The sequence below is a fragment of the Nyctereutes procyonoides genome, unplaced genomic scaffold (genome assembly GCF_905146905.1).
Source record: "Nyctereutes procyonoides isolate TBG_1078 unplaced genomic scaffold, NYPRO_anot_genome, whole genome shotgun sequence".
In the NCBI taxonomy this organism is placed as follows: Eukaryota; Metazoa; Chordata; class Mammalia; order Carnivora; family Canidae; genus Nyctereutes; species Nyctereutes procyonoides.
In genome coordinates this window covers 90,610,737-90,671,684 of record NW_026575125.1, presented here as the reverse complement: position 1 = coordinate 90,671,684, position 60,948 = coordinate 90,610,737, and the positions used below count along the sequence as shown (strand labels likewise).

Genomic DNA, 60,948 nt, shown 5'->3' with positions numbered 1-60,948 from the left:
ATTTGGGTTTAGAGAAAAAGTGGGTTTGGTTTACGTCTGTGGGCTTCATGTCTTTGGCAAATCATTTTAACCTCCTTCCCTGAGCCTCTCATCTGTAAAATGGGGATGGCACCTGACCTATCTCATAGTGTGGTTTTGAGGATAAAATAGGATTGTGTGTGAAAGTGTTTTTGAAAAACTATAAAATCAACCACAAATGGAATTTTGTATTAGTTCTGTATTCCCTTATGACATCTAGCACCATGCCTTGCCCAGAGTAGTTGCTCAATACATTTTTGTTGAGTGACCGAATGAATTGGCAAGAAAAATAATGCTATTGGTGGGAATAAAGGACATTTAATGGAATCAGGAAAACAGATCACTGGGCAATAGAAACATCCATATGGTGACTAATTCAGAGTTGGGCATTTATGTATAGCCCCAAATCTACATTCCTGATGTCTGGTCTTTGTTTTGCTTATAAAAAATACTTAAATTTCTCTGAATAAGCTTTTGGCTGCTGAGATAAAGTTAACCAGATCTTAAATATGCAGTCATCACAAAGTAGGATTGGCCACAGGCAATACTGTGAAGTCAGCAAGAGGTACTCTCAGAACTCTTTCCTCCCTTGATGTAACTTTACCCCCTACCACACCCCCCATTGCAATGCCTAGTCCTAGTTCTGTTTACCTCCAGGCACTTAGGACTTTTGTATTATCCTTTGTTCCCAAGACGCATTCACCTTAAAGGGTCAGGAACTGAGTCTCCCTGGCTAATTTGCATTTGAAAAAAGGATTCCTAGAGAAGGAGACTATTTTTATCAAAAGAAATGAATAAATAATTGTGAAATTTCAGGCTTTAAAGAGTACAAGGGCTTATCAGCCTCATTCAAATCTTGATGGTACTTAGTTCACCTACAGCTGTGGTCTCAATCTTGAAGGTAAGTAGATTCACCCTGAGAGCTTCTTAGAAATAATGGTAATGGAGTCACTACTCACAGAGATTCCAATTCAGTTGGACTAGTTTGAAACCTGGGCAAAGGTGGTTTTTTTTCCCCCCTAAATCCCCAGGTAATTCTGTTGTTTATTTGGAGTTGGGAGCCACTGATTTAAACCTAAAACGGGCTTGCTTTTGAGAAAAAGAAAAGCTGAATGCCATTGGAAGATCAAATCTTAAAGCAGGGTGGGAGGGACGTTGAGAGTCATTGATAAAGTGAAGGGAAGGTTAAAAATAGGTCTAGCAACTCCACTATAAGCAAGTGCTTGGCAGCACCAAAGAAAGAAATCTGTGGATGATCCATTCCCTCAAACTAAACCCCCAGGGAAAATGGCCTGGCCCTAAATCTTAGTCCTTAAATCTGCTTTCCAGATGGTTCACAGGTATGACTGTAGGTGAAACCTCTGAGCTAAGGGGTTAAGTCCTCAAATATTTGATGTACCCAAGTCAGTAAGCCTTCAGTTGATGAGATAATTTTATGTAGAGGATAAATGATTTTATGTAAAATATGAGATCTGTGTTATTTATTTACATTGTACTGAGCACCAGGTTTAGCATTTGTTGTCAAGTTTCTTGCCTTAAACTCTAGGGTGGGCAGAGGGTGAATTCACACTGTATAGTTGGATCATCTTTGCTTATGCTTTGAACTCAGTCATCCCTAGCAGCCCCTTGCTGTTGATAGCATCACAAAGCCCTTACTATGATGTAATGTTGGCTACTTCACCACAGCTTGGCTTGCCTTCTCCATGTTTCCCTGCTTCAAAGATGGTCCTTCAGAAAGGCAGATAGGGAACATGAACTACCTTTTACCCACCAGTTGTGTTTTCTAGACACATTCCTAAACAATGCTTGCCACAGCAACATGTTTCGTATTCTTCTGAAGCAGAATCTCCTATTTTGAAGGAAAATCCCACCCGTGGATGACAAGTCTTCTGTGAGCCTGAGTGTCCACAGACAAGCCCCTGCTCTGAAATGTCTGAAGATGACTCAAAACCAAACGCCTTGGAGAATCCCCGTGATCAAAAAAGGGAAAAAGGTCATATTCTTTTTTAGAGACATAACTGCTGAAATAGGGGAATGGACATTAGAAAAACTAGTCCTGTCTTTGTGTTTCTTCCTTTATGCGTATATTTACCTGTATAAGTAGCTACAGATTTATTTGCTTGATTAAAAGAATACCAATAATAACTATACTTCATCTGGCAGCACTATAAAGTTTAATTAATGTTTCTAAGGTATGAGTTGAACTCACAAGATGAAAGACTCTATATATGGAATATGTATGTGTTAAGTGCCCAATCTGGTTTAGTCTGATAATGGCCATAATTGTATGGTGTCCTACACTGCATGTCTTGACTATTGTGGTTTCAGTGAGTTCAACCTTGAGAAATGTATTTTAATGTTGAAAATGTGTTTAACGTTGGTTGGCAAATGTTTGGATGTATATAATATATATGGTTATGTAATTAGCTCATTTATTTGATTCTTGATGTAAAAGAAAGATATTTTACAAAGATACATGGAAGGTTTTTCTTCTTTTTAAATTGGTCCAAGAAGACACAAAGTTCTGGCCCTCACACATCATATAGTAGTATCTAAGTTGGTTTGTGCCACAAAATCTAAATGTTAAATAAAAAGATCATTATTGGGTCACCTGGGTGGTTCAGTGGTTGACCATCTGCCTTTGGCTCAGGTCATAATCCTGGAGTCCTGGGATCAGGTCCCACATCAGGCTCCCGGTGTGTGTGTGTGGGGGGGGGGCTGCTTCTCCCTCTGCCTATGTCTCTGCCTCTCTCTGTCTCTCACGAATAAGTAAATAAAATATTAAAAAATAAAAATATCATTATTAAAATTAAATATCCATATTAAGATGTACTAAATATATGAGGATTGACCTGACACAAAATAAAATAAGGTTGTTACGATATCAAAAGGAAGATTACTATTAGTCACCAAGATAAAAAAGAAAAATATTTTTCCACAAAACTCTTTTAAGGATATTTCATGGAAAACTTAAATAGTAAGTTAGACTACTAGGTCATTCAAAGTGAACTAGTGCTCAAGAGCCAAGGATTATGCTTTTAGAGCTAACATGTAACTTGGAAGAGTGAAGGGCTTAGATAATCATGTCAGATTGGGAGCTATTATTATTAGAATGTAGTTGAATATTAGCAAGACTCAGCTATGCTTTATGTTAGTCTAAATGTTTATCTTTGAATAGCAAAAGCAGTTTTCTGCCTTTATGTCCATTCCCTTTCAGTTGTACTAATATTTATGATTTTTAAAATAGCTAGCACTTTCATATACCCTTTAAGAAATACAGTTACATGAATTAGAACAAGCCCCATTTTTTCAGTCTTGAAAAATCATTGGTTAAAATGCAAATACTTCTAGAAAAGGTATCAATTCGAGCCATTATCACCTGGCCCATCCACACACCCTTCTAAGGAATAGAACTACACAAAGTAGAAAAACCTTGTTCATTAAATCTGGAAAATTAGTCAATTAATCCTCTTCTGTAAAGACACAGCATTATTTTATTCTCATTCAAATGAGGATATTCAATTCAGTATTTACTCTGCATTTACAGTTACTCAGCATCCTGTGAAGTATGAGACACATAAAGGAAAGTTTTCTGTTTCAGCATACCTTCCTTGGCTTTAAGAGTTTACAGTCTCATTTTAGGCAGCAGGAACAAAATGGGACTTTCAAAACAGAGGAGTCCATCTTCCCCGCTTTTCATCCTCTTACAGTTCTCTGTGGCCCTAGGGCCTAAGTTCCATTAGAGCCTTGCTCTTAGCCAATTGTAATCAAATAGCACATTCACTTTTATTTTTCTTGTATAAAACTATGTGGTAGCCACAGCTGGAGTCTGGGTCCTCTGCACAGAGACTCTGGAGTGGGTCTTTACAAGATGGTCAGTGAATTCCTGATAGGGAGACTTGGTGAACACAGTCTCTTTCCAGAGATCAGGGGTGAGATAGCTGTAGGTCTTGGAGATCGTATCAAAAGTAGCCTTGGCAAAGTTCCCCAGGCTGGCAGTGCAGTCCCTGGCCAAGTGTAGCAGTTGTCAATACCAGCCATCATCAGTAACTTCTTGGGCACAGGGGCTGAGACAATGCCAGTGCCTCTGGGGGCAGGGATGAGACACACCAGCACAGAATCACAGTGACCAGTCACCTTGCATGGGACAGTGTCGGGCTTGGCGATCTTGCTCCCCCAGTAGCCTCGCTGCAGGGGGACAATGGAAAGCTTGGCCAGGATGATGGCCTCACGGATGGCAGTGGCTACCTCCTTAGAGCACTTGACGCCCAGACCGAAGTGTCCGTTGTAATCTCCGATGGCAACAAATGCCTTGAACCTGGTCCGCTGGCCAGCACAGGTCTGCTTTTGCACTGGCATGATTTTCAAAACCTCATCCTTGAGGGATGCCCCCCAAAGAAGTCAATGATCTCAGATTCCTTGATGGACAGAGAAAAGAGATAGATATCCTCCAGTGACTTGATCTTCCTGTCCTTGACTAGGCGGCCCAGCTTGGTGACGGGGATCCACTCCTAGTCCTCCGCCTTGCCTCCGCGAGCTCCGCGACCTCGGCCCGGCCCCGACAACGGCCGCGGCCGCGGCCCCGGATGCCGCTGGCGAAGCCTCTGCGGAAGCCGCCGCGGCCTCCCATTCCGAGCCTTCCCGGCCTTCAGGGCCTCCCGGGCCTCCCGCAGCACCGGCGTCATCCACCATTTGGTGGTCTCTCGGAGAAGGTGGATTTGCTCAAAGTGGATTTGCTATTTAACCAAAGACTTTTGAAGATCTAAAATTTAAAAAATAAATACATAAACAAAAAGTGGGCTTGTATAAGCGGCTACAAAATGGATCTATTCTTAGAGTTCTGATTTGTCTATCTCAAACTATTCAATACAAACTGCTTTTACACTACCCATGTTACTCCCCTGCTTTTAAAAGCCCAGATTGCTCCCTCCTCTCCTTGCTGTCTACCCTAGGCTGCAAGGTAGACCAGATCTTTGGCTTTGTGCACCAGAGGAGGGAAGGAGAAATTCTCCTTCTACCCTTCAAGGTCTTCCTGCTGGATTAAGAATTAAATTTACATGAGACAGATTAATAGGAGAAAAAAACCCAGAGTTTTATTATGTAGGCACAGAGGCCCAATTATGAAATTGAGACCTCAAGAAATGAACAAGACAGGCAGTTTTTATACATCTTAGACAATGAAACAATAAATTTGTGAGGCATTGACAGGATAAAGAAAACAAGTATTTGGGAGCTTTAATTAGGGAATTCGAAGCAGAATTTAAGTTGAGGTAGATTAGAAAAATATTTCTGCATCTTTCTTGGCTTTAAAGTCTCTATCTCTGGTAATAAGGATGTCTTTTTATATCTTAGTACAGGGAGGATATTTTTCTTATAGGAGATTTGTTTCCTGCTTTCAGAGGGACAGCAGTGGGTCTGCATGTCCTTTCACCAGTTGCTTCCCAAGTAGCTTCAATTCAAAATAATCAGTATGCCATTGTGTTACATTTTGGGCAGCCTGCCTTTGGCGCCCTACCCAGACACTTTTGAGCCTCATTTTCTTTCTTTTTTTAAAAAAATATTTAATTTACTTATTCATGAGAGCCACAGAGAGGCAGAGACACAGGCAGAGGGAGAAGCAGGCTCCATGCACAGACCCATGTGGAACTCGATTCCAGGACTGCAGGATCATGCCCTGAGCTGAAGGCCGATGCTCAACTGCTGAGCCACCCAGGCCCTCCAGAGTCTCATTTTCCTTACTTCCAACCAGACATCTTACTAACTTCACTGTACTTTCCATAGTTCCATAAACAGGCCAGGACTTTTCACAACTGCCTGCTAAGCCCATTTCCACTGCCCAGAATGCCTTTCGCCTTCTCCCCTCTTGTCTTTTTGGCAGTTCCCACTTTGGGACCCAGCATAAACAATTCCTCTGTGAAACTGTTCCAAAATTCCTCCTAATCTCTTGGTTCACCTGTTTCCAGAGCACTTTATACATTTGTTATAGAACTGTTATGGAAATTCATTTTGAAAATGTCTTCCTCGGGGAATCCCTGGGTGGCTTAGCGGTTTGGCGCCTGCCTTTGGCCCAGGGCGAGATCCTGGAGTCTCAGGATCGGTCCGTGTAGGGCTCCCGGCATGGAGCCTGCTTCTCCCTTTGCCTGTGTCTCTGCCTCTCTCTCTTTCTGTGTGTCTCTCATGAATAAATAAATAAATAAATAAATAAATAAATAAATAAATAAATAAATACATCTTAAAAAAAAAAAGAAAATGTCTTCCTCTACTGGATTCTCAATGGCATGGCCCTGGTATAGTGTGTGGGATAAAGTCTTTCAGTACATACTTACTGAATGTTTCTGCAGTTAGAACGATAAACAGGTTGGCAGATCTTGTTTTATTTGACATTGTGCTGCCCCCCATGCCCTCAGGTTAAATAAAAACTTCTGGCAGGAAATTTACAAGGTTTATTGTTGCTAACTTAACCAAATTTAGAGGTTTGTTCTTACAAGTAATCCATTTTGAAATTTGGACTTGTGGAATACATTGTTAGAAACCATTGATTTTTGTCAGCATCATTCTCCTAAAATGTGTTCTTCAAAACAGTGTATGAGCTGAGATTTGGTAAAAGTAGCTATGTTTAGTCTGTAAATTACTGGATTGACAACGGAGGAGATCAGGGTTGGGCTTGGTCCTGGGAACTGTGTTGTGTGTGGGGGGTGTGTGTGTGTTAGTTACCTTCCTGTTTCTTGGGCCTTATAATGCACCCTCAACTCTGGCCAGCCATCTTAGAAAATGCTCCTGTTAGGAAGGTAAAAAGATTTGTAGCTACATTACTCAGAAAGGTACCAAAATTCAGGCCCTATTCTTATTGGGTCAGGGGCGTCCTTGACATAAGATAAACAATGTATAGGTCAATCGAAGCAAAAACTCATTTTCTAAGATCTTTTTCTTTTCCTTTCCTATTTTAACATCATGACATTCCTGCTTGGCAGCAGGCATAATGCTATGATTATGTTTTCCTCCATTTCGGGTTACTCCCCTTGCCTTGCAACCCCTCCTTATTCCTTTATCTCTTTCAAAGTTTCCATTCTCCGCTCCCTAACTTTTTATTCCCTCCCTTCTTCTCTTCCTCCTCCTCCTTTTTCCCAGCTAGCTCACCCCGCCCCTCACCGTCACCACCTTCCCTCCCCTTCAGGCTCCTTCCCGCTGCTTCTCCCGCCACCTTCCCCCCACCCCGCCCGCCTCGCGTTCAGAAAGCTCCAATCAGGAACTCGGGAGGTGTCTCAAAAGCCCGCCCCCTCCTCCCTTTCCACTTCTCTTCCCCCCCTTTTCTCCCTCCCCCATCCCCCCCCACTCAAGTCCTGCGGACCTGGGGGCTTCGGGATCTGGGCGCTATGAAAAGTGTCTGCCCAGTCACTTCCGGTAAGGGCGCTGCAGCGCGAAGCTCCCCGCGGGACCGTTAAGGAGGGGGTGGCAGTTACTGGCGGGCCAGGGAAGACGAGTGCTGCCAGGGAGAGGGAGAGGGAGCAGGGGGGGGGCAGCGAGAGCGAGAGAAGGAGCACGACCGTCTGGGGCGCCTTAGCCGCCGCTTTCCCGCCGCCTCCCTCCCAGCCAGCTCCCCCGCCCCCCGGGCGCCTGCAGTGCTTCTCTCCACCCCCCACTCCGGGGGACAGACACCGCCCCTCCCTCGCCGCCGCGTGACCGGAAGTGGCGCCATCTTTAGCCTCTTGTGCTATTGACAATAACAAGCCCTGGTTCTCTCCCCCTCCCCCTTCCCCTCCCCCCAACCACGGCATCTCCCCTCCCAGAGAGAGGGAGAAAAGGAGGAGGAGCTGCAGCCTCACAGACTCACTGAGTCGCTCCTGCAGAAAGGGGGGAGAGAGACCGAAAAGCAGGGGAGGGGGACGGCACGGCCGTTTACCTGTCTGCCTCCTCATTCGCTCTCCCCCCTCGTTCTGCTCACTCCTGGTGTCAGCCTATCCGCCTTCCCAAACCCTCCCATTCCCCCGGTGTAGCCCCCCCCTTCACTTTCCTTCTCGTCCTCTGTGTTTCTCCTCTCTTTCTTCCCTTCCCCCCTCTAGCATTGCCACCTTCTCTCCTACACGCACGCAGGCATATAAACGTAGGTTTTTGATGCTCCTCTGCCTGTTGACCCCGCTATTTTCATGTTTCCAACAGGTTTTTCTTCCCCCAATCCCTCAGCTGCTGCTGCTGCTCAGGAGGTCAGATCTGCCACTGATGGTAATACCAGCACCACTCCGCCCACCTCTGCCAAGAAGAGAAAGTTAAACAGCAGCAGCAGTAGCAGCAGTAACAGTAGTAACGAGAGAGAAGACTTTGATTCCACCTCTTCCTCCTCATCCACTCCTCCTTTACAACCCAGGGATTCGGCATCCCCTTCAACCTCGTCCTTCTGCCTGGGGGTTTCAGTGGCTACTTCCAGCCACGTACCGATACAGAAGAAGCTGCGTTTTGAAGACACCCTGGAGTTTGTAGGGTTTGATGCGAAGATGGCTGAGGAATCCTCCTCCTCTTCCTCCTCATCTTCACCAACTGCTGCAACATCTCAGCAGCAGCAACTTAAAAATAAGAGTATATTAATCTCTTCTGTGGCTTCGGTGCATCACGCAAACGGCCTAGCCAAATCTTCTACCACCACTTCTAGCTTTGCTAACAGCAAGCCTGGCTCTGCTAAGAAGTTAGTGATCAAGAACTTTAAAGGTAACCAAGGCCAAAATCCATAATCACCGACTAAGGATTTGACACTTGAGCGGTCACGTGCTCTATTTATGTTAATATATTAAACAGTATAGAGGTGGCCTAGTGTTTTATGCATAATCAATGAGGTGGAGGGAGGTCCTTTTTTGGGTGGAGGGTTCATTTTCCGGGGGTGGTTAGTATTCTTGTGCTGAAGCATACACCGGAGTGTTTCTGTGCAGTATTTGATGTCTGGCTCAGTTTAATCTGTTACTCAGTGTAACATTGCCAGTCGGTATGATTGATCTGGATTATACAGGTGAGAAATTTATATTCTAAAGAGGTTTATTTGTTTCAGGTGCATAGTGAGCTTTGGCACTGCTGGGATTTTTATTTTTATGCTTCAGTAGGCCACATTCTCTAGTCCCTAGAAATGCAGGTAGCATTGGTGATCTTTTCATGCTCAAAGATGATTTATAGTTAGATTTATAATGTTGGATACTATATTCTTGAAACTCCTTGTGGAAGCAGTTTTGGAGAAAAATATTTATGATCTCTGCATATCTTTCCAAAGATAGGATTTGGAAGTGAAAAATACTGTATACACAGAAGTAGTAACTCTGTGTACCACTAGTCTAAAGATAGGAACAATTACTACATCTATTTTTTTTTTTCACTAAAATGGGCTTTAAAGTACTGACCTGCAGCTTTTAGGAAAATTTGTTCATTTCATGTTTGAGATATGTGATTAAGAGTATTATGAATGCATTGATGCATATAAAAATCAATAATTTTAAAAAACATAATTGAACTGAATTACTTTTTTCTGTTGACTGTGTTTCTGTTTTTCTGACTTAGTTTTTCGACTTTCTTAACTGGCAGGTAATAGATGCTAAGATGTTTATTAAATAGAAAAGTAAATGAATGAACTGAAGTAATATTTACCAGATAAGTGTCTTGTGGCTAAATATCAGTATTGACAAAATTAGATTCTCAGTGCTTGTGTTTTCAACATTAGTGTGGAAATCAGAAATATGCTCTATTTTGTCTAGAGCAGAGGGTTATAGTGTTTATTTTTAACCTTCTCTTTTTTTTCCTATCACTCCTCTCCCATCCCCAGGTTCTTAAGAGTCTTATAATCTTTCTGATTTAATAGTAGACCTTTCTGAAGTAAATGTGAATTGTAATTGACTAATATGTTCACTGTTCCAAAGTATATCAATTTAATAGTCAAGGATTTTTAAAGAGAGGAGCTGTGATCCTAATTTCATTTGCATACTGGTTTCTGAGATTTTGTTTGGGTTTTTTCTTTCCCTCTTAAACTAAAAACATATCCTTAAGGCATTAGGATATTTTAGTTTAAAAAATACTCATTGCTGGTCAATGAAGTTTAAAGCTTGGCTTAAGGTAGTCCTGTCCATTCTGAAAATGCTACATAGGTTCTGGAGTCATTTGGATGTTTTAATTTTTTTAAATTTTACTCTGCTCATGGATGTAGTTTAAATTAAAATCTATGTGAAGATGTTTCTCTTCATTTGAAGATGGTGCATAAATGTGAGGATCAAACAGAGCTGGGTTAGAATCCCAGTTTTGCCACTGATTAGCTTTAATGACCTTGGGCAAGCCTTACTAAATGAGTATTCTAGCCTCAGTTTTCTAGGTTGCAAGATAGAGATAAATAATACCTTCCTTAGAGCATTGTTAGGGAGATTAAGATGTTTGTAAGGTACTGTGTGCACAGTAGATATTCAGTATTTTAAATCTTAGGTGCAAAATTCATGTTGACTGACTTAGGATTTACATGTGATGGAATAAGATCAGGACTGTTAGTTTTTATCTGTGTTTTTGAATTTTGATTTTTTAAAGCAATATAGTCCATTGAAAAAAAAAACCTCTCACCTTTAATTCTAATAGGTGAGTCAAAATGACTTAAACAGTATTCTGGCATTTCAAATTTTATTCTTTATGCTAAGGCTAAAAAGCAGTAATTACTTTAATATTTGGATGTAGTGATTATAAAAATCACAATTTACCCTTGAAAAGCAGTAATACTATTACTGTACTAATTTACCCTTGAAAAGCAGTAATACTATTACTGTACTTTAATGGATCCTTCCATTACTATATCCTACATATTCTGATATCAACCTTGTTTGTACATATCACCTAGATAAGCCAAAATTACCAGAGAACTACACAGATGAAACATGGCAGAAGCTGAAAGAAGCGGTGGAAGCTATCCAGAATAGTACTTCGATTAAGTACAATTTAGAAGAACTCTACCAGGTATGTATTAATGTGGATAACCAGATTTGACAAGCATAAATTGAAGTGGTATGTATATGGATTTTACTTTGAAATGACTCCTTATGTAGACTTTTGGTTTCCGTCTAATGAAAATGTTTTGATTTATGTACTCTGCTTTATAATCAGACCACATATTCGGACATACTCTAACATTCTGACATAAACTATGAGTATAGTCATACTGGTATATATTGGGTTTACCTTGGACCCTTCTGACTGGGATTTACAGTGAGGAATACCTTGGTATTATCAAGGGTTTACCTATAATGGAATCATACAGCCTGGATCCCAAAGGTGATTTCTGATGACAAGTCATTCTGTTATGGTACTTATCCCTAAGTGGTGTTACCTATAGGAAAGGCCTCAAGAAATGTAGATATTCTCTATATGCTTTATCCTCCCTCATTCATATTAGTAGCCTTTTGCCATTTCTTTTTCCTTTAAAAAATACTTTATTCATGAGAGATACACAGAGAGAGGCAGAGACACAGGCAGAGGGAGAAACAGGCTCCTCTCAGGGAGCCCAATGTGGGACTCCTGGGACCGGGATCATGCCCTGAGCCAAAGGCAGACACTCAGCCGCTGAGCCACCCAGGTGTCCCTGCAATTTCTTCTTCTTCTTCTTTATGTTTGTTTTATTTTCTGGGCTACAAGATTGTCTTTACCAAAAAATCAGCAGATTGTAGTCCAGTGACTTGATCTGAGGTTCAGGTTTGTTTCTTTTGCTTTATAAATGGGTTTATGCTTGAAATGTTCAGTTTAAATATACCATTAAGGGCAATTGCTGATTTAGACTTCTTACTACCATGATTTTGCCCTACTGTATTTTTTTAAAGATATTATTTATTTATTAGAGTGCACATGCACAAGCTGAGGGGGCGCAGGGAGAGAGAGAAGTAGACTCTCCGCTGAGTGGGAGCACGACATGGGGGCTCAATCCCAGGACCCTGAGATCTTGACCTGAACCGAAGGCAGTCACTTAACCAACTGAGCCATCCAGGGGCCCCTGCCCTACCGTATTTTTGACGCAACCACTTCAAGAAGTTACTTTCCATTATAGCGTAAACAGTTTCATGTAAAAAAAATACTTCAGAGTCCAATAGCTTGTGTATTTTTTAGAGAGCAAGTGCGTGCACTAATGAGCAGTGGGGGGAGCAGAGGGAGAGAGAATCTCAAGCGGTCTCTGCGCTGAGCATGGAACCTGACTCTGGGTCCTGAGATTTCAGAACCCAAGATCATGACCTGAGCCAAAAACTCAGGATGTTTTAACCAACTGTGCCACCGAGGTGCCCTGCTTGTTCTTTTCATATTGATAAGTACCTTGTAAGATATTAAGTGGTTGATTTATCAGAATTTGTAATTTTTATCTATTCATTTTAGTTGCAGAGATATTATGGTAATGGTTAAACCCTGTATTAGGAATCTGAAGACAGATTTGGGATCTTGTTTTGGTGGCTATTACCCTTGAGATCTTGAGCAAGAAACTAGACCTCCTTCAACTTCAGTTTCTTCCTTTGTAAAATAGGGGAAAGAATACTTGTCCTATCTACCTCAACAGGGTTGCTTCTAGAGTCAAGATGTGAAAAACACTTTGAAACGCTATATTCTAGAAATGTAAGATGATGTAGTAAAGCTCTTGCATAAGTCACAGTGTGGTTTTTTTTTTTTACTTGTAATAAGTCAATTAAGATCACCAGTTTCTGTTGCTGTGAAAATCTCAACGAGTCAGTGCATGCAAAACACTCAGAACATGCCCAACACATAGTAATAATGTTACACAATATAATCATTATAACACTGTGTCAAGTAGTAGTACAAAGCTATTAAGGATAAGCCCACCTTATTTGACTATGTTGGTATGTTGCATATGAGGCTTCTGAGTTGTACAGTAATAAAAGTAGAATTATGGAATTAGAGTTGGAAAGGCAGAAGCTATCCAGACTCAATTTCCTCATCAATAGAGGAATAATAACTACTCTACTTCACAAAGGGTTTCATATAGTGCAGGTGGCCCTCTACAAATCAGGTTTATCTTTTATATCTTTTCAGTATACTGAGATGGCCAATTTTCAAGTCCAGTGCACATTCACTACTATGTTGCTTCAATAATACACCACAGCACTTCAAATGCTTCTATAGTGTAGTGTAAGAGACAAATAAATAGTTTTACTTTAGGGAAAAAACTGTCACCAAATAAATTTTTTCATATATGTGTGTGTATGTATATATATGGTGATTATTTGGACACATTTTATATTTATAGCATATTGGCTGTGATTGTTAATGAACCCTATTTACTTTACCTTGAATATTTTTATAGACTTTTGGGGTTCAAAAATATTTTCCTGATAAATTAATTCTGTTAAATTTCCTTTGTTTCAAGAGCTCATAGCTTGTATTTTTGTGTTTTTCGTTTTATCTGCTTCAGAATTATCACCTGCTATTGTTCAGTTGTATTTCTTTAGCCTAAAAACAGTGTTATAACTGTTTACTCTCTATATTTTTTATAGTACTTTACTATTTTTGCTGAAGTAAATTCAAAAGTATTTGTTTCTAGCTCTTTTGTCATTTTTGACCCTAATTTTATAAATGTTCCCTTTGGATTATTCTCAGTTTATTTTGAGATTTTCAAGTTCAAAAAAGGATAAAAAGATAAAGAGAGTAAAATTGTTTTGTACCATCTGGATTTCAGGTGCTTGTTTAATTTTGACTGAAATGTAAATTAAAAGTACTCTTCCTTTTTTTAATGTTTTATTTTTTTAAGATTTTATTTATTTGCACAGAGAGCATGTGTACAAGCATGGGGAGCAGCAGGCAGAGGGAGAAGGGAGAAGCAGGCTCCCTGCTCAGCAGGGAACCCAATGTTGGGACTCCATCCCTGGACCCTGAGATCACCTGGGATCATGACCTGAGCCGAAGACAGACACTTAACTGACTGAGCCACTCAGGCGCCCCTAAAAAGTATCCTAAAGAGGGGGTAAGGGGAGAAATGGCAAAAAAAAAAAGTATTCTCATAAAATTGAGACGATAGAAGTATGTAGTATACCAAGCAAAAGTTCACCAAATCCCTCACTCCCCCATTGTAGCCTCTATCTCTGAAGTAAATGCTTATTTCACATGTATCTGTGCAGAACTTTTGTCCGTGCTTGTAAAACCGTTAAGTTTTAAATCTTAAGCATGGAAGTCCCTAGTGTGGATTGCATGTACTGCCTCCCTAAAATTTTAATTTCTAGAAGAGAACATGTAGTTTTGAGTGCATTTGCAAGAAACAAATGTCTTTTAAAAGTGATTTAAATGAGAATAGTACTTGAGCTTAAAAATTATCTTTCCTGGACAACCGTGAAATCCTGTTAAGTGTGAGGCAGTGGTTAATGTTGTTTGGGTTTTGGGAGATTTTTTTTGCTTGTTTTTGATTTACTACAGATAGTATGGTTAAGTGCACTGATCTTTGAGTTCATCAGCTTGCTTAGATTAGAGATCTGCCACTCATAATAACTTTGGGCAAGTTACTTATCTAAGCTTTGTTTTCCCCATTAGTAAAATGGGAAGACTAATGTTACCTATATGGCAGGGCTGTTTAGCTGTAAAATACTGCAAAAAACTACTTATTACAATGTCTGCTATTTATTGGTGTCCCCAGTGATGTTGATTATAATAAGAGTCTTTTAAAAAGATATTTTTATTTTAAGATTATACTTTATTATACAGCTCTAAAGCCACACATGTTTTAAAATTCTAAATCCACATTGGGCCAGAACAGCTGGCTGATAAATAGATTACATTCCAAATATGTGTCAGTAGACACCATTAGCCAAATTGAAAAAAATAATAGAAAAAGAGAGGCACTCTCTAGGAACAGTGTCCTTTACATCTCAAGAATATGTCTTGTTTTTTACATGTGGTATCTTATAGTAGTTGGAATTTTTGGTATTTTAAATAAAGGGATTATTTTCCTCATGTTCTCAGCCTTTGTATAAGTAGCTGTGGAGTGTTTTTATTTTTTATTTATTTTTATTTATTTTTAAAGATTTTATTTATTTATTAATGAGAAACACAGAGAGAGAGGCAGAGACACAGGCAGAGGGAGAAGCAGGCTCCATGCAGGGAGCCCAATGTGGGACTCGATCCGTGACTCACACCCTGGGCCAGAGGCAGGCACTCAACCGCTGAGCCACCCAGGCGTCCCTGTGGAGTGTTTTTTAAATCAGCTACATTTTTTTTTTTTTGGAACTGCCTGGTTGTTTACATATGAAAGTATAACATTTTATTCTTTTTTTAAAAAAGATTTTATTTATTCATGAGAGACACAGAGGCAGAGATACAGGCAGAGGGAGAAGCAGGCTCCCCGCAAGGAGCCTGATGTGGGACTCGATCCCGGATCCCGGGATCACACCCTGAGCTGAAGGCAGACACTCAACCACTGAGCCACTCAGGCGTCCCAACATTTATTCTTAATATAAATGTCTAGCTGTTTTCTTTGAAGACAAGCCTAATCCATACTTCAATTCTGCTGGAAATAATTTTATTTATTATTAATAATGGGAACTCTGGTTAGCTTTTTGTGAAGTAAATCTTAAATAATGAACTTTTCTAGTAACGCTTCGTTTATCAAGTAGATGACCGTAAGACTGAAAGCAAATAGTGTGTCCTTCTCAGTATAGGTTATTACCCATTGTAAAATCTGGTGGTTTAAGTAGTCAGAAGTTATAGAAGAGTAGTTAGATTCTTAGCAGAGATGACCAGCTTTTGTATTCTATATTGATGAGTAACTAATTGCATTCTATGTAAGGTTATTTAATTGTTGTCACTCTTGATGTTTTTAAGTTTAATCTGTCACATATATTGCTTCTTTCTTTATTGAGTTAGTACACAATATTATCCCTGCAATTTAAAAAGTATGCAACTACAAATTCTTAATCCTTGGTAATTTTAGTCTTATTTAAACCTTTTTTCCTAGATGTAAAAAGAAAATTTAGGTTTCATGTCTGGTTTCCTTTCTGCAAGTTCTTAGTTTTTGGTATATTTCAAGTATCTTATTTCAGCCACTTTTACTAAATGTAAAAAGGTAATTTAGATTTTATTGCTGTATCAGTTCTTGAAAACTGTGCTTTCCTTTTTCTTTAAACATAGGGTTTGAGGGGATCCCTAGGTGGCGCAGCGGTTTGGCGCCTGCCTTTGGCCCAGGGCGCGACCCTGGAGACCCAGGATTGAATCCCACATAGGGCTCCTGGTGCATGGAGCCTGCTTCTCCCTCTGCCTATGTCTCTGCTTCTCTCTCTTTCTCTCTCTGTGACTATCATAAATAAATAAAAATTAACCCCCCCCCCAAAAAAAAAACACATAGGGTTTGAAAAATAAGACCCAACCCATTAGGCCAGTGACCAGAGTTCAGCACCCTAATGGGAGTTTAATACCTTTCTGGGTGTCTGTTGTTAAATCAGAAAAGTTTCTAGATTTCCTCCTATACTATGTTTAATTATGTTTGCAGTCATTGTATTTTTTTATTTTTATTTTAATCCTCTTCATTTTTTATTCTAGGCTTATTGCTCACCCTTATTTCCGTTCACTTGTTCCAGATGAAATCTTTTGTGCCTTTGCTGTTTCTTAAATCCTTTATTCCCCAAAGCATCAGATTTCAGGAACTATAGTTTTAGATTTCATTTGCTACACGTTTACATTTCTTTGGAGTGAGTGGTTTTGTTTGTATCGGACAAACATGCTTTTTTTCTCTTTTTTCGGACAAACATGTTTTTTGATGTGACGTGTGGATTTTGGAGGGTAGGGGCTAGGATTTAGAGGAATAAAGGTTAGAATCTTGCTAGAATGTTTTTTTTTAAATGTTTCTATTTTATATTTGACTGCCTTCAAAAATGATTTAAGACAGCATATTTACCAGTAATGATTGGGAGCTTGAGTAAAAAGAGTTTTATTTAAGAGACTTATAAAACTGTGTAGAGTATGATACAAATAGTTGCATGTGAAGTGAAATATAAAATAATTAATACTTAATGCATTTCTGGTAGTGCATTTCTAAGAGGTGGAATAAAATAGAGCTTATCCTGGGGGCACCTGGGTGGCTCAGTGGTTGAGCATTTGCCTTAGGCTCAGGGTGTGATCCCGGGTCCTGGGATATAGTCCCACATCGAGCTCCCCACGGAGAGCCTGCTTCTCCCTCTGCCTATGTCTCTGCCTCTTTCTCTGTGTCTTTCATGAATAAATAAATAAAATCTTTTAAAAAATAGAGCTTATTCCAAACTTTAAGTAGTGATTTAACACTTCCCTATTCATGTTTCTATCCCAGCATCTATACAGAGTACTTATTTAGTAAACAGTCCTTGTTGAATCAGTTACTGCTTCCTATGTGCAAAGCTGGACAGATGCCATGGGCATATAGAGATCACTTAGGCCTTGCCCCTAAGGTGCTTAGATTCTAGTTAGGTTCATGAAATTAGTAGTTTGTGACCAACACAATTTTTTAAGAGATAAAATAGAAAATAATTGGAGAATATCACACATAGTAATAAGTATAGTTTCTTGAAGATTCTGTTTCAATTACATAAATCTATGTATAATGGCTTGTGACATGAAGTGCATTTTTTACTGTGCCTTGTCAAAAAACTTTGGAAGCCCCTGTTTTAGGCATATATGACTGCTCCAAACAAACCTTGCTTTAAAAAGTAAGGAAAGCAGAGTGTTTAGATCAAGGTGTGTGTGGAAGATTATAAACAGGCATCAGACTAAAATGGTAAGATTGAGCCTTGAATGCCATGCTGAAAGGTGGGGAAGGTAGAAAGGGTTTATTGGATGAGGTGAATATTTTTTTGAGTACTTAATATATTCATCCTATTAAAAGCCCAAAAAGTATTACAGAGCATGTAGTGAAAGTTTTACTTCCCCTCTACCCTCCTTTGCACTCAGCTAGTTCCTCTATCCACAAACATTATTAGTTTGGGGAGTATCTTTTCCAGCAGTGTTTTATTTATTTAATTAATTTTTTAAAGAGGTCGAGTCCTGTGTAAGGCAGGAGGGAGACCCTGGACTTTTTAATAAGATCTTATTTATTCATGAGAGAGGCAGAGACATAGGGAAAGGGAGAAGCAGACTCCCCACGCAAAGCCTAATGGGGGACTTGATCCCAGGACCACGACCTGAGCCAGAGTCGGACGCTCATCCACTGAGCCACCCAGGTGTCTGGGCCAGCCAGGTACCACCAGGCCTGCTGTTTCCTGGTGAGGTGCAGTCCTTTGTATTTTTTAATACCTATTACGGGATTTCTCCATAGCAGTACTTAAGGAGCTTGATGAAAGGTTGTCAAGGAAGGGAAATTACTAGATCTGGTCTATATATGTTAAGACTCATAAAGGCTAACTAGAGAAACAGTGTTCTGTTTCAATTTGACTTTCAAGACTCCCATTCCTGCTTTTCTTGCTTAAATTACTCTCCAACTGAACATGGGAGAGATTGTATGCATATAAAGCCCAGCTTACTTCTCTATTTCTCATTATTCCCACTAGCTCTTCATCCATTTTCCTCTAGTCTTTGGGATTCCACCTTTTTGCCTCTGTTCAGGAAGCCTTTCCTGACTTGCTCCTGTCCTAAAGAGCCTGGCTTAGGGCCTTTGCCTCTTTGCTTATTGTCATCATAGCACCTAATGCAGTGTTTTGTAATTCTATGTTTTCTGGCCAGTTTTCTACTTACACTATAAGCCCCTTCTATGTACAAGACACAATGCTAGTTTTAAGTATGTTTTTTTTTCAAATATTTGGCATATTGCCTGATTCAAAGCCCCCAAAGCATTAAAAGAGTTATGTGGATACATGAGCACATGGTCTCTTTTTTCATTAAAGAGAATTGGGGGATGGGATATGCACAAATATAGAATTTTTTAAAAAAAGATATATAGCATTGACTGATAAATTAGTGTGTTATGATTGGTGGATAGTGCCCGGTTGAAACAGTTAAGGAAAGCTTATTGGAAGAGGTGGGACCGGGATCCCTGGGTGGCGCAGCGGTTTGGCGCCTGCCTTTGGCCCAGGGCGCGATCCTGGAGACCCGGGATTGAATCCCACGTCGGGCTCCCGGTGCATGGAGCCTGCTTCTCCCTCTGCCTGTGTCTCTGCCTCTCTCTCTCTCTCTCTCTGTGTGACTATAATAAATAAATAAAAATAAAAAAAAATAAAAATAAAAGTGAAACTCCTGAGCTCTCCTTTAAAAAAAAAAAAAAAAGGAAGAGGTGGGACCTACCTGAGTAGTAAGGGAATATGGTATTTTGTGCTAGAAGATAAATAAAGAGAAACACAGCAGAATGGAATGGGAGATACAGGACTTGGAGAAGTACTGGAAGTGGGAAATGTGGATAAGATAAAGTACAAAGACAGAATCTAAGCAGGGAAATGAGAAGTGCTGAGAAAATGAGTCATTCAAGAGGAACATGAGATACAATGAAAAGAATACTAAAGAAGGAAGGGGGAGAGTCCATAGAGATCCAATGTGAACAGAAGGGCTCATGAAACAAGCATAAATACACCCTTTAGGGCCTAACCCAAGGCCCCATGGAAAGTGGCCAAGGGAGACTCAGCTTTCTTATTCCTCTTAGCTATTGGATCTAATTGGCCTGCTGTTTCCTGGTGAGGTGCAGTGACTTTCCTGCAATGATATAAGTGGTTTTCTTTGAGCTTTCTTTTCATTTGCTAATTTATTTACTGGACTTGCATGCTGGGAATGTGACTTCCAAGTACATATTTATAAAATTCCACTCCAACCTATGGAACTTGGATGCTCCCTTAGAGTCAATTTTAATGGATTTTCTGCCTTTTCTTGTGGTGAGGAAGGAATCCTGGTGTTATACTTAAGTAATTACTAGTTGGAATTGTAGATTATATCAGAGTTCATCCAAAGAGTTTTACCATGCCTGTTGTTTTAAATTTGAAAGTCTTTGATACACATAACTGGAAACTCATTGAAATCTAAAGTCTGTCCTTTCGGGATCTGAGTATAAAAGAAGACCAATTCAACTATTAGAATGAAGTAAAAATAGTTATTTCTGTTGTAATTAATGTTTGCTTAATTGTACAAATTTTAAAACCTCGATTTAAATATTCATAAACTGAAATATTGGAGAAAAATAAGAAAAATACTTGGTGTCTGCGCCATACTCATTATATAATACTGCTAGCAATAATCCATTGTTCTATTCAGGAAAACCAAAGAAAGTATAAATAAGTTCTAATTCAATGGTGAATCCATCTGATAAACAATTGTGAAACTTTTTAAAACTCAAAATGAGATTCTACTTATAAAAATAATTAACATTTTCAAGAACCAGACAACATTTACATGTAGTCGTTGTTGTAAATTGGATGTCTCCACAGGGTAGAACTTGGCTTGATTCCTTCCATCCTTTTTTTTAAGATTTTGTTTATTTATTTATTTATTCATAGAGACAGAGAGAATGAGAGGCAGAGACACAGGCAGAGGGAGAAGCAGGCTCCATGCAGAGAGCCTGACGTGGGACTTGATCCAGGGTCTCCAGGATCACGCCCTGAGCTGCAGGCGGCGCTAAACCGCTGCGCCACTGGGGCTGCCCGATTCCCTCCATCCTTAACCTGAACAGCCCACTAATATAATAGTGGGGTGGGTTTTTTTTTTTTTTTGGTACATCTATTATGAAAAAGTTCACTTGCATTCATATTTTGTTATTTTAGTTTGTGTTTTAAATGGATAAATAACCCTTTTTAATAAAAGTATTAAAATAAGAATTTGATGTAAATAATCAGTGACTATTTTCTCTTTAAGCAAGTATATGTTTAATCTTGCAGGCTGTAGAAAATCTCTGTTCTTACAAGATTTCTGCAAACTTGTACAAACAGCTGAGACAGATTTGTGAAGATCACATCAAAGCACAAATTCATCAGTTCAGAGAATATCCTTTTAAAAACTCAAAATACTGTATTTTTATCTGTTGCCTCCTTCCCTATCCCTCACCATTTAACCCAACTTGAAATGGAATGCCTGTGTTTTGTAGATTTGTTATATTGTTCCTTACCTTTCTGGAGAAAGAAGAAAGGAGTTTTTGACTTTTCAACCTTAATTAGGTTCCATATCTACATTGTGGTGTTAGTGAATATAACATATCCTTATGTCTTTACCCTTTTTGTCCTAACAAATTTCCATTTAGGGAAAAGTCATCTTCTAAGGGAAATCATAAACAGCATAATGCTCATTTATGTGTAAGACTTGTTCTAAAAAGTATTTAGTCGAACCTAAAATTTTTTACAGTTTAAGAGATAGCATTTTGTTCTATAGTTAAGTGCTGTTTAATTAGTGTGTAATACTCCATATTTAAGACAAATAAGCTCTTACATTGCTTGTATTACTTGTATTGAGCACTTAAAAATATCCTTGACATACTTCATGGATTCATTGGATAGTGTTCTTTTTCTAAAGAAGATTGATAAATGCTGGCAAAATCATTGCAGACAAATGGTAAGCTGGAAAAAAGTATTGCATTTATTTATTGTAGTTAAATAAGTTTCTTCAAATACATGAATATTAGTTTTAAAAGCTTTGCAGTGTGGGGGAATTGCCTTGATGTCTGCTCTTGTTCTGAATTGAAAACTAATTGTGGTTAAGTTTTCTATTTTTAAACTGTGAGTTACAGGGAAACCACCATTTTAGAATGACTTGTACCTTAGGATCATTTTTATTTTTGTCACACTTAACCAACAAGTACCTCGTTTAGAAAAAAAGGTACATTTTTGTGTGTTGGTTTTGATGGATGTCCCGCCCACCTACTTGATTGCCCTGTGAAGGTGCCTGATGGTCCTGCATTTTAGTTTATTCAGAATTCAGCCTTATCCTTTCTCCCTAATCTGCTATTAATTTTATATCTTATATTCTGTAAAGTAAAAACCTTAAAATCCTTCTATCCAAAGCCATACATGTACAATGTAGGGCAGCTTCACCCTGAATGAGCACTGCTACTGAGGAAGAATTGTATGTGTGTCCCCTTAATTCCCTGTTTTTATTTTCAGTTACTTTTCAAGTTGCAGAGAAGTCACAGAACCATTTTAAGTATCCCTTTTCTAAAAACGACAGCAAGGATTAAGAAAATAGAATAGTTTAATAAAAATGGTATGGGCACATTCTCAGGCAGATTTCTTTATCGGTATGTAGTAGTCTAGTATATTTAAAAGCGAATCCTGTGATTTTATTATTTTATCAGGAGCAAATATATCAGCTTAACAAAATGTAAAAATTGATTTCTTTTTCATTGACAGATCATGATCAGGAGCATTTTTTTATTTCTGGATAGAACTTACGTTCTTCAGAATTCAATGCTACCCTCCATTTGGTAAGGATGCCAGAAAATAATTATGAAAATATTTGTTACAAATCATAGTCAAATCTTAATTACACTAATGGAAAGAGAGTAATTGATACTGTGAATATTCTCCTAAAAACTCAAATTTGGCTTCTAGACCTGTATATATAACAGATTTACCTTCTTAATTATGTTTTGCCTATTCTAATATTGGAGATAACTAACATTCCTGAGCACGTAATAACTTAATGAAGAAGTTTTTTTGTTAGCCAAGGGGGTTAAAGTCTACTCTGAATTGTCTATGAGTGTGCATTATTTTTTTGCTTATCAAGAGTTTGCTATTATCTGTTAACATGGCTGTGGAAAATTCCACATATACACAAAAATAGAATAGTATAATGAGCTCTTTCCCCACCTTATGCCTAGCATCTACCTACAGTAATTATCAGAGAGTTTACTGATTTTTGAGAACTGAAGCCAGATGACAAATGACCAATTAAGCCTTCGTTACCAGAACAGTGAAAACCATTTTATATCTTTGAACTAATTTTGTCTCTTCATTTGACCAAGGAAGAAATTCACCAAAGGAAATAATACAAGAAAACTTAGTTATGGAGGAAGACAGGAATTTAGCTTCAGTTCTCATTAAAGACTAAATGAGTTTCCTGTATGCTTTAATTATAATAATGTTATATAAAATTAAATGTGTGGATTTTATCTTTTTACAATTGCTGCTTCAAATCTGGAGCCCTAATTAACATGTGGTGAGAAGTTAAGCAGGCCTCTTTAGAAGTGGTATTGTTGTCAATTAATTTTAATTATACATATTTTTGTTTTAGGGACATGGGACTGGAGTTATTTAGGGCTCATATTATAAGTGATCAGAAAGTCCAGAATAAGACAATTGATGGCATTCTTCTCTTGATTGAGAGGGAGAGAAATGGTGAAGCAATTGATAGAAGTTTACTCCGAAGCCTTTTAAGCATGCTCTCTGATTTGCAAGTAAGTTTAACTTCACTTACAAGCTGATTACTATTCCTAGTTTGATGTTTAAAAACCAAATTCATAGTGCAGTTCATGTAGAGGACATTTAATATTTTTTGAGTAAATGAACTTTTTTATTTTGATCCCTCCTCCCAGATTTATCAGGATTCTTTTGAACAACGATTTTTGGAAGAAACTAACCGGCTCTATGCAGCTGAAGGCCAAAAATTAATGCAGGAAAGAGAGGTATTGAAAAATCATGATTAATACATCCATTGTGTCTCACAGTAGACCTTACTTTATAAAACATAAGCTTTCCTTTGCACTTAACTTCCCAACATTGTGATACTTTTCTCTCACTTAGGTACTCCTTTCTTTTCTCTCTTAAAGGCCAGAATTCTGGATCATAAACTCCCTATAATTTTACATATCATTCAACCTTGTCACAGTTGACAGGGCTGCTCCCGGGATCTTTTGGACTTGACATTTTCTGAAAGATTCATGGGGAGGAAAACAATAATATAAAAAAACTATCTTTGTAGGTTCCTGAATATCTTCATCATGTTAACAAACGTCTTGAAGAAGAAGCAGACAGACTTATTACTTACTTAGATCAGACCACCCAGTAAGTATTATATGCTCAGCCTAATATACTTTAACCATTGTTGTTGAATCACTTAAGGCACTTTCAGCATCCTCAAACCTGTTAGTACCTATTTGCAGGTGTGAGTTGAGATTTTTTAACAATTGTTTTCTTAATGTGAACTTCATTTTCCTTAGTTAGATTTAATCAAGGATTGTATGTGTTTAGGATGTAATTTAAAAATAGCATTAGAGGGGCACCTAGCCGGTTTAGTTGGTAGAGCATGTGACTCTTGATCTCAGGGTCGTGAGTTCAAGCTCCATACTGGGTGTAGAGCTTGCTTTTTTTAAAAATGAAAAAAAATAGTACTAGAAACTGATGTGATCTTTGAAATCTTAAGGCTGATTAAAATTCAGTAGATGTTTGGAAGAGAAACTGTTTCTGTGCTTTCCTAAATATTATCAACCAAGGAGTTCCTATAAGTAGCATAGATAACTACCTACCTAATTAAAGCAGAGAAACTTTGAAAAAGCCAGCCACAGCAAGACCATAGAAATACTTATTTAGTGATGTAAATCAAATTCTGAAGTAATGCACTTTTCCTTCTTACGGTGTAAGTAGAGTAACTCTGAGCACCAATACATTTAAACATAGGATAGGAATATTGGAATTAACTTGAAACAAGCTATTTGAGGGATGCTTGGGTGGCTCAGTTGGTTAGGCATCCAACTCTTGATTTTGGCTCAGGTTATGCAAGATTTTAGAGTTGTGAGATGGAACCCCAAGTTGGCCTCAGGCACTGGGTATGGAGCCTGCTAGGGATTCTTTCTCTCCCTCTGACTCCTCCATCTTTTTATTTTTTTTTTAAGATTTAATTATCCATTTTATAAAGAGAGAACTGAGGGGAGAGGGAGAGAGCAAATTGCAAGCAGATTCCCTGCTGAATGTGGAGCATGATGCAGGGTTTGATCCTATGAGCCCAAGATCATGACCTGAGCTGAAATCAAGAGTCAGATACCTAACCAACTGAGCCACCCAGGTGCCCTGTTGCTCTCTGTAAAAAAAAAAAAGAAAAAGCAGCAGAAGCAAGATATTTGACCCCCCCCCTTAGAGGCTTTAAATTTTCAGTAGAGTTTAGGCACCTGGATGGCTCAGTCGGCTAAGCATCTGCCTTTGGCTCAGGTTATGAGCCCAGGGTCCTGGGATTGAGTCCCACATCCGGGCTTCTTGCTCATCAGGGAGCCTGCTTTTCCCTCTCCCTCTGCCTGCTGCTCCCCCTGCTTGTGCTCTCTCTGTTAAAAAAATAAATAAAATCGTAAAAAATTTTTTCAACAAAATCAAATGTCAGTAATTCTAAACTTTTTTTCCTTGTAGGAAGTCATTAATTGCTACTGTAGAAAAACAACTTCTAGGTGAACACTTAACAGCAATTCTTCAGAAAGGTAATTGACCAATTTATAAATAAAGAGATCACTTTTAAAATTGTAGCTGCAAACAAGTGAAAAAATAATTCTTAAGGATTGCCCTTTTAAGAAGCTTGATACTAAATAAAATAAATAAATAAATAAAAATTAAAAAAAGAAGCTTGATACTTTGTGGCTGCTTCTCTGAGAATGGACCCAACCCTTTTTTCCCTATTCATCATGGTAAACTTTGAGGAGATACTCATTGACTTAACTTAAAATACAGTAACTGAGAATGAGAGGAGTCCACTAGTACCAGTAAAAAAAAATAAAAATAAAAACAAAACAGTGGGAATGTGGGAATTCTTGACTTAATATGTAAGACTACGATAGAAAAAAGAATTTTTCTTTACACTAAAGTGTATTCATTCATAGCATATAAAACCAAGCACTTTCCCCTAATCCCAAGTGATCTAATGGGTAAGCCCTGAATTTTACTTTGACAGTGCCAGAAATAGTCAAAAGTTTTACCTTTCTCCAACCATCTTTTCTTTTGTATAAAATGGATATATTAGAACTTTAACACAGTTACACTATTATTTCATTTTGAAAATCAAATACTTGAGACTCTTAATTCAGACTTGGCCTATTAATGCATGGTTTTTGAAATACCATAGACCATATCCAATACTCTGAAATACAGTTATGTATACTAATTAGTGTCAAATGTAATATGGCTACTTGCATATATGAGTGAGTTATTTGTAATGTGTATTAAGTAAATCAGTTTTTATAAATTGGTTTATATATCTGATCTGCCATGCTAAATGGCACAAACCATTACACAGTTGTTTTTGTATTTATATAAGCTTAAAGCTCCCTATATTTAGTTTTCATTTGGAAAGGTGATTTATCTATTTGGATTTAATAGAAAACAAATCTTTATATTAAATTTTATAGACTAGTAATAGTTTATAGCGGTATCACAATAATAATTTAACTTAATTTTCATTAAAATGTCTGACGTTTTTGTTCACGATTTTTAATGCCTCAATGTTTGAAAATTCAGGTTTAAATAACCTCCTTGATGAAAACCGAATTCAAGATTTATCTCTCCTGTATCAGCTCTTCAGTAGAGTTCGAGGTGGAGTTCAGGTTCTATTGCAACAGTGGATTGAGTATATTAAGGTATTGACAATTAACCTGTGGGGTTCTTTTTCTTGTGTCTTATAAATCTATACACTCAGTACATATCAACAAGCATTTCTTACATGTTAGATCCAGGTTTTTTTAAGTAATGAGAGTTTTGAGGGCAGTCAAACTAAGAATGATAGCTATGTAACAGATCAGCAGTAAAAGTTATTTCATTGAGGTGATTTCTATGTGGGGGGGACGTTTTTTGGGTCCCAAATCTCCTTCCTTTCTTCAGTTTTACACTGAAGCCAGATGGCCATTTAAAAAGAAAAAAATCAGGGATCCCTGGATGGCTCAGCGGTTTAGTGCCTGCCTTCGGCCCAGGGTGTGATCCTGGAGTCCCGGGATCGAGTCCCACATCAGGCTTCCTGCATGGAGCCTGCTTCTCCCTCTCCCTGCGTCTCTGCCTCTCTCTCTCTGTGTGTGTCTCTCATGAACAAATAAATAAAATCTTTAAAAAAAATAAAAAGAAAGTTTCAAACCTGACTTCTTTAGAAGTAGGGACAAAAGCCTACTCATAATATTATGGTACTGTATACCTAGTGAGTCATTCCTTATTTTGTAAGGAATGAATAGATGAATGATTATCAGCCTGGATGTTTTATCACTTTATTTTTCTTTTCCTGATTTCAAAAACAGCTTTGTTTTATTATTTTGAAATTTAAAAATATGTGTACCTACTTAAAATATGATTTGGGAATTGTTTTCATCAGAGTTAATTCAGTTCTACTCAAAAGTGGTCATTTTTGTTTTTTAGGCATTTGGCAGCACTATTGTAATTAATCCTGAAAAAGATAAGACCATGGTTCAAGAATTGCTGGATTTTAAAGATAAAGTTGACCATATAATTGATATTTGTTTTCTGAAAAATGAAAAATTTATTAATGCCATGAAAGAAGCATTTGAAACATTCATTAACAAAAGACCAAACAAACCTGCTGAACTTATAGGTATTTTTCCAGTCTTTCTTTTCCATCTATTTAATGTTCTTTTATTCATAAAATTTCAGTCAGTTTGAAATTTTGACAAGGTTGTAGTTTAACACCTCATTTATTTGGGGTTGCTTATTAGGTGGTAGTTTCTAAGAACCTAGATATAAGGAATAAGTCCTTTGAGGTAAAGAACATCTCAAGTTTATATGTCAAACATAATGTTCTTTCTTTGTAAGATAATACATTGAACCCTATTTACTTTTATTTATACTAAGCTTGATACCTGTTTTCTAAGCCTATAGCAATTTAGAGATGGGGCAGGATGCTACTTCCAGAGGCCCACACTTAGTGCTACAAGAAAGGGTAGCAAGAAATTACAGTTGCTACTGAGAAAGGAAAACTGTCCAGGACAAAAATAAGCCTAATAATCTGGGCCCATTTAGTGTAAGGCTCTGACAAATGGCAGTGTTTCTTAGATTTCCCCACCAAACTACCCTTTAATGTCAGAAGGAGAGGTATCCTGTGGTGAAGGTTTAGGGTCTTCTGCCAAAAGGATGAATTTCATTGGTCTACTACTTATCCTTAAATTTTTTGGCAGATTTTGCCTTTTACTCTGTGATGTATCTGGTTTGTTTTAATAAGTAGTTTTTAAGATTGCAGAACATTAAGTGTAAAATGGACACTCCAGAATACATGCCAGGTCTTTCAGTGGCTTTTTTGAGGTGTAATTAACAATACAGTATTATATTAGTTTCAGATGTTGCAACATAGTGATTCAATATTTGTATACATTGTGAAATGGTCCCCGCAGTAAGCCTAGTTACCATCTGTTCCCTTACAAAGTTGTTATGGTATTTATGGACTATATTCCCTGTGCTGTACTTTACATCCCCATGATTTACTTATTTTATAACTGACTTTGTACTTTATCCCCTTCACCCATTTTGGCACCCCCCAACCCCCCTTCCCTTGGCAACCACCAATCAGTTCTCTATATTTGAGTCTGAATTTTGTTTTGTTTTGTTTTTTAGGTTCCACATATAAGTAAAATCACAGAGTTTTGTCTTATTTTTCTGCATTTTACTTAGTGTAAAAACACTTAGGATCTATGTTAACACAGATGGCAAGATTTCATTCTTTATGGCTGAGTAGTATTCCACTACACCCACACCCATGTACACCCTTCCTTATTCATCCACTGATGGACACTTAGATTGTTTCCCTATCTTAGATATTATAAATAATACTGCAATGAACATAGGGAGCATATGTTTTTGAATTAGTGTTTGCATTATCTTTGTAGTGTAATTGTTGAATCATGTGGTAGCTCTATTACTTTTTTGAGGAAACCTCCATAATGTTTTCCATGGTGGCTGCACCAATTTGCATTCCCACCAGCAGTGCACAAGAGTTCCCTTTTCTCGGGGATCCCTGGGTGGCGCAGCGGTTTGGCGCCTGCCTTTGGCCCAGGGTGTGATCCTGGGGACCCGGGATCGAATCCCACGTCGGGCTCCTGGTGCATGGAGCCTGCTTCTCCCTCTGCCTGTGTCTCTGCCTCTCTCTCTCTCTCTCTCTCTCTCTCTCTCTCTCTCTCTCTCTCTCTCTGTGACTATCATAAATAAATTTAAAAAAAAGAGTTCTCTTTTCTCCACATTCTCACCAACACATTTTTTGTCTTTTCAATACTAGCTATTCTGACAGATGTGAAGTGATATCCCATTATGATTTTGATTTCCATTTCCCTGTTGATTAGTGATCTTGAGCATCTTTTCATGTGCTCGTTGGCCATCTGTATGTCTTTGGAAAAATGTCTATTCAGATCGTCTGCCAATTTTTTAATTGGATTTTTTGTTACTGAGTTGTAGGAGTTCTTTATCTATTTTAGGTATTAACCCCTTATTGCATGTATGATTTGCAAATAACTTCATTCTGTCTTTTCCCAAAAAAGGTTGCCTTTTCATTTTGATGGTTTCCTTTTCTGTGCAGAAGCTTTTTAGTTTCTTGTCCTGTTTGTTTATTTTTGCTTTTGTTGCTCTTGGATTTGGAGTTAGATTAAGAAAAAAAAAACATTGCTAAGACCTATGTTCAGGAGCCTACACCCTATGTTTTCTTCTAGGAGTTTTATAGTTTCAGGTCTTCATACATCCATTAAAAGACATTCAAGTCTCTAATCCATTTTGAGCTAATTTTTCTGTATGATATAAGATCATGGTCCAGTTTTATTCTTTTGCATGTGGTTGTCCAGTTTTTCCAATACCATTTATTGAAGAGACTCCTTTTTCCCAGTGTATAGTCTTGCCTCTTTTGGCATAGATTAATTAACCACATAAGCATGAGTTTATTTCTGTGCTCTCTATTCTGTTCTATTGATAGATATGTATGTTTTTATGTTAATACTATACTGTTTTGATTGCTATAGGGTTTTTTTTTAATATGGAATGCTTCATAAATTTGCATGTCATCCCTGCAAGGGGCCACGCTAATCTCTGTATCCTTCCAATTTTAGTACATGTGCTGCTGAAGTGAGCACTGATTACTGTAGTTTTGTAGTATAGTTTGAAATCAGGGAGCATGATACCTCTGGCTTTTTTTGTCTTTCTCAAGATTAGCTATTCGGGATCTTTTGTGGTTCCATACGTATTTTTAAATTACTTGTCCTAGTTTTGTGAAAAATGCCATTGGAATTTGGTAGGGATTACATTGAATCTGTAGATTACTTTGGGTAGTATGGACATTTTAACGATAGCAATTCTTCCGATCCATGAGCACAATATATTTTTCCATTTATTTTTGTATCACCTTCTGTTTTTTTCATCAGTATCTTATAGTTTTCCATGTACAGGTCTTTCATCTCCTTAGTTAAATTTATTTTTAGGGGGCGCCTGGGTAGCTCAGTCAGCTAAGCAGCTGCCTTTGGCTCAGGTCATGATCTCATGGGTCCTAGGATACAGCCCCACATCTGGCTCCCTGCTCAGCGGGGAGTCTGCTTCTATCTCTCCTCTGCCCCCTCCTCCCGCTTGTGCTCTGTCTCTCAAATAAATAGATAAAATCTTTTCTAAAAATTTATTTTTAGGTATTTTATTTATTTTTTTAAGATTTATTTATTTGAGAGAGTGAGCAGTGGGAACGGGGAGAAAGAGAGAGAGAGTCTCAAGTACACTCACTCTGCGCTGAGTGCAGAGTCCAACACAGAACTTGATCTTATGACCCTGAGATCATGACCTGAGCCAAAACCAAGAGTTGGACACTTAACAGACTGTGCCACCCAGGTGCCCTGGTATTTTATTCTTTTTGATGCAGACATAAATGGGATTTTTTTTTGGTTCTCTGATAGTTCGTTATTAGTATATAATGTATTTTGTATTCTGCAACTTTATTGAATTCATTTATTCTAATAGTTCTTCCATGGAGTCTTTAGGGCTTTTATGTATAGTGTCATGTCATGTACAAACAGTGACAGTTTTACTTCTTCCTTTCTATCTTGTAAGCCTTTTATTTCTTTTCCTTATGTAATTGCTGTGACTAGACTTCCAGTAATGATGTTGAATAAGATTGGGGATAGTTGGGACGCCTGGATGGCTCAGGGCATAATCCCGCCGTCCTGGGATCGAGTCCCACATGGGCTTCCTGCATGGAGCCTGCTTGTCCCTCTGCTTGTCTCCGCCTCTCTCTCTGTGTCTCTCATGAATAAATAAAATCTTAAAAAAAAAGATTGGGGATAATGGGTATCCTTGTCTTGTTCCTGATCTTAGAGGAAAAGCTTTTAGCTAATATGTTGAATATATTAGTTGTGGGTATGTCATTTATGGCCTTTATTTTGTTGAAGTATGTTTCTGCTATACCCACTTTGTTGAAAGTTTTTGTCTTAAGTGGATGTTGAATCTTGTCAAATGGTTTTTCTACATCTGTTGATGATCATATGATTTTTATCTTTATTTTGTTAATGTGGTGTATCATGTTGATTGGTGGATGCTGAATCATCCTTTTATCCCCAGAATAAATCCCACTTGATCATGGTATATGATCCTTTTAATGTATTGTTGAATTCAGTTACCACATCCAAACTCCCCAGTGTATGCTATATGGAAACTGCAGTGATGGTGTCCTCCAGCACCTTAATCTCTAGGGAGCATATTAGCTATATCCTGCCCCTCCAGCTGATAATGCCCCGAGATCAGCAAGTGTATCTTTCACATATAGCCTAGGTGCTTTTCAAACTGCTGTTTTTTCGCTGCGTCTTAGAGTGAGCCAGGCCGCAAGAGCCTCAGGAGTGGAATCTTCATTTCCTACAGCACTTTGGGATCCCCGGAAAACAGTTCTGTTGGTTATTTAAGTCAGATGTTCTAGGGGCTCATCTGTGGTACAGATCACTGGGGCCAGGGTGCCTAAAGTAAGGCACTAACCCCTTATTCGTTGAAGAGAAGCACCTGTCTGGTGAAATCTTTCCCTTTTGTGTGTTGCTATATCTGTGTCGTATCTGCCTCTTACCCATCCTGATGTGATCCTTTTATCTTTTGTTGTGAAGAACAGATCATCTAGTTTTAAGATGTTTTTCAAAGGGAAATGTTCCATGTAGCTGTAGCTGGGGTGTGTTTATGGGGAAGGTGAGTTCAGGCTCTTCCTATGCTGTCATCTTGGACCTCCCTCCCATCTTCAGTGGCTTTGATGACTCTAGCATGGTTCTGTATACACTGCCTCCCCCAGGATACCTATACCACATTTTAATAAGCATCAGGATAGTGGAAGTAAAAAATATATTAGACTGAGAGCCAGAAGACTTGGGTTTGAGTTCAGGCTCTGGTATTTATTAGTTCTGTGACATTGAATAAGTCACTTGATATCCTTGACTTTGGAGACTTTTAAAAATGCATGGATATCTCTGAAGCATTGCAAAACTCAGTATATACTCCTATTTTGGTATATATAGTGCCTAGTACCTTATGGATACTTATGATCACTAAATATCACTAAACAATGAACTTTCCCCCCCACTTTAGCTAAGTATGTAGATTCAAAGCTTCGTGCAGGCAACAAAGAAGCTACAGATGAAGAACTTGAAAAAATGTTGGATAAAATTATGATCATATTTAGATTTATCTATGGTAAGTGTTTTTGTTTTAAAATTCTTCTTTTAAAGCAGCACTCAGCAGAGAAACTATCAAGTATAATTAACCTGGAAGGAGTATATTTGGGAGTTAGATATTTAAAACTGTTATATTTGTTGCATTTAATTCATTAGGGTACTTAAGGAATATTACTTAATTGCCTTCTGCTTTGACTTTTCCACTTATTAAGAGGCTTGATTTTTGCTACTTGTTTTAATTTCTGTTGATGCTAAATTCATCAGCTGACTAAAGTTTTTTAAAGACAAGGTAATGCAGTCTTAATTCTTTACAGCAAAGAACTTTTGAAATGTCCAGCATAAATATCTACTCCTAATGTCTGTTGCATTTAACGAACTTGGGTAAAATGTATAAATTTAAATAACTTGGAGTAAAGGTGTGATTTATTAAGCACTTAACAGCAATTTTGTCAGAACTTTTTATTAGAAACTTATAAGTTGTATTTTATTATTTAACATAGGTAAGGATGTTTTTGAGGCCTTCTATAAGAAAGATTTAGCCAAGCGCCTGTTAGTGGGGAAGAGTGCATCTGTGGATGCTGAAAAATCAATGCTGTCCAAACTTAAACATGGTATGATTGTCATTTTTTCTATCCTTCTTTGATTTCTGAGGGAAAATATTAGCTTAAGTTTTTACTACTTAATTGCCTCTTTCATTAATTGTTGTTCATATGAAGAAAATGTAAATTGAGTAAGCTCATGAGGTTTCCAACCTATTGTACATAACCAGAGCTTTTGCAGTTTTTTTTAAAAAATAAAGCATTGTTTTTGTTTTTATTACTTGTATAAATATTTTCCATTTATCTTATGCCTAAATAGTAGATAAGGTTACTACAGGATTAAAGAGTATGACTCTGAATTAGTGGGGCATACACTTTGGGGTAAGGATTTTTTCATTCTTATGAATAGTTACAGATCTTACACTAAAGCAAGTTTTACATTTCATGTTTTCAATTCTCTGTTTTCACCGTTTTAAAATATTATAAATGTATAAACATCTTTAATAGAATGTGGAGCTGCTTTCACCAGCAAACTTGAAGGAATGTTTAAAGACATGGAACTTTCTAAAGACATCATGATTCAGTTCAAACAGGTAAAAGTGAGTTAAACTCTTAATTTCTCAAACTTAAGTATATTTAGTTATTTTCTTACTATGATTTGCACTGAAGAGGATAAGTAGAAACTTATATTTGTTGTAAATACATCATAGCAGCTTAGATGATATTCATTAGAGGAAAAAAAAGAAATATAAGTATATTTGCCCTATTTCAAAATTCATGCCCAGTATGCATACCCAAGGTAACAACAAAAAAAAAAAACAAATGTATTGACTGAAGTCAGGACAAGGAAAACTGTAGCTAGATCGCGAGAACAGGGCTTTCTCTAGTATCTAATCACTTGGTGATTTGTATGTTCAAAGCTGGCAGTGGGGAGGGAGGAGAGGTGGTAGAATGATTGTATAAGGTCTTTGAGGACATTGAGAGTGAGAAGCTAGAGCCATAGTTTTGCAGATATTGGTAGAAGGTGGTTTTGAAATATTTAAGAGCATAGGTAATAGTGATAGCAAATTAGATTTTCCTCTCAGGGTTTTAGTAATGACTTCTTTACCACTATATTGCCATGGTAGGAACTGAGAGTGGATAACACAAGAGAAAGATCAGTAGGGTCATGGTCCTATAGTAGTGACAGAATAGAGTTTATCTGCTTTGCCCTTTCCCCCTCTTCTTCCTTCCCCACTTCGAGTAACCCCCTGCAAACAGGCAGTGGAGCAAATGAAACATTGGAGACTTGGGCTCGCTGGTGGGGTGAGGAATGGGGGTTGCTACAAGGTGGTCCAAGCCACATAGGGCTCAAAGATGGGGACTGCAGGTGGTAGGGGGAAAAGAATGGAGATGAGATTCTACTTAAAACAGCCCAGCCATAAGTGAGAAATGATCTAAGTCAATAATGCCTCTAACAAGGTCACGTGATCCTTGTATGCCATTGTAATAAAATGTTAACTAGTACATTTAATACAGGCTTCATTTATAGTCCTTTTATAACAGTTGCCTTTTATTTTGAGGACAGTCAGTGTTTGCATGTAATTTTATAATGGGGAACTTCTTGAATGGGTTGTTGTTATGACATGAAATGTATGCACTTCTATTTTTAAAATCTTAAGTGTGTGTGTTGATCTTATTACAGTATATGCAGAACCAGAATGTACCTGGGAATATTGAATTAACTGTGAATATCTTGACAATGGGTTATTGGCCAACATATGTGCCTATGGAAGTCCATTTACCACCAGAGGTAAGAGTTGCTGTTCAGGACTTGAGTTATAAGCATAGAAATACATAAAGCTTCTAATTTGTTTGTCTTTGAAAAATAAATACTTTCTAAAAGTTTGCATCAGTAAGCACACCAACACCAAATCCTAACTCTTTTAATATTTTGCTCTTCTTTTTATATTACTCTTGTATCATTAGAGCATAGCTAATGATGTCAAGTTTCTGGATTCAGGGCCAATTTCCCTGACTCTTCTTTTTTAGTTCTCCAGATTTTACCCATCATTCTGCCCAGCTCTCAGAAATTTTTACTCATATATCACTTGGAGGTTGGATTGCTGAGTGAATGGACTTGAGTAAATCCATCCTAACTTTTGGGGAAATGTCTTTAAACTCAGGACTGAAGCTTAGAAAGGAGGTTAAGGCTAGAGATAGATATTGAAAATCCTTTGTGGAGATGATCATGGAAGCCAAGGGGTAGAGGTCTCACTCATTAAGAGGAAGAATATGGAAATAGGAAGAAAAGGTCTGAGACAGAACTCTGGAAAAGGTTCACATTTGGCGGATGGTAGGAAGAGGAACTTGTGAAGGAAACCAATGAAGAAGCAATAGTGAAATAAAGAACCAGTATGGTTTAGAGGCACAAAAGCCACTGGAGGTGAATGTTTCAAAAGAGAGGATGTTTAAATATTGTAGAGAGATCAAAGAGTATCAAAACTGATAAATGTCATTAAATTTGGTAGTTGGGAGATCATTACCTAACATCAAAGTAATCATTGGAGCTACTGGATATAAAAAACTGATATTAAAAACTTTCAGACATTATTATACATGAAGTAAACATAAAGAATGGTGAAAGTGATTCTGGGCACAGAGCTTAAATAAAGCTGTATTTTTTATTTACTATAGATGGTAAAACTTCAGGAGATTTTCAAGACATTTTACCTAGGCAAACATAGTGGCAGGAAACTTCAGTGGCAGTCAACCCTAGGACACTGTGTGCTAAAGGCAGAATTTAAAGAGGTAAGTAGATGTTCCTCAAACTTAGTTTTCATCTTCATCTTTGATGTGGAGGTCATCCTTTCTTCCCTTTACAATTTTTTTTATTTGAGTGTAGTTGACCTACAATGTTATGTTAGTTTCACGTGTGCAACATAGTGATTCAACTTCGCTATACATTATGGTATGCTCACCAAGAGGTCATTTCTCTTAACTTGAAGGTTTAAGTTGTTTTATAATACATGGCAGAGTCACTGCTTATCACAGCTTTGTGTGTATTTTAAGAATGTGGTCCTTCATGGTTGAATTGGCCCTGCTGCAAAACCAAAAACCAATAACCCTTTTTCTGCCACCATTTCCCCACCTGTGGACGCAGAATTCCTGTTGCCACTTCTTGACAGGAAACTTCTTGTTGCCGGGAGCTAGAGAATAGAGTGGGCGTAAAGGAGAACAGTTCCCATATCTAATTTCAAAAATCCCTACAGCTTTTGTGACTAATTTGAATCTAACAAGTTGAAAATGCATTTGAAATAGTGATTTCTTGCTGCTTGTGAAAAATAATCTATAATGACACATAAGGCTGAGTTATTAATTTTCATTACTTTGTTGTTCTCTTTTAATTATAAGGCTTAAAAAAAAGACCCGTAGAAAGGTCACCCAGTCCTTCTTCCTATTTTAGGTAGGATCACACCTAAGCCCTACACCAAACATACTTGCTTTTCTGGATAATGTTAATCCATGTTCCTGAATCCACTAATTGAAAAATGTTTTTCCTGTTAAAGATTAATTATTTGACTAATTTTCATGTATTTTTTAAAAAATGATGGCTAAATATTGCTGTTTCTCCAACAGGGCAAAAAAGAACTCCAGGTCTCTCTTTTTCAAACCCTGGTGCTGCTAATGTTTAATGAGGGAGAGGAGTTCAGTTTAGAAGAGATCAAACAGGCTACCGGAATAGGTTTGTGTTTGAATCAGTCCATTAGCAAGCATTATTCAATGTCTGCTATGTGCATTCCACTAGGTTAAGAGCTTTGGGGGATACAGAGGAATAATCCCTCTCCTCAGCACTCATAATCATGGGAGAAGGGGGAAATGACATTTGTAATAAGTTCACACAGCCTAGAAGTACCAGTCTGTGGTGCTGTGAGTGTATTAGGAGTTCAGTGAAGCAAGAGATGTCTGTGGGCTGGCATAATTGGGAAATCCTTCATGAAGGAGGTGATATTTGAGGTGAGTCTTCAAGTTTTAGTTAGGGAGATGGCATAAGCTGCCAGGAGAGATAGTGTGAGAAAACGCTTGGTGCTTAGGAATGAGCACAGTGTGGGCAGGAGTCATAAAGTATTTAACTGCAGTATTAAATAGTGAGATACAAAGCTAGATAGGTAAGATGACTAGAGCCTGATCATGGAGAGTCTTGGAAATCTAGCAAATGAAACCTACATTGTAGGGTCTCAAGTGTGAGACATAATGGAAGTGGCTTATTTGGACAACTTTTCTGGAATCAGTAGACAATAGGGCAGTTTGGAGGATGAAGAGATGCCAGTCCAGCAGCTAATGGGGGTAATTCAGTCATAAAATGATAAGGAGCTTACTTTAGAATGAGGCCAATGAGAATGGAGAAAAGGCATCTCTAAGGAAGCACCTGCTAGGTACATGAAGGATGAAGGGGAAGGAACAGTTAAAAGATGATTCCAGGGTTTCTCACTGGAGTAGATTGGTAGTTTCCGGGCTAACCATTGGAAAGAGGACACAGTCTTATGGAGGAGATTCTGAATTAAACTTTGGACATTTTGGAGTTGATGATAGTAAAACAACCAGGTGGAGAGGTGTCTTTTGAATGTGGGATTAGAAGGAAATGAGATGTCATTTCTGATTATTAGGTAGTTATCCACAAGGAATAACTGAAGCCTTTAGAGGACCACAGGGGGGAAAAAACATTGAATAGGACAAAGAGGAAGTCATTGATGATCCTGGGGAAAAAAAGAAACTTTTAATAGGGTGATGGGGTAGGAGTAGATTGAGGTGAATGTAGTGATTTGTGTTGATGAACTGGTAACAACTAATCCACTATTTCTTCTTCAGAGGATGGAGAATTAAGGAGAACACTGCAGTCACTGGCCTGTGGCAAAGCTAGAGTTCTGGCAAAAAATCCAAAGGGCAAAGATATTGAAGATGGTGACAAGTTCATTTGTAATGATGATTTTAAACACAAACTTTTCAGGATAAAAATCAATCAAATCCAGATGAAAGAAACGGTATCTCTTTTGCATTCTTCTTGTTCTGATGCACTGGATTTGTATGTGTTCATATTAAAAATTTATAAAGAAGATTTTATGCCCATACTACTACCACTAACATTTTCTTTTTAAAAAAATTTTTTTTAATTTTTTTATTTATTTATGATAGTCACAGAGAGAGAAAGAGAGAGAGGCAGAGACATAGGCAGAGGGAGAAGCAGGCTCCATGCACCGGGAGCCCGATGTGGGATTCGATCCCGGGTCTCCAGGATCGCGCCCTGGGCCAAAGGCAGGCGCCAAACCGCTGCGCCACCCAGGGATCCCCCACTAACATTTTCTGTACCTATATCTAGTTCAGTATATTTTGGTACTTGATCTTGAAATTTTCAGGGGAGAAGGGAGTACACACAGTTGGGCCTGAGACTCAAGATAGTTTTATATCCTGCTTTTTTTGCTTGACATTAAATCTTTAGAATTTTCCATGCCATTAAATATCTTCATAAAATGGCAGATGGCCACAGTGTTCTTTTACATGGCTTTTATAATTTATTTAACCAATGCCTGTTGGGTGATTAATTTCTTAGTATTTTAAAAACTGCAAGAAACATCTTTGTACCTAAATCTTAATCTCTCTGAGACTTCCTTTATGATAAGTTCATGAAAGTACTTCTTTGGGGTTAAAGAATATGAGCATTTTAAGAGTCTTAAAAATGATTTCGTATTGTGTTCTAGAAAGACTGGACCAATTTACACTCCATCTAGCAGTAAGAATGCCTGTCTTAATGGTGCCCTTGCCAGCACTAAAGATTATATTTTCTTTTTTAAATCTTTGCCAACTTGCTGAGTGAAAACTCTGATTTAGTTAGTATCTCTGATTAACAGTGAAGTTTTTGTTTGTTTTTTGCCATTTGAATTTGTAAGAGACTTTTATTACAGAAAAACAACTGCAGCATTTCCTGAAACCATTTGGTTTCGATTCCAAAGGTTTCATGCAGTACATGAGGAAAAGTGTTAATATGGGATAGAGGTCAATATCTCAAACAAGTTCCTGTCTTACTCACATCAAAGGTGTGATATTCCCTTAAAAGATTACTGTGTTCTTGTAGAACATTTATGCTGTATCAGAAAGAAATTGACTGCAAAAAGCCCAAACTATGCTTTTAATGTAAGTGCTAAAGATGAACATTTTTGCTTTAGCATTAAAATTGGTAAACTATCTCCTAAACACCTAAATTTCTGTTAGTCTTGAAAAATATAATCACTAACACTGCATTTCTGATTTATGTATTAATAAAATAAAAATTAAGTTTTAAAAAGTTTGACTCTAGTTAGCTTAGCTAGTACCATACCTGAAGTGAGAGATAGAGTCCATCTATTTTGCAGATAAGCTAATGTCTTACAGAAATCTGGTCAGTAACCCTTGTGACACATTTAGAAGATTTTGAAGACAAAGTAAAAGAAAATGGTAAATTTTCCATCAGCCATATCTACTTCTAAAAAGGCACCTTTAAGTGGTATTTTTCTATTAACTAATATTGACATTACTTCATTTTACAGGACAATATAATTAGGACAGAAAGGAGTTGTAGGTTTTTTTCTGTCGTCATCTGTGTTTATAAGGTTTCTTTAATTCAGTATATTTAAATCGTTATAGTGTATCATGTCCCTAAAATGTAGTTTGGTTAAGCAACCAAGTTTCACTTCAGGTACAGTTTCTAAGTTTAAAAACTTTTTTGTTAGGTTGAGGAACAAGCGAGCACTACAGAAAGAGTATTTCAAGACAGACAGTATCAAATTGATGCTGCAATTGTTCGAATTATGAAGATGAGAAAGACGCTTAGCCACAATCTCCTTGTTTCAGAAGTGTACAACCAGCTGAAATTTCCAGTAAAGGTAGGTACTCTTGTATTTTTTAATTGAGCTTATTATATATAAAAGAACACATTAGGTTTTCAGACATGAATTTTAAAAACATAGATTAAAGCCTCAAGACCATTAGGAGGAATAAAAATTTTCATTTCTCATGCTCATGTATATGATCCTCCCCCACCCCAAAAAACCCTTTGTTTAGTATATGTGGGTAGCTGTGACAAAGGGGAAAACTCTAAGGGCTCTTATACCTGAAAGTTAGCTGTTAAATGAGTATGAAATTTTCAGGTTCATTCACAATATTTCCTTTGAGCTTTGTTATTTTTGTTATTTTTTTCTTTTTGAAATACCTTGGTATTTTGACAGATTTGGTTATTTTAAGTTAAATCTTCTGTTTAGTTAGCTTATGTAAGTGTCCATTAAAAACTTTATACAGATAATTAACCATCAGGCATCTTCTGGAAAAGTTTAGCAATTGTTCTGACGACTGAAATTGGTCATTAAATGGACATGCTCCAGTGTAAATGTCCAATAATAAAGTGGCTTAGGCAATGTGTTTTACTGGCCTGTTTTCTAAGGTGTTTTTTAGAAGATTCCCAACCCCTTGTGATGATAAACACTCTGTAGAGTTTGGATAGACTCTTGGCTCTTGAGGTTCTCAGGAGCTTTGGGCTTAGGTTAAATCACTTCACCTTGTTTTGTAAAATGGGGATGATAATAGTACTTGCATTACCTCATAGGTTTATTGTGAGGTTTAATGAGATAATGATCTATGTATAAAACTTAGCACTGGGCCTGGCATAATAAGTGTTCATTAGCTATTAATGCTAATAAGGCAGGCTTTCTCTTTTCTCTAAACCTAATACTTCCTTCTCATTACCACAGTCTTACCTTGATGCTCTCTACCTTACAACTGTTTCACTTCCAGCCAAAGAGATCACTGATGCTAACTAAGGCAGTTAGAGGATCACTATAATAAATATTGGTTTTTGGCTGCCCTATCAAACTGCTTTCGCTCTTTACCCTTCTCAAATCAAGTGGCCATTTTACACTATCTGAAAAACTATTAGCAAGATATTATATTTTCTTTTATAGGCTAAATACAAAAGACTGAAAATTTGTCATCCAAGAGCTAAGAATGCAATCATGAGAACAAGTTACAGGCTTTCTCAATTTTTCAACCACAAGTAGGATTCAAAAATCCAAATTGTTTATAGTAGGTAACAGGTAAATCTTACATGAAACCTGAAATACAGAGATCTGAATTATGGGCTACTACACTTATCAGACCATTTGCTGTAGTATTCTTGTAATTGGTGTTTTCTGTAATATATTTTTTATCTTAATTTATAAGAATGCAACTGACTTTGAGAACTAGCTTTTGCCCAATTTAGGGTCTACTTATCCTCTCAAACTTTCTTGGCAAAACTAAATAGCATTCTGTTTTCCTGAACTATAATATGTTCCACGTGTGAAGTTATGATAAGTTAGTCTTTTGTATTTTTGCAGAGAATAGCTGATTCTCAAAAGACCTCTCTAAGAAAAGTAATAAGATGTGACAGTATATGTATAGTATAAAAACATTTCTTAATCTGGTTTTATTTTCATTATACCTTTTCTTTTTTAAAAATAAGGAGATTAAATACATTCAATCAGTATGCAAAAACTTCTTTTTTTAATGGGGTATTGGTACATGGGCTTGAGCCAGTGATTATAAAGTTTGCACTGAAAATTTGCCTTCTCTTACAGCCTGCTGATCTTAAGAAGAGAATAGAATCCTTAATTGATCGGGATTACATGGAAAGAGATAAAGAAAATCCAAACCAATACAATTATATTGCATAAAACCTTGGCCTCCGAGTATTTGGTATCATATGCAAGTAGCCAGTGGATAAACTAACCTGTTGATCCTATATTATTTGACTTCTTTTATACTACCAATGACCAAATGAAGTGTAATGGAAATAGTTGAGTCGACTTTTTCAGTGGTTAACATGCCCATATAAAGAGTTAATACTTAACCTTTAAGAAGAATGTTGTTGAACTCTTTGCATGTTATTTAGTATGATGTGCAGAAAATTCTTAAGAAAGTACCTGGTCTTCATGATTCCTCTTTGGAACTGGGGAAGAGGTCCTATGGCTATTAAAAAAGGAGGGGGGGTTCTTATACACCATTAATTATGAAGCAAAAGGTTTATTTGCTTAAAATGTCATTTAAAGATACTTAAACTGCATGCAAACTTTATTTACTGTACAGAGTTCTGGATGTATTTATCAAATAGAAAAACCACCCTGGACTTGGTTGTTCACCTGTTTTGTGATTTCCCTTGAAAAGAAAAATAAGTTGTCATAGCTATTGATATTTTACTAAGTAATGTTCTGTTACACTGAAAGGGATGTTTTAAAAAAAACTTATTTGGAAACAAGTTTTCAAGTAGAGGGACAGTTGCTTATGTAATCTCTTGTATATACACATCCTTAGATGTTCAATTTATGACCATAGGATGTGTGTATATGGCTTAGCCTTGAGTGTACTGTTCTGATTAACAGGTACTTATAAAAATAGCTGAAATAGAAAATTGCTGATCAATCGTACTAGAAGAACATGGTAGGAGAGAAAAATCCAACTCTTCATATTAAAAATGAATACAATATGAACATTGCAAAAGAGACCAAAACCCATGTGTTTTGTAAATTTTTACAAGGCAAAAATTCATCAACTAGTTTTCAGCTTCCTTTAGACTTTAATGTTGTTTGGACAGTTTTGTCTTTAACTTGGACCAATTGCTAGATTGTTACAGGCTTCCTAGGATTTAGCATTCCTCTTTTTTCTACCAAAGTTTTGGGAAGCACCCCAACTCTGCATTTTGCTAAATAAACTTTTCATCCTTCTGACTTCCTAAAGACCTAGATATAAAGGTTCTCCTTTATTTTCCCATATACCCTCTAGTTGGGAAATTCAAAATCTGTATTATGCTGATCTTATTCCTTTCAAAGTCTCTTGAAGAGTTCTCATAGCCACTGGACATCTACTTTTCAGGGGAATGTCCTAGGATTGTTCATATGTAGAAAATAGCAAAAGTATTGTTACTCTAATTGGTAATGTGAGTAAAAAAAAAGGCTTCTCTTTAGCATCAGTGGGAGGGGGTTGTTTGTTTCTGTGGGTTTGGTGGTTGGGTTTGTTTTTTGTTCTTTTTTGTTTTTGTTTTTGTTTTGCTTCCTGGTTTGTATTTCCTTGAAAGGTAATCGATCTTGGAGGAGAAGCAGAAAATTTTGTCTGGATTTTTAAAAATCAGAATTGCTTTGATGCTTTTGGCAACAGTATATTTCCTTGACTATTTGGAGCCATTAGGAAGAATATCTAGGTCTTAACCGTCAACTGAGGAGACTTTTGGCTCCTTTGTCTACTATTGATTGTTTTCTTGAATTCTCAAGACCTGTAACCAGCTATTATTAAAAAAAAAAGCTGCCTGTTTTCTCTCTCTGACTGCATTAACTTGCACACTGTTAACAATATGTGGTATTTAGAATGCCTTCCTAATTCTTTTTGAGCAGCCATTGCCTATATTTTCTGAGCTTCTCCCTGGTTTCCTTGCATGAGCTCATCTGACAAGGAAATGTGGCTATTTTGTTTGTCCTCTCTCCATACTGGACCATTTATGTCAGTGTTCTAATTCATCCCTGATGGTCTCTGAGATACATAGACTATTCCACAAGACTCAATAGTTACTCTTAAGAAATTTTTAGATAGAATTGGTCCCTGTTAGGAGGAGACTCTCGGTGTCACTTTTGTTATCTTGATTGAAAGCTGGTCCCTTCCCTGAGGCTCTTAATTTTTTTGAAAACTTGATGCTGTTTCAACTGAAAAATTGGCAAGAATACTAAAAAAAAAACAAGTTGAGGGGAGCTGTTTAAGAAATTGAAAAGTAATTGCAAACAACATTGGATAATTGTGACTTTCAGTTGTTCTGTATCAGTTAAATTTTTGTGCTCTTTTCCCTGTGTACGTGGTGGTTCTATTTTTCTCCAATAAAACTTTTATTTAAAAAAAGTTTCTGGAGAAGATCTTTAAAATTTCAAATATTTTGAGAAAGTTATGAAACCACAGAACTTTAAGTCTTCCTTATGATTTAATGAATTCACATCTGTCAATTTTGGTGGTTTGGTGATAATGCTATAGGAATGTGTGGGAGGGTTTTGGTAAAGGGTGAATAGAATTCCCAGGAATTCTCAAGGTGAGTATTCTCAAATGTCATATTTTAGGAAAATCAAGTACAAGTATAAACACTGATTCAAATGCTCAAAAGTCAAGTAGTTTCATAAAGTTGATGTGAAACTAGATTTACATTGAGGGAAGAATAAAAGATTAAATGCTTTTGTTTTAGTAATGGCAGTTGATCTTCCTTTTCTATTTATATGAGTTCTGGGCCATATATACTCTCACTGTAAGGTGCACATCAAGGACCTTAACAAGCCAGAAATCAGGTTTTTTTTGAACCCAGTTCCTGAGTCTGTGGAACAGTCTTATTAACATGTCTAGCCATACTCTTGAAAATTCTTATCTTGTACTTGTGTGTACAGTTCAGGAAATCAGTTTATTCCGTTTAGCCATCCGGGTCTCAATGTTTTTAGAAGCTTCTTTTTTAATCTTAGTATACATAAATCTTTTTTTACATTAGCTGTTTTTTTTTATAAATTAATTTTTATTGGTGTTCAATTTACCAACAAACAGAATAACACCCAGTGCTCATCCCGTCAAGTGTCCCCCTCCGTGCCCGTCACCCATTCACCCCCACCCCCCGCCCTCCTCCCTTCCACCACCCCTAGTTCATTTCCCAGAGTTAGAAGTCTTTATGTTCTGTGTCCCTTTCTGATATCTCCCACACATTTTTTCTCCCTTCCCTTATATTCCCCTTCACTATTACTCATATTCCACAAATGAGTGAGAACATACACTGTTTGTCCTTCTCCGATTGACTTACTTCACTCAGCTATTTTTTTGTTTTAATGACCATTCTGTTTAATGCTGTGAACGACAGGAAGTGTTATAAACATGTTCTGTCATCCACATAAAATTGCCAAAACATATTGTTCATTAAAAAGAAAAGAGCAGTACTAATGGGAATTTGCATAATTATGCTTTATATGGTATCCTTGCTAATGCCATCAATACTAAGTTTCCTACAAAAATTTTACATTTTTTTTAATTTTACATTTTTAAAATTCCATTAGCCAACATATAGTACATCATTAATTTCAGATGTAGTTTTCAACAATTCATCAGTTGTGTATATCACCCAGTGCTGTTCACGTCACCCATTTACCATCCCCTCACCCACCTCCCCTTCAGCAACCCTCAGTTTGTTTCCCAGAGTTAAGAATCTCTCATGGTTTGTCACCCTCTCTGGTTTTTTGCCCAGTTTTCCCTCCCTTCCCTTATAGTCCTCTGCACTATTTCTTATATTCTATATAAGAGTAAAACTATGTGATAATTGTCTTTATCCAATTGACTTATTTCACTTAGCATAATACCATCCAGTTCCATTTACATAGATGTAAATGGCAGATATTCATCCTTTCTGATGACTAATACTCCATTGTGTGTGTGTGTATGTATATATATATATACATACATACACATATATACTACATCTTCTTTATCCATCTGTCGAAGAACATCTCAGCTCCTTCCACAATTTAGCTATTGTGGACATTGCTGCTATGAACATTGGGGTGCAGGTGCCCCTTTGTTTCACTACATCTGTATCTTTGGGGTGAAAACCCAGTAGTGCAATTGCTGGGTCATAGGGTAGCTCTATTTTTAATTTCTTGAGGAACCTCCATACTGTTTTCCAGAGTGGCTGTACCAGCTTGCATTCCCACCAGCAATGTAAGAGTGTTCCCCTTTCTCCACATTCTCACCAACATTTGTTTCCTATCTTGTTAAATTTAGCCATTCTAACTGGAATAAAGTGGTATCTCATTGTGGTTTTGAATAATGCTTTACATTTGAATAATGAAGAGATTTGTTCAAATACAAGATTTTGTTCAATTATTTTCCTTAGTATTATATAGGTATTTCTTTTTTTGAATAGACACATAGTATACTTTTATATTTAACAATCCCTAGGGATGCCTGCTTGCTCAGTAGAGCATGCAACTTTTGAATTAAAAAAAAAGCTACAAAAAAAAAAAGCTACAAAAAACCCTCCAATCCCTAGAATTTGTGTTTAGCGTAGTAAAAAGAAATCAAATTTTTCTTTTGTAGAACCTTTTTTTTTAAATTTTACTTATTTGAGAGAGAGGAGCCAGAGGGAGGGGCAGAGGGAGAGGGAGAAGCAGGGTCCTGTAGGGAACCTCTTGTTGGGGCTTGATCTCAGGACCCTGGGATCGCGACCTGAGCCAAAGGCAGACACTTAACCAAGTGAGCCACCAAGGTGCCCCATGTAAAACCTTTTTTTATTTGATGTAGAATATAAGAATATGCTGCAGAGACACATTAAGATTTTATGGTTCTGCAGCTATAAAAACCTCTTCCTTATAACCTCTATCTTTTTCTTTGAGCAAGAGAGAGCATGAGTGGGGGGAGGATGCAGAGGGAGAGGGAGTGAGAATCTTAAGCAGGCTCCATGCCCAGGGTGGAACCAACACATGGCTCTCTCACAAACTTGAGATCATGGCCTGGGCCAAAATCAAGAGTCTAATGCTTAACCAACTGAGTCACTCAGGTGCCCCATAACCTCTAACTGTAATAAAATCTTTTAAAAACTTTTTTTAAAATTTATTTTTATTTTTATTTATTTATGATAGTCACAGAGAGAGAGAGAGAGAGAGAGAGGCAGAGACACAGGCAGAGGGAGAAGCAGGCTCCATGCACCGGGAGCCCGAGGTGGGATTCGATCCCGGGTCTCCAGGATCGCGCCCTGGGCCAAAGGCAGGCGCTAAACCGCTGCACCACCCAGGGATCCCTAAAAACTTTTCTTTTAAAAAAGATTTTACTTACGTGTGCAAGAGACAGTATGAGCAGAGGGAAGGGGCAGGGGGGAGAAGGAGAAGCAGACTCCCCGCTGAAAAAGAAGCCTGATGAGGGACTCAGTCCCAGGACTCCGAGATCATGACCTGAGAAAGCAGACACTTAACCGACTGAGCCATCCAGGCACCTCACAACCTTTAATTAAAAAATTTTATAAAGCACAAAATTTTCCATTTTAACGTTTTAAAGTGTACAGTTCAGTGACTTTTGGTATGTTTGCTCTTTTGTGCAACTATCACCATTCTCTAGTTTTAGAACCTTTTTATCATCCCAAAAGGAAATCCTGCACTCGTTAAGTAATTAATCCCCATTCCTTCTCCATCCAGCCTCTGGAAAGAACTAATCTGTTTTCTATTTCTATGGATTTGCGTAGCCTGGGTCTTTCATATCCATGCATACAATATGTGACCTGTTGTGTCTCTTTTCATTTAACGTGCTTTCAAGCTTAATGCTTTTCAACTTCATTACATTTTATGGTTGAGCAATAGTGTATGTATATACCGCATTTTGTACATTTGGGTTGTTTTCTGCAATCGTGGCATAGCAACACTATGAAGATTTGTGGACAAATATCTGTTCACGTCCCTGTTTATAAATCATCTGGGTATATACTTAGGAGTGGAATGGCTGGGTTATATGGTGATTCTTTAAAAAGTAATCTATGGGGACACCTGGGTGGCTCAGAGGTTGAGCATCTGCCTTCAGCTCAGGGCATGATCCCGGAGTTCCAGGATCGAATCCCACATTGGGCTCCTGCATGGAGCCTGCTTTTCCCTCTGCCTGTGTCTCTGCGTCTCTGTGGCTCTCATGAATAAATAAATAAAATCTTTTAAAAAAAGTAATCTATGCCCTATGCAGGACTCGAACTTAGAACCCCAAGATCAAATCTCATGTTCTACCAACCGAGCCACCTAGGCACCCTTCCTTTGGGCCAATTTTATTTTTATTTTTTTAAGATTTTATTTATTCATGAGAGACACAGAGCGAGAGGCAGAGACACAGGCAGAGGGAGAAGCAGGCTCCATGCAGGGATCCCTACGTGGGACTCGATTCCAGGACCCAGGATCATGCCCTGAGCTGAAGTCAGACACTCAACCACTGAGCCACCCAGGCGTCCTGAGAGAGAGAATTCTCAAACAGGCTCTGCACCCAGCACAGAGCCCAATGCAGGGCTTGATCTCACAACCCTGAGATCATGACCTGAGCTGAAATCAAGAGTCAGATATTTGAGCCACCCAGGCACCCCAATGTCTTTACATTTTTAAACCACTTGTTTTAGGACTTTAAGAAAAGAACAAAATACGTAGGAACACATTTAACCAGGGTGATATAAAAGACTTGTACAGTGAAAAGTACAAAATATTACTGAAAGAAATTTTTTTTAAGATCATGCATTTTAGAGAGTGAGAAAGCACTCACATGTATGAGTGGCAGGGGGAGGCAGAGGGAGAGAATCTTCAAGAAGACTCCCCACTGAGCACAGAACCACATGCAGGGTTTGATCCCATGACCTATGAGATCATGACCTGAGGCAAAACCAAGAGTTGGACTCCCAACCAACTGAGCCACCTGGTTTAAATGTGTTCTTATGTATTTTGTTCTTTCTGGTGCTGTTGTAAATTGAATTGTTTTCTTAATTTACTTTTCAGATTGCTCACTGCTAGCAAATACAATTTTTTTTAAAGATCTTGTTTGAGAGAGAGAGAGTGAGCAAAAGAGAGAGAAGTGTCAGGAGGAGGGGCAGAAGGAGAGGGAGAAGCGGATTCCCTGCTGAGCAGGGAGCCTGACACGAGACTGGATTCTGAAACTTTGGGATCATGACCTGAGCTGAAGGGAGATGCTTAACCGACTGAGCTACCCAGGTGCCCCTAGCATATACAGTTTTTAAAGAGATTTTATTTTTAAGTACTCTCTTGTGATCGCTTAAGCAGCACATATATTATTAAGTACTCCCTATACCCAATTTAGAACCGAACCTACAACCCCGAGATCAAGAGTCACATGCTCTACTGACTGAGCCAGCTGCCCCATATACAGTTTTTGTGTGTTGATCTTATACTCTGCAACTTTGCTGAATTTGTTTACTAGCTCTAATATATTTTTGTGGATTTTTAAGGATTTTCTATATATAGCATCTTTGTTACCTACAAATAGAGATAGTTTTACTTTTCTCTTTGCAATTTGGATGTGCTTTATTTCTTTTTCTTGCCTGATTTCTCTGTCAGGAGCTTCCAATATAACGTCCAATAGAAGTGGCTAAAGCAGGCATCCTTGTCTTGTTCCTCATCTTAGGAGGAAAGCTTTCAGTCTTTCACCACTGAGAATGAATTAGTGGTGGGGGTTTCACAAATACCCTTTTTCATGTTGAGGAAGTTTCCTTCTATTCATAGTTTTTTGCCTATCATTAAAGAATGTTGAATTTTGTCAAATGCTTTTTCTACAACAATTCAGACAGTTGTGGCTTTTTTTTTCTTTTCTAGCAAATTGATACATTATTGATTTTCTTTTTTTAATATTTGTTAATTTCAAAGAGAGAGTGAGAGCAAGCGTGAGCAGGGGAAGGGCAGAGGGAGGATCAGACTCCCTGCTGAGCAGGAAGCCCTATGTGGGGCTTGATCCCAGGGCCCTGTGATCATGACCTGAGCCAAAGGCAGAGGCTTAACGAACTGAGCCACCCAGGCGCCCCGTTTATTTGTTTTCATATGTTGAACCACCCTTGCATTCCTGAAATAAATCTTACTTGATCATGGTGTGTAATCCTTTTAATATGTTGCTCAGTTTGTTTTGCTAGTATTATGATGAGGATTTTTGTGTTATATATTCATAAGGGATATTGACTGGTCTATAGTAGTCTTACGTCTTTGGCTTTTCTCTCAATAGAAGGAGTTACAAAGTGTTTCTTCCTCTTCTATTTTTGGAAGACTTTGAGAAGGATTGGTGTTAATTCTTAAATATTGAATAGAATTCACCAGTGGAGCCATCTGGTCCTGAGCTTTTCTCTATGGGGAAATTTTTAATTATTCATTAAATCTCTTTGCTTATAGATCTGTTCAGGTTTTCTGTTTCTTCTTGAATCAGTTTTAGAATTTTGTTTCTGGGAATTTGTTGATTTCATCTTGGTTATCCAATTCATTGGTGTACAGTTGTTCATAGTGGTTTTTTTTATCCGTTTCATTTCTTTAAGGTTGATCGTAATGTCCTATCTTCATCTCTGATTTTAGTAATTTGAGTTTACTCTCTTTTTCTTAGTCTAGCTAAAGGCTTGTCAATTTTGTTGTTCTTTTTAAAGAACCAACTTTTTGACTTTGATGCTTTTCTCTTTTGTTTTTCTGTTCTCCAGTTATTTCCACTCTAATCTTTATTATTTACTTCCTTCTGATAGCTCTGAGTTTAGTTTGCTCTTTTTATAGTTCCTTAAGGTATAAAAGTTAGCTAATTAATTTGAAATTCTTTTAGTGTAGTGCATTTACAGTTATACATTCCACTTTTGGATGTGGAATGCACAAATGCACTTTTACTGTAGTGCATTTACAGTTATACATTCCACTGTTGGCACTGTTTTTGCTGCATCTCGTTGAGTTTTATTTTATTTTATTTTAATTTTTTTTATGATAGTCACACAGAATGAGAGAGAGAGAGGCAGAGACACAGGCAGAGGGAGAAGCAGGCTCCATGCACCGGGAGCCTGACGTGGGATTTGATCCTGGGTCTCCAGGATCGCGCCCTGGGCCAAAGGCGGGCGCCAAACCGCTGCGCCACCCAGGGATCCCTTTTTTTTTTTAATTTATGATTCGTTGAGTTTTAGTACAGTATTTTCATTCATCTCAGCACTTTCTAATTTCCATTGTGGTTTCCTTTTTTGATATATTTGTAATTTAAGAGTGTGTTGTGTTATTTTTACATATTGTTAACTGTTCACTTTTCTGTTATTGATTTCTAGTTTTTTTTCATTGTGGTCAGAGAAGACCCTGTGTATGATTAAGTCTTTTTTTTAATTTATTGAGACTTGTTTTGTGGCCTAACATAGGATTTTTCCAGGAGAATGAATATTCCATTTGGACTTAAGAATGTGCATTGTAGGGATGCCGGGGTGGCTCAGTGGTTGAGTGCCTGCCTTTGGCTCAGGGTGTGATGCCGGCATCCTGGGTTTGAGTCCTGCATCAAGCCCCCCTCAGTGAGCTTGCTTCTCCCTCTGCCTATGTCTCTGCCTCTCTTTCTGTGTCTCTCTTGAATAAATAAATAAAGTCTTTTAAAACATTCTCAAGAATGTGCATTGTGTTCAAGTCCTGTTCCCTTATTGACCTTCTGTCTTGTTCCACCAGAGTGGAAGACAGATTAATGGTTAGCATGGGTTGGTGTGGGAAGAGGGACTTGACCCACAAGGGGAGAGTAAGAAGGTATCTCAAGAGGCAGTGGAACTGTTTTGTATATTAATTGTGGAGTTACATTTTGTATTTGTTAAAACTTGGAAGTGTACACCAAAGTGAATTTTACTGCGTGTAAATTACAAGCTTAGTAGAAAAACAGGTGACTCAAAAGTGAGCAAAGAATGAAGAGGCAATTCACAGAACAGGAAACCCCAATGGCCAACGAATTTATAATATCAATCTAATAGTGGGGATGCAAAATAAAACAGGTACAATTTCACATGCATCAGATTGGCAAAGATGGAAAAGTCTCAGTACTAAACGACATTTGTGATCAGCAATGTAAACTCGATGGTGGTGATATAAATTGGCACAACTACTTTAAAAAGCAATATGGTGATGTTCTGTAAAGTCAAAAGGTGCTCACATTTTATGACTGAACAATTCTAATCCTAGATATATATTCTAGAGGAATTCTCACATCATGGACAAAGGAGTACACAAGAATATTTATTTCTATATCATCTGTATCATCTGTAATTAGTAAAAAAAATTGGGACATTGTGTTCAGCAGCACAATAAACTGATAAATTGTGATACATTTTAAAGTATATAACAGTTAAATTTCAAATTTATATATAAATCTATAAAATTTATAATAAATGTTGCATAACATTTGAATGAATTAGTACTACAGCAACAGATAAATCTCTAAAATAATGGTGAAAAATGCAAGGTGGAGTACACATTCAGTATGACACCACTTACATAAGTTTTATTTTTTTAAGTTTTTTTAAGTAATCTCTTCACCCAGCGTGGGGCTCAAACTCACAACCCTGAGATCAAGAGTGGCATGCTCTTCTGACTGAGCCAGCCAGGTGCCCCCCATTTATATAAATTTTAAATAACTTATGAAAAGTAAATAATTAAAATTCCTTTATTTTTTTTAATTTTTATTTATTTATGATAGTCACACACAGAGAGAGAGAGAGAGGCAGAGACATAGGCAGGGGAGAAGCGGGCTCCATGCACCGGGAGCCGGATGTGGGATTCGATTCCTGGTCTCCAGGATCGCGCCCTGGGCCAAAGGCAGGCGCTAAACCGCTGCGCCACCCAGGGATGCCCTTCTTTATTTTTTTTAAAAGATTTTATTTTTTCATGGAAGACACAGAGAGAGAGAGGCAGAGACACAGGCAGAAGGAGAAGCAGGCTCCCTGCAAGGAACCTGATGTGGACTTGATCCTGGGTCTCCAGGATCACATCCTGGGCTGAATGCTGCGCTAAACCGCTGAGCCACCCAGGCTGCCCCAAATTCCTTCTTTAAAATTTAAAAGTATAAATAATACGTTTTAATGTTGAAGGACATATGTACACAAACATTTGAACTAGTAAAATTTTTAAATTAGAATGATAAACACCACATCCAGGATAGTGCTAATCTCTTGGGAGAGGATGAAAGAGAATAAGGTAGAGGGGTACACAGAACTTGAATTCTATCTGTAGTGTTTCATGAAAATGTACAAACCCTATGATCAAGCGGTTCCACATTGGAGAATCATGCTTCATGTGCATGAGAAGACTTATACGTAAATATTCATAGTTTCCAGCCAAGTTTGTTAACTAGGTTCTTTGAATATTCTGTATTGTTACTAATTTTTTGTCTTCAGTTTTAACCTATCAAAAATTGAGAAAGGAGCATTACAATATCCCACCTTTTATCCTGCTCTAGTGACCCTCTCAATCCCAAACAATGCATTTTAAATTCTGTTTTGTCCTATATTAATATAAGCACTCTGACTTGGCTAGCATTTGCTTGGTATATTTCTTCATTGCTTAACTGTCAGCCTTTCTGTGTTCTTATATTTTAGGGATGTCTCTCCATTTTAGGTGGATTTTCCCTCTTTGCCCCCTTTTTTTTTGACAATCTCTTGACTTTTAACTGGCAAATTACATCCACTTGCATCTCTGTGGTCACATTTATTTGTATTTGTTTCTAACATCTTACTGGTTGCTATCTGTGCTAATTTCCTTTGCTTTATCTCCTTTCTCAGCTTAAAAAATTGAATTTTGTTTATTTCCATTTTCCATCATGACTTAATTTGGAAATTACATATTCTGTTTCTGTTCTTTTCTTGATTACCCTTGATATGTTAGCATATATGCTTAACAAAGTCTCAAGTTAATATAAATTATTCCAAATTAATATGGATGTTAGAACACTTTAGATACTGATCACCTCTTTCTCAGCTTATGTGGTATTATCCAGTATTTTAGTTTTGTCCTCTTTTTTAAAATAAACACCACAAATGAAAAGTCTGCTCAGACACCACTTTTTCAACAAGGCTTGCCATAGCCACTGTGTTTAAAATATCCACTTACCTACCAACCCTACAACACACATTCCTGATTCCTCACTTACCCTGCTCTTTTTTTCCTTTTTCACGTGTCACTTGTTACCTTCTAGTACAGTACGTAGTTTACCTGTTTAATGGTATGTTGTCTGTTTTCTCCACTAGAGTAGAGTTTAAGCTCCAAGTTTAGTGTATGTGCTGCCAAAGCGAGCACTAGTTAAGTAAAGTTTAAGATTTTTGTTTGTTCCTTGATTTTTTAAAAAAGATTTTATTTATTCATGAGAGAGACAAAGACAGGCAGAGGGAGGAGCAGGCTCCAAGCAGGGAGCTGGATGCAGGACTCATCGGGGACTCCAGGATCACACCCTGAGCCAAAGGCAGACCAACCGCTGAGCCAGCCAGGTATCCTTGTTTGTTCCTTGATTATCTCAAACACTTAGAGCAGTGTCTAGCTCTAATAGGTGCATTAGTTTCCTGTGGCTGCTGTAACAAATCACCAGAAATTTAGTGACTTAAATTCGCAGAAATTAATTCCTCAGAGTTATAGGCACCAGAGGTTGGCAGCTTCACTGGGCTGAAATCAAAGTGTTGGCAAGGCGACACGCCCCCTAGAGGCTCTAGGGGAAAGTCAGTTTCCTTGGCTTTTCCAATATCTAGAGTTGCATTCCTTGCATTCCTTGGCTCTTGTCCCCCTTCCTCCATCTTCAAAGCTAGCAGCATAGCATCTTCTCTGACTGTGCTTCTATTATATGGCTTTCTTCTCTACTCTGTAATAACTCTCTGCCTCTGTCCTATAGGGACACTTGTGATGGCATTTTGGAACCACTCAGGTAATTCAAAATAATCTCATTTCAAAATCTTTAATCATACAGGCAAAAATCCTTTTTCCAAATAAGGTGACATTTTATAGGTTCTAGGGATTAGGATCTGATATCTTGGGTAGACATTATTCAGTCTACTACAGTAGGTGATAAATACTTGCTGAATAAATGAACAAATTATTTTATACAATGAATAGTTTACGTATTTTCCAATTTTTTTCTTTGTCATTCCTTTTGGCATTTCAGAGTTGTTCATTCTTTTCCTTCTGAAGTACATCTTTCACAAATTTGATGTAGGTTGAATGTAAGTTTGTTTTTCTTTAACTAGGATGTTTTTGCCTTGAAATATTTTTCTAGGGATGCCTGAGTGGCTCAGTAGTTGAGTATCTGCCTTCGGCTCAGGGCGTGATCCCCCACCAGGGATTGAGTGAGTCCTGCATCGCCCTCCTCATGGGGAGCCTGTTTCTTGCTCTGCCTATGTCTCTGCCTCTTTCATTGTGTGTCTTATGAATAATATTTTTTTAAAGAAATATTTTTCTAGGGCAGCCCCGGTGGCGCAGTGGTTTAGCGCCGCCTGCAGCCTGGGGTGTGATCCTGGGGACCCTGGAGCTTCTCCCTCTGCCTGTGCCTCTGCCCCCCGCCCCCCCCCCCCGTGTCTCTATGAATAAATAAATAAAATCTTAAAAAAAAGAAATATTTTTCTAGCCACACATTTCTTGGTTACCTGTTTTTTTTTTTTTTCCTCAACTCTTGGAAGATATCACACTGTCTTCCAGCTTCTATTACACTAAAGAATTTACTCTTAGCCTCATTTTTATTCGTTTACAGATTACTTGACTCATCTGAGGTGTGAGGACTCCTGTAGTTCTGTTTTTAAATTTTTTTTAAAGATTTTATTTATTTATCCATGAGAGACACAGAGAGAGAGAGAGAGGCAGACGGAGAAGCAGGCTCCATGCAGGGAGCCCGACATGAGACTCGATCACGGGTCTCCAGGATCACATCCTGGACTGAAGGCGGTGCTAAACCGCTGAGCCACCCGGGCTGTCCTGTTTTTAAATTTTTGAGGAACCTCCATACTGTTTTCTTTATTGGCTGCACAAATTTACATTCCCACCAACAATGCCTGTGGATTTTCTTTTCTCCACGCCATCACCAACACTTGTTATCACTTGTCTTTTAATGGTAGTGCTTCTCATAAATATGCAGTGATATCTCATTGTAGTATTGATTTGCATTTCCCCCCTGCTGATTGGTGATGTTGAGCACCTTTTCATGTGCCTGTTGGCCATCTGTATGTCGTCTTTGGAAAAATGCCTATTCAATTCCTCTGTTCATTTTTTAATTGCATTGTTTAGTTTTGGGTTTAGCTAATTGAGTTGTATGAGGTTTTTTAAAAAAGATTTTATTTATTTGAGAGAGAAAGTGAGGAGGAGAGAGAGAGGGAGGAGGGGCAGGGTCAGAGGGAGAAGCAGACTCTCCACTGAGCAGGGAGCCTGACTTGGGCTTGAACCCAGGACTCCAGGACCATGACCTTAGCTGAAGGCAGACATTAACTGCCTGAGCCATGTAGGTGCCCCAAGTTGTATGAGTTTTTATATATTTTGGATTTATTTATTAACCTCTTGTTAGATGTATGATTTGCAAATATTTTCTCCCACTCTATACATTGCCTTTTCATTTTGTTGATGGTTTCCTTTGCTGTGCAGAGCTTTTTATTTTGATATAGTCCCACTTATCTTTTATTCTCTTGCCTTTGCATATCTTCCCTGTCTCTACTTAATTTTTTAAACATATGGAATACAGTTATAACTGTTTTAATATTCTTCTCTGCTAATTCTAACATTTCTGCTTTGTTTTTGATAAACTTACTATTCTCATTATGGGTTGTATTTCCTTGCCTCTTTTATGATATTAATTGGATACCAGGCACTGTCAATTTCATTATGTTGGGTCTTGGATCTTTTTCTATTTCTATACATCTTCTTCAGCGTCTGTCTTACTATTATTCTGCAATACTCAGGCAAGACCTATCTGTATTCTACATAATGCCCTGTAAGTCATGAAGTTTTCCATTCTGGCTGATGGGAATCAGGCACTATTTCTGGCCTTATGTGTGCACTAGGCATTGTGTTCTCTAATTCTTTCAGAAGGTTCTTTTCCTGTCTCAGTAGTTTTCTCATGTGAATGCACTTGTACTCTGCTGAATACTTGAGGGGCACCATCTGTAGATCTTTGGAGTTCTCTCTCTGTACAGTTGTGTCCTCTCTGGTATTCTTTCTTTTTTAAAAAAAGAGATTTTATTTATTCATGAGAGACACACAGAGAGAGAGGCAGAGACACAGGCAGAGGAAGAAGCAGGTTCCATGTAGGGAGCCCGACATGGGACTCGATCCCAGGTCTCCAGGATCACGCCCTGGACTGAAGGCGGCACTAAACCGCTGAACCACCCGGGCTGCCCTGGTATTCTTTCTTATGTGCTCTAGCTGCCTTGGCGTCTCTACATGCTCAGCCATGTCTCCTTAATTCAGGGAGGCTGCCAGGCTGTCTTCATTCCCCTTCCCTGGTAAACAGGAACAGCTTCACGGACTGGTAGCCAATGCAATGTAGCACGAGACCCCAAGCTCAAAAGGACCCTTGTTTGTATTTAGTACTCTGTGGTCACCATCTTGAAATTCCTAATAATTTTATCTTTGAATTTGTGTTTTGTAAGTGAAGTCCCATGGGACTGCAGAGCATGCACTAAAGGCTTGGGACCAGGGTTCACACATGGCCCTTTTTGCCTCTGTGTCACTGCTTCTCTAGGATAGGTTCTGTCACCTTCTTGCACCTCAGCCTCCCCCTCTATTCCCTTACCCGGCAACTAATGCCAACCTCTTGTCTCCAGTGGGGACTTGGGCATGGGCACAGGGAAGGTCAGAATTAGATGTGTGTCCTTGTGGAATATCAGGGCGGGGCCTGGTGGTAACCATCCCCGTCCAGTGGCTGGCAGCCCCGCCATACATTCAGCAGAAGATTCAACAGGGATGAACCTCTTGCCTACTTTTATCCAGGTACCTAATCATCCTGGCCCAGAGTTTTCAATACCCCTTGGGGCTGCTCATCCACACTGCTTTGGGGTGTCATATTTGTGGGAAGTGTAGATTCCTTGCTCATCTTCCTAGGAGCATTGCTACGACAGCTGGCATGAGGGAGAAGCCAGCAGCTGGTGTGCCGAAAGCATGTGTGTGCATGCCTTGTCACAGGGCACAGCTTCTGGGCACCTCTGAGGGTCTGCACTTGCCCTGAAAGGTTTTCATGCCTGAAGGAATGAAACATCAAATAGCACGTAAAAATCACCGTGACAGGCTGAGAGACTGGAAGAAAGGAAAACTTTTTTTCCTGCCTTATGAATAAGGGCCCCTACTTTTAAAAAAGATCTTATTTATTTATTCATGAGAGACACAGAGACATAGGCAGAGGGAGAAGCAGGGAGCCTGATGCAGGCTTGAGGCGGGAGGGAGATGCGGGGAGCCTGATGCAGGACTTGATCCCAGGACCCCAGGTGCCCTGGGGCCCCTACTTTTTAATTTTGTGCTGAGCCCCATGAATTTTGTTGCAGACTGGGTTGGAGGGCTCACCTTGCTTTTTAACCACTTTCCTATATTGCCTGATGTGTCTTGAAAACTATTGTTTCATGAATTGTTTTTTGAAGATTTTATTTATTCATGAGAGACAGAGAGTGAGAGGCAGAGACACAGGCAGAGGGAGAAGCAGCCTTCCTGCAGGGAGCCCGATGTAGGACTCGATCCCAGGACCCCGGGATCACGACCTGAGCCCAAGGCAGATGCTCGACCACTGAGCCACCCAGGCATCCCCATTTCATGAATTTTCTATGGCTTTTTTTTTTTGGTTGTTTAATGCAAAGGGTAAATCCATTCTTAGTTATTTACTCCCTCTTAGCTGGAGGCAGAAGTACTCTACATTTTCATACATTTATCTTTGTGTACTTGGCATCTGTATTATGTGACTGCATTAGAAAAAGTTTAATATTAGATTAATGGCAAGCTAAATTCAATAGTAATATTTGGAATCCACAGGGATAGACACATACACATCAGAAAGTGGATCCAATCTTATTAAAATTCAAAACCTATAACTCCCAGGGAAATTATTTCAGGAAATTTGATCAGAATGTGTCCTCAGGTGTTTTTTATTTTTTTAAAATTTTTATTTATTTATGATAGTCACAGAGAGAGAGAGAGAGAGAGAGAGAGGCAGAGACACAGGCAGAGGGAGAAGCAGGCTCCATGCACTGGGAGCCCGACGTGGGATTCGATCCTGGGTCTCCAGGATCGCGCCCTGGGCCAAAGGCAGGCGCCAAACCGCTGCGCCACCCAGGGATCCCCTCAGGTGTTTTTTAAAAAATATTTTATTTATTTGGTAAAGAGCACAAGCTGGGGGAGCAGTAGTGAGAGGAAGAAGCAGACTCCCCACTGAGCAGGGAGCCCAATGCAGGGCTGCATCCCAGGACCCCAGGATCATGACCTGAACAGAAGGCAGATGCTTAACCTACTGGACAACCCAGGTGCTCCATGTCCTCAGGTTTTAATATCTGTCCTGAGCACCCTGAACCCTTCCAGCCAGCCTTGGGTTAATCCTCAAATGGGTCATTCTGTTCAACCTCTCTAAAGACTCATGGGACAAGATGCAATTAGTCATACAAGACCAATTTGTTCAAACCAATTGTTCAAAGGCCTAATCCAGAATATAGTGTTTTGAAAGGACACATAAAACCTATCATGCCCACACAGTCTGACCGGGATTGGATTTGAAGAGTAAAAGTCAGCAACAGGCAATTTCCACTGAGCAGATTAGGAATGTTGCCAAACAAATTGAATTTAGATAAAAGGAAAGAAAAAAAAAAGGAATGTCGCCAAAAGGTCAAGGCAGTGGGCAATGCCTAGCAGCTGGGGAACAAAATCTGAGGGCTAGAGCCACTGCTGCTGTTTCTCTTCCTCATCCCACCAACAGAGCAAGCCCCTCTCACCTCTCCCCATGCATATTCTCCTTGGTCATTAAGAAAGTTCAACCCGGGTGGCTCAATGGTTTAGTGCTGCCTTCGGCCCAGGGCGTGATCCTGGAGACCCGGGATGGAGTCCCGCGTCGGGCTCCCTGCATGGAGCCTGCTTCTCCTTCTGCCTGTGTCTCTGCCTCTCTCTCTCTCTCCTCTTTGTGTATTCTCATGAATAAATAAATACTTTTTTTTTAAAAAAAAGAGTCCAACCCTTGTAGAGGTTCTAACCATTAGCCTTTAACCAGCGAAGTAAAAGTATGGTGATCTGAGTTTACTTCTATTGCACTACCTAGTGGTGGAACCTTAAGCATTTCTGGGCTTCACTGTTTTCATTCAAATTGGGAAATGATATTCTTACCTTCATTTACATGATTGTTGTAAGGATGAACTTAGATTATAGGGGAAGCAGCCTGGTGTAGTGTAAAGAACATGCTGGATCCAACAAAATGATGCTTCCAATTCCAAAATAAACACTTCATAGTTGTGTGACTTTGGGGAAGTTACTTAACCTTTCAGAGTCCTAGTTTCCTAATCTAAGAGATAATATCTGTCTCATAGAGACATTGTGAGGATTAAATGAGATGATGTCAAGAAATGTGCCTAACCTAGGGGCATCTGGGTGGCTCAGTCAGTTAAGTGTCTGCCTTTGGCTCAGGTCATGATCCCAGGGTCCTGGGATGGAGCCCCAAATCAGGCTCCCTGCTCAGTGGGGAGTCTGCTTCTCCCTCTCCCTCTGCTCCTCCCCCTGCTCATGCTCTTTCTATCAAATAAATAAATGAATATAATCTTTTAAAAAAAGTGCCTGACCCCTAATAAGCACTCAAAAAATGGTAAAACATTACAAAATCTAGATAATACTTTATAAAATCATATACAAATGGAGCAAGGGGATACACAATGGGAGGGATTTGCTGCCCCCCCTTTTTAAAAGATTTTATTTATTTATTTTTAAAAAATATTATTTATTTATTTATTCATGAGAAACAGAGAGAGAGGCAGAGACACAGGCAGAGGGAGAAGCAGGCTCCTTGCAGGGAGCCTGATGCAGGACTCGATCCCTGGACTGAGGATCACGCTCTGAGCCAAAGGCAGACGCTCAACCACTGAGCCACCCAGGCGTCCCAGATTTTATTTATTTATTCATGAGAGACAGACAGAGAGAGAGGGAGAGAGGCAGAGACACAGGCAGAGGGAGAAGCAGGCTCCATGCAGGGAGCCTGAAGTGGGACTCAATCCTGGGTCTGCAGGATCAGGCCCTGGACTGAAGGCGGCGCGAAACAGCTGAGCCACCTGGGCTGCCCTACTGCCCCCCCCCCCTTTTAAAGAGGATGCTACCCTTCTTTATAAAGATTGGTTATCCTGGCTTTTTGCTATAACATCTTTAAATTCAAGATTTCACAATAATA

General features: G+C 38.3%; 1 protein-coding gene, 1 non-coding gene and 1 pseudogene across 3 annotated transcripts; 1 reads left to right on the top strand and 2 right to left on the bottom strand.

The window, feature by feature from the left end:
- Positions 1-3,540: 3,540 nt before the first annotated feature.
- LOC129518271 (40S ribosomal protein S2-like) lies at positions 3,541-6,781 on the bottom strand (annotated as a pseudogene).
- Positions 6,782-7,317: 536 nt separating this feature from the next.
- On the top strand, positions 7,318-43,967 carry CUL4B (cullin 4B). Of its 2 annotated transcripts, XM_055338357.1 has the most exons (21): positions 7,318-7,419; positions 8,176-8,718; positions 10,865-10,980; positions 20,820-20,923; positions 21,417-21,486; positions 22,281-22,354; positions 23,164-23,326; positions 23,465-23,554; positions 23,851-23,933; positions 25,266-25,333; positions 26,364-26,482; positions 27,246-27,438; positions 32,418-32,522; positions 33,004-33,114; positions 33,550-33,635; positions 34,727-34,834; positions 35,719-35,832; positions 36,661-36,766; positions 37,891-38,063; positions 39,786-39,938; positions 41,664-43,967. In XM_055338357.1, exons 1-21 carry the CDS (start codon positions 7,392-7,394, stop codon positions 41,757-41,759), a joined length of 2,703 nt encoding a protein of 900 aa, XP_055194332.1. In that variant the 5' UTR covers positions 7,318-7,391; the 3' UTR covers positions 41,760-43,967. The 2 variants fall into 2 exon arrangements, with proteins under 2 accessions (XP_055194332.1, XP_055194333.1); XM_055338358.1 differs by lacking the exons at positions 7,318-7,419; positions 8,176-8,718 and adding an exon at positions 8,940-9,013.
- On the bottom strand, positions 29,848-29,950 carry LOC129518948 (U6 spliceosomal RNA). The gene has a single exon (XR_008666284.1). It is a non-coding gene; the product is annotated as a U6 spliceosomal RNA (small nuclear RNA).
- Positions 43,968-60,948: the final 16,981 nt, after the last annotated feature.

Bases quoted from the DNA above. Each gene is read 5' to 3' on its own strand.
- CUL4B (XM_055338357.1), top strand. From the start codon at position 7,392: ATGAAAAGTGTCTGCCCAGTCACTTCCG. The intron at 7,420-8,175 runs GTAAGGGCGCTG...TGTTTCCAACAG, and splicing joins TGTCTGCCCAGTCACTTCCG to GTTTTTCTTCCCCCAATCCC. The intron at 39,939-41,663 runs GTAGGTACTCTT...CTTCTCTTACAG, and splicing joins AGCTGAAATTTCCAGTAAAG to CCTGCTGATCTTAAGAAGAG.